Source organism: Dromaius novaehollandiae, chromosome 6 (assembly GCF_036370855.1).
Source record: "Dromaius novaehollandiae isolate bDroNov1 chromosome 6, bDroNov1.hap1, whole genome shotgun sequence".
Classification (NCBI taxonomy): domain Eukaryota; kingdom Metazoa; phylum Chordata; class Aves; order Casuariiformes; family Dromaiidae; genus Dromaius; species Dromaius novaehollandiae.
Genome location: NC_088103.1, coordinates 25,853,029 through 25,921,886, shown reverse-complemented (window position 1 = coordinate 25,921,886; position 68,858 = coordinate 25,853,029). Strand labels below are relative to the sequence as shown.

At 54.4% G+C, this 68,858-nt stretch overlaps 1 protein-coding gene across 1 annotated transcript; it reads left to right on the top strand.

Moving 5' to 3' along the window:
• Positions 1-43,918: 43,918 nt before the first annotated feature.
• On the top strand, positions 43,919-67,175 carry SCD (stearoyl-CoA desaturase). Its single transcript, XM_064513967.1, has 6 exons — positions 43,919-44,243; positions 48,178-48,463; positions 56,475-56,605; positions 59,929-60,134; positions 61,543-61,775; positions 63,054-67,175. The coding sequence occupies exons 1-6, from the start codon at positions 44,217-44,219 to the stop codon at positions 63,251-63,253; spliced, it is 1,083 nt and encodes a 360-aa protein (XP_064370037.1). The 5' UTR covers positions 43,919-44,216; the 3' UTR covers positions 63,254-67,175.
• Positions 67,176-68,858: the final 1,683 nt, after the last annotated feature.

The window sequence follows — 68,858 nt, the reverse complement described above, 5'->3', positions numbered from 1 at the left end:
GCTGAAATTCGGGTTAGGCCTAGGGTTAGGGTTAGGGTTAGGGTTAGCTTAGGTAGATAGCGCAGAGCCCCATGTGGAGTGGGGCTGCACAGGGCATGCCAAAGGAAATGTGGGGCTGCCCCAAGCCTGCTGCCAGGCCAACTTCTTGGTTCAGTCCAGCAATGGGGCTGGGGGGCTCTGCTTCGGGGCCCAGCTGAACTTCGGGATAGGGTTAGGGTTAGGTTTCGGGTTAGGGTTAGCTTAGGTAGAAAGCGCAGAACCCCATGTGGAGTGGGGCTGCACAGGGCATGCCAAAGGAAATGTGGGGCTGCCCCAAGCCTGCTGCCACACCAACTTCTTGGTTCCGGCCAGCAATGGGGCTGGGGGGCTCTGCTTCGGGGCCCTGCTGACCTTCGGGTTAGGCCTAGGGTTAGGGTTAGGGTTAGGATTAGCTTAGGGAGAAAGCGCAGAGCCCCATGTGGAGTGGGGCTGCACAGGGCATGCCAAAGGAAATGTGGGGCTGCCCCAAGCCTGCTGCCAGGCCAACTTATTGGTTCCGGCCAGCAATGGGGCTGGGGGGCTCTGGATCGGGGCCCAGCTGACCTGCTGGTTAGGGTTAGGGTTAGGGTTAGGATTAGCTTAGGTAGAAAGCGCAGAGCCCCATGTGGAGTGGGGCTGCACAGGGCATGCCAAAGGAAATGTGGGGCTGCCCCAAGCCTGCTGCCAGGCCAACTTCTTGGTTCCGGCCACCAATGGGGCTGGGGGGCTCTGCTTCGGGGCCCAGCTGAAATTCGGGTTAGGCCTAGGGTTAGGGTTAGGGCTAGGGTTAGCTTAGGTAGAAAGCGCAGAGCCCCATGTGGAGTGGGGCTGCACAGGGCATGCCAAAGGAAATGTGGGGCTGCCCCAAGCCTGCTGCCACGCCAACTATTTGCTGCGGGCCAGCAATGGGGATGGGGTCTCTGCTTCGGGGCTCTGCTGACCTGATGGTTAGGGCTAGGGTTAGGGTTAGGCTTAGGGTTAGGGTTAGCTTAGGTAGAAAGCGCAGAGCCCCATGTGGAGTGGGGCTGCACAGGGCATGCCAAAGGAAATGTGGGGCTGCCCCAAGCCTGCTGCCAGGCCAACTTTTTGGTTCGGGCCAGCAATGGGGCTGGGGGGCTCTGCTTCGGGGCCCTGCTGACCTGCTGGTTAGGGCTAGGGTTAGGGTTATGGTTAGGGTTAGGGTTAGGATTAGCTTAGGTAGAAAGCGCAGAGCCCCATGTGGAGTGGGGCTGCACAGGGCATGCCAAAGGAAATGTGGGGCTGCCCCAAGCCTGCTGCCAGGCCAACTTTTTGGTTCGGGCCAGCAATGGGGCTGGGGGGTTCTGCTTCGGGGCCCTGCTGACCTGCTGGTTAGGGTTAGGGTTAGGGTTAGGGTTAGGGTTAGGGTTAGCTTAGGTAGAAAGTGCAGAGCCCCATGTGGAGTGGGGCTGCACAGGGCATGCCTAAGGAAATGTGGGGCTGCCCCAAGCCTGCTGTCAAGGCCACTTTTTGGTTCCGGCCAGCAATGGGGCTGGGGGGTTCTGCTTCGGGGCCCAGCTGACCTTCAGCTTAGGGCTAGGGTTAGGGCTAGGGTTAGGGTTAGGGTTAGCTTAGGTAGAAAGCGCAGAGCCCCATGTGGAGTGGGGCTGCACAGGGCATGCCAAAGGAAATGTGGGGCTGCCCCAAGCCTGCTGTCAAGGCCACTTTTTGGTTCGGGCCAGCAATGGGGCTGGGGGGCTCTGCTTCGGGGCCCAGCTGACCTGCTGGTTAGGGCTAGGGTTAGGGTTAGGCTTAGGGTTAGTTTTAGCTTAGGTAGAAAGCGCAGAGCCCCATGTGGAGTGGGGCTGCACAGGGCATGCCAAAGGAAATGTGGGGCTGCCCCAAGCCTGCTGCCAGGCCAACTTCTTGGTTCCGGCCAGCAATGGGGCTGGGGGGCTCTGCTTCGGGGCCCAGCTGACCTGCTGGTTAGGGCTAGGGTTAGGGTTAGGCTTAGGGTTAGGATTAGCTTAGGTAGAAAGCGCAGAGCCCCATGTGGAGTGGGGCTGCACAGGGCATGCCAAAGGAAATGTGGGGCTGCCCCAAGCCTGCTGCCAAGGCCACTTTTTGGTTCCGGCCAGCAATGGGGCTGGGGGGTTCTGGATCGGGCCCTGCTGACCTGCTGCTTAGGGCTAGGGTTAGGGTTAGGGTTAGGGTTAGGGTTAGCTTAGGTAGAAAGCGCAGAGCCCCATGTGCAGTGGGGCTGCACAGGGCATGCCTAAGGAAATGTGGGGCTGCCCCAAGCCTGCTGTCAAGGCCACATTTTGGTTCCAGCCAGCAATGGGGCTGGGGGGCTCTGCTTCGGGGCCCAGCTGACCTTCGGGATAGGGCTAGGGTTAGGGTTAGGGTTAGGGTTAGCTTAGGTAGAAAGCGCAGAGCCCCATGTGGAGTGGGGCTGCACAGGGCATGCCAAAGGAAATGTGGGGCTGCCCCAAGCCTGCTGCCAGGCCAACTTCTTGGTTCCGGCCAGCAATGGGGCTCGGGGGCTCTGCTTCGGGGCCCAGCTGACCTGCCGGTTAGGGCTAGGGTTAGGGTTAGGCTTCGGGTTAGGGTTAGCTTAGGTAGAAAGCGCAGAGCGCCATGTGGAGTGGGGCTGCACAGGGCATGCCAAAGGAAATGTGGGGCTGCCCCAAGCCTGCTGCCACGCCAACTTTTTGCTTCGGGCCAGCAATGGGGCTGGGGGGTTCTGGATCGGGCCCTGCTGACCTGCTGTTTAGGGCTAGGGTTAGGGTTAGGGTTAGGGTTAGGGTTAGCTTAGGTAGAAAGCGCAGAGCCCCATGTGGAGTGGGGCTGCACAGGGCATGCCAAAGGAAATGTGGGGCTGCCCCAAGCCTGCTGCCACGCCAACTTTTTGGTTCCAGCCAGCAATGGGGCTGGGGGGTTCTGCTTCGGGGCCCAGCTGACCTGCTGGTAAGGGCTAGGGTTAGGGTTAGGGTTAGGTTTAGCTTAGGTAGAAAGCGCAGAGCCCCATGTGGAGTGGGGCTGCACAGGGCATGCCAAAGGAAATGTGGGGCTGCCCCAAGCCTGCTGCCAGGCCAACTTATTGGTTCCCGCCAGCAATGGGGCTGGGGGGCTCTGCTTCGGGGCCCAGCTGAACACCGGGTTAGGGCTAGGGTTAGGGTTAGGGTTAGGGTTAGCTTAGGTAGAAAGCGCAGAGCCCCATGTGCAGTGGGGCTGCACAGGGCATGCCAAAGGAAATGTGGGGCTGCCCCAAGCCTGCTGCCAGGCCAACTTATTGGTTCCCGCCAGCAATGGGGCTGGGGGGCTCTGCTTCGGGGCCCAGCTGAACACCGGGTTAGGGCTAGGGTTAGGGTTAGGGTTAGGGTTAGCTTAGGTAGAAAGCGCAGAGCCCCATGTGGACTGGGGCTGCACAGGGCATGCCAAAGGAAATGTGGGGCTGCCCCAAGCCTGCTGCCAGGCCAACTTATTGGTTCCCGCCAGCAATGGGGCTGGGGGGCTCTGCTTCGGGGCCCAGCTGACCTTCGGGATAGGGCTAGGGTTAGGGTTAGGGTTAGGGTTAGCTTAGGTAGAAAGCGCAGAGCCCCATGTGGAGTGGGGCTGCACAGGGCATGCCAAAGGAAATGTGGGGCTGCCCCAAGCCTGCTGCCAGGCCAACTTCTTGGTTCCGGCCAGCAATGGGGCTCGGGGGCTCTGCTTCGGGGCCCAGCTGACCTGCCGGTTAGGGCTAGGGTTAGGGTTAGGCTTCGGGTTAGGGTTAGCTTAGGTAGAAAGCGCAGAGCGCCATGTGGAGTGGGGCTGCACAGGGCATGCCAAAGGAAATGTGGGGCTGCCCCAAGCCTGCTGCCACGCCAACTTTTTGCTTCGGGCCAGCAATGGGGCTGGGGGGTTCTGGATCGGGCCCTGCTGACCTGCTGTTTAGGGCTAGGGTTAGGGTTAGGGTTAGGGTTAGGGTTAGCTTAGGTAGAAAGCGCAGAGCCCCATGTGGAGTGGGGCTGCACAGGGCATGCCAAAGGAAATGTGGGGCTGCCCCAAGCCTGCTGCCACGCCAACTTTTTGGTTCCAGCCAGCAATGGGGCTGGGGGGTTCTGCTTCGGGGCCCAGCTGACCTGCTGGTAAGGGCTAGGGTTAGGGTTAGGGTTAGGTTTAGCTTAGGTAGAAAGCGCAGAGCCCCATGTGGAGTGGGGCTGCACAGGGCATGCCAAAGGAAATGTGGGGCTGCCCCAAGCCTGCTGCCAGGCCAACTTATTGGTTCCCGCCAGCAATGGGGCTGGGGGGCTCTGCTTCGGGGCCCAGCTGAACACCGGGTTAGGGCTAGGGTTAGGGTTAGGGTTAGGGTTAGCTTAGGTAGAAAGCGCAGAGCCCCATGTGGAGTGGGGCTGCACAGGGCATGCCAAAGGAAATGTGGGGCTGCCCCAAGCCTGCTGTCAAGGCCACATTTTGGTTCCAGCCAGCAATGGGGCTGGGGGGCTCTGCTTCGGGGCCCAGCTGACCTGCCGGTTAGGGCTAGGGTTAGGGTTAGGGTTAGGGTTAGGGTTAGCTTAGGTAGAAAGCGCAGAGCCCCATGTGGAGTGGGGCTGCACAGGGCATGCCAAAGGAAATGTGGGGCTGCCCCAAGCCTGCTGCCAGGCCAACTTCTTGGTTCCGGCCAGCAATGGGGCTGGGGGGCTCTGCTTCGCTGCCCTCCTGACCTGCTGGTTAGGGCTAGGGTTAGGGTTAGGGTTAGGCCTAGGGTTAGCTTAGGTAGAGAGCGCAGAGCCCCATGTGGAGTGGGGCTGCACAGGGCATGCCAAAGGAAATGTGGGGCTGCCCCAAGCCTGCCGCCAAGCCAACTTTTTGCTTCGGGCCAGCAATGGGGCTGGGGGTTCTGGTTCGCGGCGCAGCTTAACACCGGGTTAGGGCTAGGGTTAGGGGTAGGGTTAGGTTCAGCTTAGGTAGATAGCGCAGAGCCCCATGTGGAGTGGGGCTGCACAGGGCATGCCAAAGGAAATGTGGGGCTGCCCCAAGCCTGCTGCCAGGCCAACTTATTGCTTCAGGCCAGCAATGGGGCTGGGGGGCTCTGCTTCGAGGCCCTGCTGAGCTGCTGCTTAGGGCTAGGGTTAGGGTTAGGTTTAGGGTAAGGGTTAGCTTAGGTAGAAAGCGCAGAGCCCCATGTGGAGTGGGGCTGCACAGGGCATGCCAAAGGAAATGTGGGGCTGCCCCAAGCCTGCTGCCAGGCCAACTTCTTGGTTCGGGCCAGCAATGGGGCTGGGGGGCTCTGCTTCGGGGCCCAGCTGAACACCGGGTTAGGGCTAGGGTTAGGGTTAGGGTTAGGGTTAGGATTAGCTTAGGTAGAAAGCGCAGAGCCCCATGTGGAGTGGGGCTGCACAGGGCATGCCAAAGGAAATGTGGGGCTGCCCCAAGCCTGCTGCCAGGCCAACTTATTGGTTCCCGCCAGCAATGGGGCTGGGGGGCTCTGCTTCGGGGCCCAGCTGAACACCGGGTTAGGGCTAGGGTTAGGGTTAGGGTTAGGGTTAGCTTAGGTAGAAAGCGCAGAGCCCCATGTGGACTGGGGCTGCACAGGGCATGCCAAAGGAAATGTGGGGCTGCCCCAAGCCTGCTGTCAAGGCCACATTTTGGTTCCAGCCAGCAATGGGGCTGGGGGGCTCTGCTTCGGGGCCCAGCTGACCTGCCGGTTAGGGCTAGGGTTAGGGTTAGGCTTAGGGTTAGGGTTAGCTTAGGTAGAAAGCGCAGAGCCCCATGTGGAGTGGGGCTGCACAGGGCATGCCAAAGGAAATGTGGGGCTGCCCCAAGCCTGCCGCCAAGCCAACTTTTTGCTTCGGGCCAGCAATGGGGCTGGGGGGTTCTGCTTCGCGGCCCAGCTGAACACCGGGTTAGGGCTAGGGTTAGGGTTAGGGTTAGGGTTAGCTTAGGTAGAAAGCGCAGAGCCCCATGTGGAGTGGGGCTGCACAGGGCATGCCAAAGGAAATGTGGGGCTGCCCCAAGCCTGCTGTCAAGGCCACTTTTTGGTTCCAGCCAGCAATGGGGCTGGGGGGCTCTGCTTCGGGGCCCAGCTGACCTTCGGGATAGGGCTAGGGTTAGGGTTAGGGTTAGGGTTAGTTTTAGCTTAGGTAGATAGCGCAGAGCCCCATGTGGAGTGGGGCTGCACAGGGCATGCCAAAGGAAATGTGGGGCTGCCCCAAGCCTGCTGCCAGGCCAACTTCTTGGTTCCGGCCAGCAATTGGGCTGGGGGGCTCTGCTTCGGGGCCCAGCTGACCTGCTGGTTAGGGCTAGGGTTAGGCTTAGGCTTAGGGTTAGGATTAGCTTAGGTAGAAAGCGCAGAGCCCCATGTGGAGTGGGGCTGCACAGGGCATGCCAAAGGAAATGTGGGGCTGCCCCAAGCCTGCTGCCAGGCCAACTTTTTGCTTCGGGCCAGCAATGGGGCTGGGGGGTTCTGGATCGGGGCCCTGCTGACCTGCTGTTTAGGGCTAGGGTTAGGGTTAGGGTTAGGGTTAGGGTTAGCTTAGGTAGAAAGCGCAGAGCCCCATGTGGAGTGGGGCTGCACAGGGCATGCCAAAGGAAATGTGGGGCTGCCCCAAGCCTGCTGCCACGCCAACTTTTTGGTTCCGGCCAGCAATGGGGCTGGGGTCTCTGCTTCGGGGCCCTGCTGACCTGCTGGTTAGGGCTAGGGTTAGGGTTAGGGTTAGGGTTAGGGTTAACTTAGGTAGAAAGCGCAGAGCCCCATGTGGAGTGGGGCTGCACAGGGCATGCCAAAGGAAATGTGGGGCTGCCCCTAGCCTGCTGCCAGGCCAACTTATTGCTTCAGGCCAGCAATGGGGCTGGGGGGCTCTGCTTCGAGGCCCTGCTGAGCTGCTGGTTAGGGCTAGGGTTAGGGTTAGGGTTAGGGTTAGGGTTAGCTTAGGTAGAAAGCGCAGAGCCCCATGTGGACTGGGGCTGCACAGGGCATGCCAAAGGAAATGTGGGGCTGCCCCAAGCCTGCTGCCAGGCCAACTTCTTGGTTCCGGCCAGCAATGGGGCTGGGGGGCTCTGCTTCGGGGCCCTGCTGACCTTCGGGTTAGGGCTAGGGTTAGGGTTATGGTTAGGGTTAGGGTTAGCTTAGGTAGAAAGCGCAGAGCCCCATGTGGAGTGGGGCTGCACAGGGCATGCCAAAGGAAATGTGGGGCTGCCCCAAGCCTGCTGCCACGCCAACTTATTGCTTCAGGCCAGCAATGGGGCTGGGGGGCTCTGCTTCGAGGCCCTGCTGAGCTGCTGGTTAGGGCTAGGGTTAGGGTTAGGCTTAGGGTTAGGGTTAGCTTAGGTAGAAAGCGCAGAGCCCCATGTGGAGTGGGGCTGCACAGGGCATGCCAAAGGAAATGTGGGGCTGCCCCAAGCCTGCTGCCAGGCCAACTTCTTGGTTCGGGCCAGCAATGGGGCTGGGGGGCTCTGCTTCGGGGCCCTGCTGACCTTCGGGTTAGGGCTAGGGTTAGGGTTAGGGTTAGGGTTAGGGTTAGCTTAGGTAGAAAGCGCAGAGCCCCATGTGGAGTGGGGCTGCACAGGGCATGCCAAAGGAAATGTGGGGCTGCCCCAAGCCTGCTGCCAGGCCAACTTCTTGGTTCCAGCCAGCAATGGGGCTGGGGGGCTCTGCTTCGGGGCCCAGCTGACCTGCTGGTTAGGGCTAGGGTTAGGGTTAGGGTTAGGGTTAGGCTTAGCTTAGGTAGAAAGCGCAGAGCCCCATGTGGAGTGGGGCTGCACAGGGCATGCCAAAGGAAATGTGGGGCTGCCCCAAGCCTCCTGCCAGGGCCAACATTTTGGTTCAGGCCAGCAATGGGGCTGGGGGGCTCTGCTTCGGGGCCCTGCTGACCTTCGGGTTAGGGCTAGGGTTAGGGTTAGGCTTAGGGTTAGGGTTAGCTTAGGTAGAAAGCGCAGAGCCCCATGTGGAGTGGGGCTGCACAGGGCATGCCAAAGGAAATGTGGGGCTGCCCCAAGCCTGCTGCCACGCCAACTTTTTGCTTCGGGCCAGCAATGGGGCTGGGGGGTTCTGGATCGGGGCCCTGCTGACCTTCGGGTTAGGGCTAGGGCTAGGGTTAGGGTTAGGCTTAGGATTAGGTTTAGCTTAGGTAGAAAGCGCAGAGCCCCATGTGGAGTGGGGCTGCACAGGGCATGCCAAAGGAAATGTGGGGCTGCCCCAAGCCTGCTGCCAGGCCAACTATTTGCTGCGGGCCAGCAATGGGGCTGGGGTCTCTGCTTCGGGGCCCAGCTGACCTGCTGGTTAGGGCTAGGGTTAGGGTTAGGCTTCGGGTTAGGGTTAGCTTAGGTAGAAAGCGCAGAGCCCCATGTGGAGTGGGGCTGCACAGGGCATGCCAAAGGAAATGTGGGGCTGCCCCAAGCCTGCTGCCAGGCCAACTATATGCTGCGGGCCAGCAATGGGGCTGGGGTCTCTGCTTCGGGGCCCTGCTGACCTGCTGGTTAGGGCTAGGGTTAGGGTTAGGGTTAGCTTAGGTAGAAAGCGCAGAGCCCCATGTGGAGAGGGGCTGCACAGGGCATGCCAAAGGAAATGTGGGGCTGCCCCAAGCCTGCTGCCAGGCCAACTTCTTGGTTCCGGCCAGCAATGGGGCTGGGGGGCTCTGCTTCGCTGCCCTCCTGACCTGCTGGTTAGGGCTAGGGTTAGGGTTAGGCTTAGGGTTAGGGTTAGCTTAGGTAGAGAGCGCAGAGCCCCATGTGGAGTGGGGCTGCACAGGGCATGCCAAAGGACATGTGGGGCTGCCCCAAGCCTGCTGCCACGCCAACTTGTTGGTTCCGGCCAGCAATGGGGCTGGGGGGCTCTGCTTCGAGGCCCTGCTGAGCTGCTGGTTAGGGCTAGGGTTAGGGTTAGGGTTAGGCTTAGCTTAGGTAGAAAGCGCAGAGCCCCATGTGGAGTGGGGCTGCACAGGGCATGCCAAAGGAAATGTGGGGCTGCCCCAAGCCTGCTGCCAGGCAAACTTTTTGGTTCCAGCCAGCAATGGGGCTGGGGGGTTCTGGTTCGCGGCCCTGCTGAACTTGGGGTTAGGGTTAGGGTTAGGGTTAGGGTTAGCTTAGGTAGAAAGCGCAGAGCCCCATGTGGAGTGGGGCTGCACAGGGCATGCCAAAGGAAATGTGGGGCTGCCCCAAGCCTGCTGCCAGGCCAACTTCTTGGTTCCGGCCAGCAATGGGGCTGGGGGGCTCTGCTTCGGGGCCCAGCTGACCTGCTGGTTAGGCCTAGGGTTAGGGTTAGGGTTAGGGTTAGGATTAGCTTAGGTAGAAAGCGCAGAGCCCCATGTGGAGTGGGGCTGCACAGGGCATGCCAAAGGAAATGTGGGGCTGCCCCAAGCCTGCTGCCACGCCAACTTTTTGCTTCGGGCCAGCAATGGGGCTGGGGGGTTCTGGATCGGGGCCCTGCTGACCTGCTGGTTAGGGCTAGGGTTAGGGTTAGGGTTAGGGTTAGGGTTAGCTTAGGTAGAAAGCGCAGAGCCCCATGTGGAGTGGGGCTGCACAGGGCATGCCAAAGGAAATGTGGGGCTGCCCCAAGCCTGCTGCCAGGCCAACTATTTGCTGCGGGCCAGCAATGGGGCTGGGGTCTCTGCTTCGGGGCCCTGCTGACCTGCTGGTTAGGGCTAGGGTTAGGGTTAGGGTTAGCTTAGGTAGAAAGCGCAGAGCCCCATGTGGAGTGGGGCTGCACAGGGCATGCCAAAGGAAATGTGGGGCTGCCCCAAGCCTGCTGCCAGGCCAACTTCTTGGTTCCGGCCAGCAATGGGGCTGGGGGGTTCTGCTTCGCTGCCCTCCTGACCTGCTGGTTAGGGCTAGGGTTAGGGTTAGGCTTAGGGTTAGGGTTAGCTTAGGTAGAGAGCGCAGAGCCCCATGTGGAGTCGGGCTGCACAGGGCATGCCTAAGGAAATGTGGGGCTGCCCCAAGCCTGCCGCCAAGCCAACTTTTTGCTTCGGGCCAGCAATGGGGCTGGGGGTTCTGGTTCGCGTCCCAGCTGAACACCGGGTTAGGGCTAGGGTTAGGGTTAGGGTTAGGGTTAGCTTAGGTAGATAGCGCAGAGCCCCATGTGGAGTGGGGCTGCACAGGGCATGCCAAAGGAAATGTGGGGCTGCCCCAAGCCTGCTGCCAGGCCAACTTCTTGGTTCCGGCCAGCAATGGGGCTGGGGGGCTCTGGATCAGGGCCCAGCTGACCTGCTGGTTAGGGCTAGGGTTAGGGTTAGGGTTAGGGTTAGGGTTAACTTAGGTAGAAAGCGCAGAGCCCCATGTGGACTGGGGCTGCACAGGGCATGCCAAAGGAAATGTGGGGCTGCCCCTAGCCTGCTGCCAGGCCAACTTATTGCTTCAGGCCAGCAATGGGGCTGGGGGGCTCTGCTTCGAGGCCCTGCTGAGCTGCTGGTTAGGGCTAGGGTTAGGGTTAGGGTTAGGGTTAGGGTTAGCTTAGGTAGAAAGCGCAGAGCCCCATGTGGAGTGGGGCTGCACAGGGCATGCCAAAGGAAATGTGGGGCTGCCCCAAGCCTGCTGCCAGGCCAACTTCTTGGTTCCGGCCAGCAATGGGGCTGGGGGGCTCTGCTTCGGGGCCCTGCTGACCTGCTGAATAGGGCTAGGGTTAGGGTTAGGGTTAGGGTTAGCTTAGGTAGAAAGCGCAGAGCCCCATGTGGAGTGGGGCTGCACAGGGCATGCCAAAGGAAATGTGGGGCTGCCCCAAGCCTGCTGCCAGGCCAACTTCTTGGTTCCGGCCAGCAATGGGGCTGGGGGGCTCTGCTTCGGGGCCCTGCTGACCTGCTGGTTAGGGCTAGGGTTAGGGTTAGGCTTAGGGTTAGGGTTAGCTTAGGTAGAAAGCGCAGAGCCCCATGTGGAGTGGGGCTGCACAGGGCATGCCAAAGGAAATGTGGGGCTGCCCCAAGCCTGCTGCCACGCCAACTTATTGCTTCAGGCCAGCAATGGGGCTGGGGGGCTCTGCTTCGAGGCCCTGCTGAGCTGCTGGTTAGGGCTAGGGTTAGGGTTAGGGTTAGGGTTAGGGTTAGCTTAGGTAGAAAGCGCAGAGCCCCATGTGGAGTGGGGCTGCACAGGGCATGCCAAAGGAAATGTGGGGCTGCCCCAAGCCTGCTGCCAGGCCAACTTCTTGGTTCGGGCCAGCAATGGGGCTGGGGGGCTCTGCTTCGGGGCCCTGCTGACCTTCGGGTTAGGGCTAGGGTTAGGGTTAGGGTTAGGGTTAGGGTTAGCTTAGGTAGAAAGCGCAGAGCCCCATGTGGAGTGGGGCTGCACAGGGCATGCCAAAGGAAATGTGGGGCTGCCCCAAGCCTGCTGCCAGGCCAACTTCTTGGTTCCAGCCAGCAATGGGGCTGGGGGGCTCTGCTTCGGGGCCCAGCTGACCTTCGGGTTAGGGCTAGGGTTAGGGTTAGGGTTAGGGTTAGGCTTAGCTTAGGTAGAAAGCGCAGAGCCCCATGTGGAGTGGGGCTGCACAGGGCATGCCAAAGGAAATGTGGGGCTGCCCCAAGCCTCCTGCCAGGGCCAACATTTTGGTTCAGGCCAGCAATGGGGCTGGGGGGCTCTGCTTCGGGGCCCTGCTGACCTTCGGGTTAGGGCTAGGGTTAGGGTTAGGGTTAGGGTTAGGGTTAGCTTAGGTAGAAAGCGCAGAGCCCCATGTGGAGTGGGGCTGCACAGGGCATGCCAAAGGAAATGTGGGGCTGCCCCAAGCCTGCTGCCACGCCAACTTTTTGCTTCGGGCCAGCAATGGGGCTGGGGGGTTCTGGATCGGGGCCCTGCTGACCTTCGGGTTAGGGCTAGGGCTAGGGTTAGGGTTAGGCTTAGGATTAGGTTTAGCTTAGGTAGAAAGCGCAGAGCCCCATGTGGAGTGGGGCTGCACAGGGCATGCCAAAGGAAATGTGGGGCTGCCCCAAGCCTGCTGCCAGGCCAACTATTTGCTGCGGGCCAGCAATGGGGCTGGGGTCTCTGCTTCGGGGCCCAGCTGACCTGCTGGTTAGGGCTAGGGTTAGGGTTAGGCTTCGGGTTAGGGTTAGCTTAGGTAGAAAGCGCAGAGCCCCATGTGGAGTGGGGCTGCACAGGGCATGCCAAAGGAAATGTGGGGCTGCCCCAAGCCTGCTGCCAGGCCAACTTCTAGGTTCCGGCCAGCAATGGGGCTGGGGGCTTTCTGGATCGGGGCCCTGCTGACCTGCTGGATAGGGTTAGGGTTAGGGTTAGGGTTAGGGTTAGCTTAGGTAGAAAGCGCAGAGCCCCATGTGGAGTGGGGCTGCACAGGGCATGCCAAAGGAAATGTGGGGCTGCCCCAAGCCTGCTGCCAGGCCAACTATATGCTGCGGGCCAGCAATGGGGCTGGGGTCTCTGCTTCGGGGCCCTGCTGACCTGCTGGTTAGGGCTAGGGTTAGGGTTAGGGTTAGCTTAGGTAGAAAGCGCAGAGCCCCATGTGGAGAGGGGCTGCACAGGGCATGCCAAAGGAAATGTGGGGCTGCCCCAAGCCTGCTGCCAGGCCAACTTCTTGGTTCCGGCCAGCAATGGGGCTGGGGGGCTCTGCTTCGCTGCCCTCCTGACCTGCTGGTTAGGGCTAGGGTTAGGGTTAGGCTTAGGGTTAGGGTTAGCTTAGGTAGAGAGCGCAGAGCCCCATGTGGAGTGGGGCTGCACAGGGCATGCCAAAGGACATGTGGGGCTGCCCCAAGCCTGCTGCCACGCCAACTTGTTGGTTCCGGCCAGCAATGGGGCTGGGGGGCTCTGCTTCGAGGCCCTGCTGAGCTGCTGGTTAGGGCTAGGGTTAGGGTTAGGGTTAGGGTTAGCTTAGGTAGAAAGCGCAGAGCCCCATGTGGAGTGGGGCTGCACAGGGCATGCCAAAGGAAATGTGGGGCTGCCCCAAGCCTGCTGCCACGCCAACTTTTTGGTTCCAGCCAGCAATGGGGCTGGGGGGTTCTGGTTCGCGGCCCTGCTGAACTTGGGGTTAGGGTTAGGGTTAGGGTTAGGGTTAGCTTAGGTAGAAAGCGCAGAGCCCCATGTGGAGTGGGGCTGCACAGGGCATGCCAAAGGAAATGTGGGGCTGCCCCAAGCCTGCTGCCAGGCCAACTTCTTGGTTCCGGCCAGCAATGGGGCTGGGGGGCTCTGCTTCGGGGCCCAGCTGACCTGCTGGTTAGGGCTAGGGTTAGGGTTAGGCTTAGGGTTAGGATTAGCTTAGGTAGAAAGCGCAGAGCCCCATGTGGAGTGGGGCTGCACAGGGCATGCCAAAGGAAATGTGGGGCTGCCCCAAGCCTGCTGCCACGCCAACTTTTTGCTTCGGGCCAGCAATGGGGCTGGGGGGTTCTGGATCGGGGCCCTGCTGACCTGCTGGTTAGGGCTAGGGTTAGGGTTAGGGTTAGGGTTAGGGTTAGCTTAGGTAGAAAGCGCAGAGCCCCATGTGGAGTGGGGCTGCACAGGGCATGCCAAAGGAAATGTGGGGCTGCCCCAAGCCTGCTGCCACGCCAACTTTTTGCTTCGGGCCAGCAATGGGGCTGGGGGGTTCTGGATCGGGGCCCTGCTGACCTGCTGGTTAGGGCTAGGGTTAGGGTTAGGGTTAGGGTTAGGGTTAGCTTAGGTAGAAAGCGCAGAGCCCCATGTGGAGTGGGGCTGCACAGGGCATGCCAAAGGAAATGTGGGGCTGCCCCAAGCCTGCTGCCACGCCAACTTCTAGGTTCCGGCCAGCAATGGGGCTGGGGGCTTTCTGGATCGGGGCCCTGCTGACCTGCTGGATAGGGTTAGGGTTAGGGTTAGGGTTAGGGTTAGCTTAGGTAGAAAGCGCAGAGCCCCATGTGGAGTGGGGCTGCACAGGGCATGCCAAAGGAAATGTGGGGCTGCCCCAAGCCTGCTGCCAGGCCAACTTCTTGGTTCCGGCCAGCAATGGGGCTGGGGGGTTCTGCTTCGCTGCCCTCCTGACCTGCTGGTTAGGGCTAGGGTTAGGGTTAGGCTTAGGGTTAGGGTTAGCTTAGGTAGAGAGCGCAGAGCCCCATGTGGAGTGGGGCTGCACAGGGCATGCCTAAGGAAATGTGGGGCTGCCCCAAGCCTGCCGCCAAGCCAACTTTTTGCTTCGGGCCAGCAATGGGGCTGGGGGTTCTGGTTCGCGTCCCAGCTGAACACCGGGTTAGGGCTAGGGTTAGGGTTAGGGTTAGGGTTAACTTAGGTAGAAAGCGCAGAGCCCCATGTGGAGTGGGGCTGCACAGGGCATGCCAAAGGAAATGTGGGGCTGCCCCAAGCCTGCTGCCAGGCCAACTTCTTGGTTCCGGCCAGCAATGGGGCTGGGGGGCTCTGGATCAGGGCCCAGCTGACCTGCTGGTTAGGGCTAGGGTTAGGGTTAGGGTTAGGGTTAGGGTTAACTTAGGTAGAAAGCGCAGAGCCCCATGTGGACTGGGGCTGCACAGGGCATGCCAAAGGAAATGTGGGGCTGCCCCTAGCCTGCTGCCAGGCCAACTTATTGCTTCAGGCCAGCAATGGGGCTGGGGGGCTCTGCTTCGAGGCCCTGCTGAGCTGCTGGTTAGGGCTAGGGTTAGGGTTAGGGTTAGGGTTAGGGTTAGCTTAGGTAGAAAGCGCAGAGCCCCATGTGGAGTGGGGCTGCACAGGGCATGCCAAAGGAAATGTGGGGCTGCCCCAAGCCTGCTGCCAGGCCAACTTCTTGGTTCCGGCCAGCAATGGGGCTGGGGGGCTCTGCTTCGGGGCCCTGCTGACCTGCTGAATAGGGCTAGGGTTAGGGTTAGGCTTAGGGTTAGCTTAGGTAGAAAGCGCAGAGCCCCATGTGGAGTGGGGCTGCACAGGGCATGCCAAAGGAAATGTGGGGCTGCCCCAAGCCTGCTGCCAGGCCAACTTCTTGGTTCCAGCCAGCAATGGGGCTGGGGGGCTCTGGTTCGCGGCCCAGCTGACCTTCGGGTTAGGGCTAGGGTTAGGGTTAGGGTTAGGGTTAGGGTTAGCTTAGGTAGAAAGTGCAGAGCCCCATGTGGAGTGGGGCTGCACAGGGCATGCCAAAGGAAATGTGGGGCTGCCCCAAGCCTGCTGCCAGGCCAACTTTTTGGTTCCGGCCAGCAATGGGGCTGGGGGGTTCTGCTTCGGGGCCCAGCTGACCTTCGGGTTAGGGCTAGGGTTAGGGTTAGGCTTAGGGTTAGGGTTAGCTTAGGTAGAAAGCGCAGAGCCCCATGTGGAGTGGGGCTGCACAGGGCATGCCAAAGGAAATGTGGGGCTGCCCCAAGCCTCCTGCCAGTCCAACTTTTTGGTTCGGGCCAGCAATGGGGCTGGGGGGCTCTGCTTCGGGGCCCTGCTGACCTTCGGGTTAGGGCTAGGGTTAGGGTTAGGCTTAGGGTTAGGGTTAGCTTAGGTAGAAAGCGCAGAGCCCCATGTGGAGTGGGGCTGCACAGGGCATGCCAAAGGAAATGTGGGGCTGCCCCAAGCCTGCTGCCACGCCAACTTTTTGCTTCGGGCCAGCAATGGGGCTGGGGGGTTCTGCTTCGGGGCCCTGCTGACCTTCGGGTTAGGGCTAGGGCTAGGGTTAGGGTTAGGCTTAGGATTAGGTTTAGCTTAGGTAGAAAGCGCAGAGCCCCATGTGGAGTGGGGCTGCACAGGGCATGCCAAAGGAAATGTGGGGCTGCCCCAAGCCTGCTGCCAGGCCAACTTCTTGGTTCCGGCCACCAATGGGGCTGGGGGGCTCTGCTTCGGGGCCCAGCTGACCTGCTGGTTAGGGCTAGGGTTAGGGTTAGGCTTCGGGTTAGGGTTAGCTTAGGTAGAAAGCGCAGAGCCCCATGTGGACTGGGGCTGCACAGGGCATGCCAAAGGAAATGTGGGGCTGCCCCAAGCCTGCTGCCAGGCCAACTTCTTGGTTCCGGCCAGCAATGGGGCTGGGGGGCTCTGCTTCGGGGCCCTGCTGACCTGCTGGTTAGGCCTAGGGTTAGGGTTAGGGTTAGGGTTAGGATTAGCTTAGGTAGAAAGCGCAGAGCCCCATGTGGAGTGGGGCTGCACAGGGCATGCCAAAGGAAATGTGGGGCTGCCCCAAGCCTGCTGCCATGCCAACTTTTTGGTTCGGGCCAGCAATGGGGCTGGGGGGTTCTGGATCGGGGCCCTGCTGACCTGCTGGTTAGGGTTAGGGTTAGGGTTAGGGTTAGGGTTAGCTTAGGTAGAAAGCGCAGAGCCCCATGTGGACTGGGGCTGCACAGGGCATGCCAAAGGAAATGTGGGGCTGCCCCAAGCCTGCTGCCAGGCCAACTGTTTGCTGCGGGCCAGCAATGGGGCTGGGGTCTCTGCTTCGGGGCCCTGCTGACCTGCTGGTTAGGGCTAGGGTTAGGGTTAGGGTTAGCTTAGGTAGAAAGCGCAGAGCCCCATGTGGAGTGGGGCTGCACAGGGCATGCCAAAGGAAATGTGGGGCTGCCCCAAGCCTGCTGCCACGCCAACTTTTTGCTTCGGGCCAGCAATGGGGCTGGGGGGTTCTGCTTCGGGGCCCTGCTGACCTTCGGGTTAGGGCTAGGGCTAGGGTTAGGGTTAGGCTTAGGATTAGGTTTAGCTTAGGTAGAAAGCGCAGAGCCCCATGTGGAGTGGGGCTGCACAGGGCATGCCAAAGGAAATGTGGGGCTGCCCCAAGCCTGCTGCCAGGCCAACTTCTTGGTTCCGGCCACCAATGGGGCTGGGGGGCTCTGCTTCGGGGCCCAGCTGACCTGCTGGTTAGGGCTAGGGTTAGGGTTAGGCTTCGGGTTAGGGTTAGCTTAGGTAGAAAGCGCAGAGCCCCATGTGGACTGGGGCTGCACAGGGCATGCCAAAGGAAATGTGGGGCTGCCCCAAGCCTGCTGCCAGGCCAACTTCTTGGTTCCGGCCAGCAATGGGGCTGGGGGGTTCTGCTTCGGGGCCCTGCTGACCTGCTGGTTAGGCCTAGGGTTAGGGTTAGGGTTAGGGTTAGGATTAGCTTAGGTAGAAAGCGCAGAGCCCCATGTGGAGTGGGGCTGCACAGGGCATGCCAAAGGAAATGTGGGGCTGCCCCAAGCCTGCTGCCATGCCAACTTTTTGGTTCGGGCCAGCAATGGGGCTGGGGGGTTCTGGATCGGGGCCCTGCTGACCTGCTGGTTAGGGTTAGGGTTAGGGTTAGGGTTAGGGTTAGCTTAGGTAGAAAGCGCAGAGCCCCATGTGGACTGGGGCTGCACAGGGCATGCCAAAGGAAATGTGGGGCTGCCCCAAGCCTGCTGCCAGGCCAACTGTTTGCTGCGGGCCAGCAATGGGGCTGGGGTCTCTGCTTCGGGGCCCTGCTGACCTGCTGGTTAGGGCTAGGGTTAGGGTTAGGGTTAGCTTAGGTAGAAAGCGCAGAGCCCCATGTGGAGAGGGGCTGCACAGGGCATGCCAAAGGAAATGTGGGGCTGCCCCAAGCCTGCTGCCAGGCCAACTTCTTGGTTCCGGCCAGCAATGGGGCTGGGGGGCTCTGGATCAGGGCCCAGCTGACCTGCTGGTTAGGGCTAGGGTTAGGGTTAGGGTTAGGGTTAGCTTAGGTAGAAAGCGCAGAGCCCCATGTGGACTGGGGCTGCACAGGGCATGCCAAAGGAAATGTGGGGCTGCCCCTAGCCTGCTGCCAGGCCAACTTATTGCTTCAGGCCAGCAATCGGGCTGGGGGGCTCTGCTTCGAGGCCCTGCTGAGCTGCTGGTTAGGGTTAGGGTTAGGGTTAGGGTTAGGTTTAGCATACGAAGAAAGCGCAGAGCCCCATGTGGAGTGGGGCTGCACAGGGCATGCCAAAGGAAATGTGGGGCTGCCCCAAGCCTGCTGCCAGGCCAACTTTTTGGTTCCGGCCAGCAATGGGGCTGGGGGGTTCTGCTTCGGGGCCCTGCTGACCTGCTGGTTAGGGCTAGGGTTAGGGTTAGGGTTAGGGTTAGGGTTAGCTTAGGTAGAAAGCGCAGAGCCCCATGTGGAGTGGGGCTGCACAGGGCATGCCAAAGGAAATGTGGGGCTGCCCCAAGCCTGCTGCCAGGCCAACTTCTTGGTTCCGGCCAGCAATGGGGCTGGGGGGCTCTGCTTCGGGGCCCAGCTGAACACTGGGTTAGGGCTAGGGTTAGGGTTAGGGTTAGGGTTAGCTTAGGTAGAAAGCGCAGAGCCCCATGTGGAGTGGGGCTGCACAGGGCATGCCAAAGGAAATGTGGGGCTGCCCCAAGCCTGCTGCCAGGCAAACTTTTTGCTTCCAGCCAGCAATGGGGCTGGGGGGTTCTGGTTCGCGGCCCTGCTGAACTTCGGGTTAGGGTTAGGGTTAGGGTTAGGGTTAGCTTAGGTAGAAAGCGCAGAGCCCCATGTGGAGTGGGGCTGCACAGGGCATGCCAAAGGAAATGTGGGGCTGCCCCAAGCCTGCTGCCACGCCAACTTCTTGGTTCCAGCCAGCAATGGGGCTGGGGGGTTCTGCTTCGGGGCCCAGCTGACCTTCGGGTTAGGGCTAGGGTTAGGGTTAGGGTTAGGGTTAGGGTTAGCTTAGGTAGAAAGCGCAGAGCCCCATGTGGAGTGGGGCTGCACAGGGCATGCCAAAGGAAATGTGGGGCTGCCCCAAGCCTGCTGCCAGGGCCAACATTTTGGTTCGGGCCAGCAATGGGGCTGGGGGGCTCTGCTTCGGGGCCCTGCTGACCTTCGGGTTAGGGCTAGGGTTAGGGTTAGGCTTAGGGTTAGGGTTAGCTTAGGTAGAAAGCGCAGAGCCCCATGTGGAGTGGGGCTGCACAGGGCATGCCAAAGGAAATGTGGGGCTGCCCCAAGCCTGCTGCCACGCCAACTTTTTGCTTCGGGCCAGCAATGGGGCTGGGGGGTTCTGGATCGGGGCCCTGCTGACCTTCGGGTTAGGGCTAGGGCTAGGGTTAGGCTTAGGCTTAGGATTAGGTTTAGTTTAGGTAGAAAGCGCAGAGCCCCATGTGGAGTGGGGCTGCACAGGGCATGCCAAAGGAAATGTGGGGCTGCCCCAAGCCTGCTGCCAGGCCAACTTATTGGTTCCCGCCAGCAATGGGGCTGGGGCGGTCTGGATCGGGGCCCTACTGACCTGCTGGTTAGGGCTAGGGTTAGGGTTAGGCTTAGGGTTAGGGTTAGCTTAGGTAGAAAGCGCAGAGCCCCATGTGGAGTGGGGCTGCACAGGGCATGCCAAAGGAAATGTGGGGCTGCCCCAAGCCTGCTGCCAGGCCAACTTCTTGGTTCCGGCCAGCAATGGGGCTGGGGGGTTCTGCTTCGGGGCCCTGCTGACCTGCTGGTTAGGGCTAGGGTTAGGGTTATGGTTAGGGTTAGGGTTAGCTTAGGTAGAAAGCGCAGAGCCCCATGTGGAGTGGGGCTGCACAGGGCATGCCTAAGGAAATGTGGGGCTGCCCCAAGCCTGCTGCCAGGCCAACTATTTGGTTCCGGCCACCAATGGGGCTGGGGGGTTCTGCTTCGGGGCCCAGCTGACCTGCTGGTTAGGGTTAGGGTTAGGGTTAGGGTTAGGGTTAGGGTTAACTTAGGTAGATAGCGCAGAGCCCCATGTGGAGTGGGGCTGCACAGGGCATGCCTAAGGAAATGTGGGGCTGCCCCAAGCCTGCTGCCAGGCCAACTTCTTGGTTCCGGCCAGCAATGGGGCTGGGGGGTTCTGCTTCGGGGCCCTGCTGACCTGCTGGTTAGGGCTAGGGTTAGGGTTAGGGTTAGGGTTAGGGTTAGCTTAGGTAGAAAGCGCAGAGCCCCATGTGGAGTGGGGCTGCACAGGGCATGCCAAAGGAAATGTGGGGCTGCCCCAAGCCTGCTGCCAGGCCAACTTCTTGGTTCCGGCCACCAATGGGGCTGGGGGGCTCTGGATCGGGGCCCTGCTGACCTGCTGGATAGGGTTAGGGCTAGGGTTAGGGTTAGGCTTAGGGTTAGGGTTAGCTTAGGTAGAAAGCGCAGAGCCCCATTTGGAGTGGGGCTGCACAGGGCATGCCAAAGGAAATGTGGGGCTGCCCCAAGCCTGCTGCCACGCCAACTTTTTGCTTCGGGCCAGCAATGGGGCTGGGGGGTTCTGGATCGGGGCCCTGCTGACCTTCGGGTTAGGGCTAGGGCTAGGGTTAGGGTTAGGCTTAGGATTAGGTTTAGCTTAGGTAGAAAGCGCAGAGCCCCATGTGGAGTGGGGCTGCACAGGGCATGCCAAAGGAAATGTGGGGCTGCCCCAAGCCTGCTGCCAGGCCAACTTCTTGGTTCCGGCCAGCAATGGGGCTGGGGCTGTCTGGATCCGGGCCCTGATGACCTGCTGGTTAGGGCTAGGGTTAGGCTTAGGCTTAGGGTTAGGGTTAGCTTAGGTAGAAAGCGCAGAGCCCCATGTGGAGTGGGGCTGCACAGGGCATGCCAAAGGAAATGTGGGGCTGCCCCAAGCCTGCTGCCAGGCCAACTTCTTGGTTCCGGCCACCAATGGGGCTGGGGGGTTCTGCATCGGGGCCCTGCTGACCTGCTGGTTAGGGCTAGGGTTAGGGTTAGGCTTAGGGTTAGGGTTAGGGTTAGCTTAGGTAGAAAGCGCAGAGCCCCATGTGGACTGGGGCTGCACAGGGCATGCCAAAGGAAATGTGGGGCTGCCCCAAGCCTGCTGCCAGGCCAACTTCTTGGTTCCGGCCACCAATGGGGCTGGGGGGTTCTGCATCGGGGCCCTGCTGACCTGCTGGTTAGGGCTAGGGTTAGGGTTAGGCTTAGGGTTAGGGTTACGGTTAGCTTAGGGAGAAAGCGCAGAGCCCCATGTGGAGTGGGGCTGCACAGGACATGCCAAAGGAAATGTGGGGCTGCCCCAAGCCTGCCGCCAGGCCAACTTCTTGGTTCGGGCCAGCAATGGGGCTGGAGGGCTCTGCTTCGGCGCCCAGCTGACCTTCGGGTTAGGCCTAGAGTTAGGGTTAGGGTTATGGTTAGCTTAGGTAGAAAGCGCAGAGCCCCATGTGCAGTGGGGCTGCACAGGACATGCCAAAGGAAATGTGGGGCTGCCCCAAGCCTGCTGCCAGGCCAACAGTTTGGTTCCGGCCAGCAATGGGGCTGGGGGGCTCTGCTTCGGGTCCAGCTGACCTGCTGGTTAGGGTTAGGGTTAGGGTTAGGGTTAGGGTTAGCTTAGGTAGAAAGCGCAGAGCCCCATGTGGAGTGGGGCTGCACAGGGCATGCCAAAGGAAATGTGGGGCTGCCCCAAGCCTGCTGCCAGGCCAACTTCTTGGTTCCGGCCAGCAATGGGGCTGGGGGGCTCTGCTTCGCTGCCCTCCTGACCTGCTGGTTAGGGCTAGGGTTAGGGTTAGGCTTAGGGTTAGGGTTAGCTTAGGTAGAGAGCGCAGAGCCCCAAGTGGAGTGGGGCTGCACAGGGCATGCCAAAGGACATGTGGGGCTGCCCCAAGCCTGCTGCCACGCCAACTTGTTGGTTCCGGCCAGCAATGGGGCTGGGGGGCTCTGCTTCGAGGCCCTGCTGAGCTGCTGGTTAGGGCTAGGGTTAGGGTTAGGGTTAGGGTTAGCTTAGGTAGAAAGCGCAGAGCCCCATGTGGAGTGGGGCTGCACAGGGCATGCCAAAGGAAATGTGGGGCTGCCCCAAGCCTGCTGCCAGGCCAACTTTTTGCTTCGGGCCAGCAATGGGGCTGGGGGGCTCTGCTTCGGGGCCCTGCTGACCTGCTGGTTAGGGCTAGGCTTAGGGTTAGGGTTAGGGTTAGGGTTAGGCTTAGGTAGAAAGTGCAGAGCCCCATGTGGAGTGGGGCTGCACAGGGCATGCCAAAGGAAATGTGGGGCTGCCCCAAGCCTGCTGCCAGGCCCACTCCTTGGTGCGGGCCAGCAATGGGGCTGGGGGGTTCTGCTTCGGGGCCCTGCTGACCTGCTGGTTAGGGCTAGGGTTAGGGTTAGGGTGAGGGTTGGGTTTAGCTTAGGTAGAAAGCGCAGAGCCCCATGTGGAGTGGGGCTGCACAGGGCATGCCAAAGGAAATGTGGGGCTGCCCCAAGCCTGCTGCCAGTGACACTTTTTGGTTCGGGCCAGCAATGGGGCTGGGGGGTTCTGGATCGGGGCCCAGCTGACCTGCTGGTTAGGGCTAGGGTTAGGGTTAGGGTTAGGGTTAGGGTTAGGGTTAGGGTTAGCTTAGGTAGAAAGCGCAGAGCCCCATGTGGAGTGGGGCTGCACAGGGCATGCCAAAGGAAATGTGGGGCTGCCCCAAGCCTGCTGCCAGGCCAACTTTCTGGTTCCGGCCAGCAATGGGGCTGGGGGTTTCTGCTTCGGGGCCCAGCTGAACTTCGGGTTAGGCCTAGGGTTAGGGTTAGGGTTAGGGTTAGCTTAGGTAGAAAGCGCAGAGCCCCATGTGGAGTGGGGCTGCACAGGGCATGCCTAAGGAAATGTGGGGCTGCCCCAAGCCTGCTGCCAGGCCAACTTGTTGGTTCCGGCCAGCAATGGGGCTGCGGGGTTCTGGATCGGGGCCCAGCTGACCTTCGGGTTGGGGCTAGGGTTAGGGTTAGGGTTAGGGTTAGGGTTAGCTTAGGTAGAAAGCGCAGAGCCCCATGTGGAGTGGGGCTGCACAGGGCATGCCAAAGGAAATGTGGGGCTGCCCCAAGCCTGCTGCCAGGCCAACTTCTTGGTTCGGGCCAGCAATGGGGCTGGAGGGCTCTGCTTCGGGGCCCAGCTGACCTTCGGGTTAGGCCTAGAGTTAGGGTTAGGGTTATGGTTAGCTTAGGTAGAAAGCGCAGAGCCCCATGTGCAGTGGGGCTGCACAGGACATGCCAAAGGAAATGTGGGGCTGCCCCAAGCCTGCTGCCAGGCCAACTTCTTGGTTCCGGCCAGCAATGGGGCTGGGGCGTTCTGGATCGGGGCCCTGCTGACCTGCTGCTTAGGGCTAGGGTTAGGGTTAGGGTTAGGGTTAGGGTTAGCTTAGGTAGAAAGCGCAGAGCCCCATGTGGAGTGGGGCTGCACAGGGCATGCCTAAGGAAATGTGGGGCTGCCCCAAGCCTGCTGCCAGGGCCACTTTTTGGTTCCAGCCAGCAATGGGGCTGGGGGGCTCTGCTTCGGGTCCCTGCTGACCTGCTGGTTAGGGCTAGGGTTAGGGTTAGGCTTAGGGTTAGGGTTAGGGTTAGGGTTAGGGTTAGGGTTAGGTTTAGGCAAGCTAGAAAGCGCAGAGCCCCATGTGGAATGGGGCTGCACAGGGCATGCCAAAGGAAATGTGGGGCTTCACCAATTTTGTAATGAGGAATCCTTAGCAGTTGTGTATCCTCTGCTGCAGGGAGAGATGAAGAGATTGCCCCTTGCTCTAGAGCACTAACAAGTTAAATCCAAAGGGAGTAAAATAAAAGCAGACACCGAGGTTTGCAGAGAAACTGCACACGCGTTGAGAAGAAAGCAAGGGAGAAAGAGACCGCAACTATTACATTCAGGTCAGCATGTTGCCTAGGCAAAGGGCCAGGGAAAGCTTCGACTGGGCAGCCCCTTCTTTCCCACCTTACCGGCACCTGGTGCCTGCCACTGCAGGGTGAGCAGGAAACTTGAGGCTTGGATGCAGAATTTCTGGTGTTGTGAACCTGGGCAAGAAAGGGCAAGACAAAACATGACGTGGAACAAGGGGCATGCAGTAAGAAGAGCAAAAAAGGGATGATATTGCTCGCAAGCATGACTTTGCAGGGGAGTAAGGGAAGCCAGGGCAGCCAAGAGCAACGGCCCCAGCCACCGACCCCCCACCCCCTGGCAAAGCTCACCAGAAGCTGCTGCTGCTGACTCGACTCGCCCATCTTGGGGAGAGCAGCTGTCCCGGCACCTGCACCGCAGAGCTTGGGCTGCAGCATGCCCAAGGGCGGTGCTGAAGCTTGGGTCAGAGGCCGCCACTCTGGGCACGCGCAGCTGGGCCGTGACAGACACCGCGCTGAGGTATCCTCGTGTCTCCCTCACACACCTCGCCGCCCTCCCCTCACCGCGGCAGCTCCGTGTTTCCCGCCCAAACCGCCTCCCCGCTCCGCCGCCCCCGCGCAGAGGCGGCCCCGCCCCAGCCCTTCGCCGCCCCCGCTGCGCTGCTCTAACGGTTCCCTCGGCGGCGGCGGCGCTTTCCGTGCTCGCAGGGGCTTCCGCGTTTCTCTGCCCAGCCCCGGCGCTGTCCCTCGGGCTCCGCTGCCCTTCTGCGCCACAGAGTGGCCTCGCCGCTCACCAGGCCCCGCTACCCCTGCGGCCGTGCCCGCGGGCAGCCCGGCGCTCCCGGCCCTCGCAGCTGCCGCAGCATCTCCTGCCCCTGCGGCACCGCGACGGCGACCGGGGGCTGCGAGGAAACCAGGGCGGCACCTCAGCCAGGCGACGGCTCGGCGCTGCCGGGGCACCACGGACACCTGGCCGCTCCGCACCACCCCCGCTCCGTGCCGCGGGCTGGGCTCGGCCCCGCGAGGCGCCTCAGCACTTCCCGCCAAAGGGCCCAGCGCTGCCGCGGGCTGCCGGCCCCGCGCCTCCCGCCGCCCAGAGCCGCCCCGCAGCGCGCAGCTCGCCCCGGGCCTGGCTGCGTCACCGCTGTGCTCGCCCGCCCCGGGCGCCGCCCGCGCTCCCCTGCTGCGCTGCTGCCTCGGCGTCGCCCGCTCCCGCAGCACCCGCGCTGCAGCCTCGCGCCCCGCTCCTCCAGTGCAATGCGACTGGCTCTGGGGGAGCAACCAGTCATCACTTCCCTCCCAGAAGTGACCCATGCTTAGTGAGTTGAGGACTGGCTTCCCTCAAGATGCTGAGAGAGCAGGTGCCCAGTTGCAAGTTGGGGTGTTTGGTTACATGCCCTTCCTTTGGCCTGGATTTGTCACAGACAGCAGGGCTAGGCACCCACACTGCCTGTGTCCCGTGGCACTTCACAAGCAAACGCCTGCCGGTACACCTGCAAAGCTAAAGCATGCGCCAGAGATGAAAGCTGGCTTCCCTGTCTCTGCTACCTGCCAGACGCAGCTGCATCCCTGCACAATACCCCAGTGAATGCAGCAGTTCGCAAGCTTCTGCCGCATGTGCGGGATGAGGGAAGGGATGCTGATCACGCTTCCTTGAGCTGCTCCTAGAAAGATGTTGGCTGGTGTTTACACCCCTGTTTGGAAGGCCTGTTCCTCCAAACCCTTGGTTCTAGTTGCTTGCTGTTCAGACGGCCTGCTTGTTGCTTTTCCTCCATATCTCCGTGCAGGCGCGTGAAGAGAAGAACCACCTAAGAAGTGATGTGTTCTGCGCAGCTAGGGCAAAGCATGATACCAGAAAGACCTTCCCAGTAATCAGGAATCCCTAGCAGTTGCATCGCCTCTACTGCACGGGGAGAGAAAGAGATCGCCCCTTGCCCTAGCGCGCTTACGGGTTAAATGAACAGGAAATAAAATAAAAGCAGACACAGAGGTGAAGGAACTGACCAAATCTTTTACGGCAGGCAAAGGGAACAAAGCAAGGAAGGCCTCCAGACTCCGTCTCAGCGGCCTTTTGGCAGACATGGGCTGCTTTTCTACAGCTGGACCTCAAGAGGGAGATGTCCGCACACAGCATTTTAAAGTTCGTCAATTTAGCCCTCCCACACAGGCCTTCCTTAAGAGGACTCAGCACGCTGCTAGGGTAAGAGAGCATGAGGAACATGTGTAGAGGTAGAAGGAGCTTGTAGGGAGAGGCGAAAAAGCGTTCTCGACAATACCGGCCTAACCTGATGAAAATGGCGCTACAGTTTTGGCTAATATATGTAAAAAGATAACCAGAAAACAGGAAAAATAACAGGAAAGGATAACAGGAGGCATCAGAAGTCAGAGATGAGATGGGACTTCCATCAGCTGTGTTAACAGAAGCAAACCTGACTGAAAACAAGATCGCTGTACCCATTTGCCTGACAAAGTAATGTAATTTATGTAATGAAAGGAGAGTAAAAGAGGGGCTCTGCTCTGATGTTGTTCTCTTACTGAACTTGCGTTCCTGCCAGTGTTCCCGCCTGCAGAGGCACCAGCACTTTTTTAGTACTCAGTCTTTGAGGTGTAGGTAGGACCTGTGCTCTCTTCAGTTTATTCACAGTGAGTACATTGAAATAGTGTGTGGTTTCTTTAGCTATTATTTGTCCTGCATTGCTTTTCATCCAGTCACTGATTAGATGTTTAAGAGTTTAGTAAAGCTCTTTTAAACTCACTCTCCTGAGTTTAAAAGAGACCATCTAGTTTGGCTAGGCAGCTTCTAGAAATCTGATCGCGTGCGGCTGTTGTATACAAACTAGCCCCTGCCTAGACAGAGGGATGTCTGATGCATTTGCAGGGCTGCCCTGTTTCGGAGAGCCCACGGGGAGCATCGCTGCCTTCTTTTGGCGTTCTGGGTGCCTCACATGACGCTGAGGTTGTTCAAATCCCTTAGCGCTCTGGGTCCAGCCTACCTAGGATTTTGCCCCCTGCCTGGGGCGCAATCCAGCAGCTGTGTGATGCCTCCAGGGCTGCAGCCTCGCACTTCCGTTGTGCTGGAGCTGGGCAACCATGCAGGAGTCAGCGGATCTGATACGTCTCTCAGTTTCTGCCTGCTTCCCTCCCATCCCCTAAGCAGCCAAAATTTAGGATCGTCCATGGACATCACTTCTGAACAGCGGGGCACATCACCTGAGCAGGGCTGCGTTAACCGGAAAAAGGGATGAGCATGTTGAGGTTGATGGGAACGACAAGGGCAGGCCACGAGCAGAGCTGGCGCGCGACACCTGGGCACTGCGACCTTGTCCTTTCCCATCCCCGCTCGCCTGCCGCGACTGCTGCGGGGCCTAGGAGAGAACCGGGGACCGGGAGCCCACTGGCTGCCACGGGGCCTTGCCGCGGTTGCGGGCCGAGACCTGGGGCCTTCCCGCGGGGAGCCGCCACGGGGGGGCAGCACCGCCCCGTCCCTGCCGCCGCCGCCGGGGCCCGCAGCCCCCCGCAGCCCCCCGCAGCCAAATTAAGGAGCGGTGCTAAGGCACGGCCCCAGCTTGTGAATTTGGGGTGACTGGTCTCCGTTCGCTCTTCGCCCCCGCCGGGTCACGCTGTTCTGCTGCTGCGACCGGCCGCGCGTGTGCTCCTTCCGCGGGAGGTGGCACGGCACCGCACGGCACGGCGTGCGAGACCTCCGGGGCACACGCGGCATCGCCCGTGCTGCAGCTGGTGTGTATAATGGCAGATGGCTGTCGCTGCCCAGGAGGCCCTCGAGTGGCATGTCTGGGCTTGGGCTGCTGCCTGTGGAGCCAGCACCTTCTCCCCAAGGGTGGCCTCAGTCCCAGGCAGGCTGTAGGCGAGGGAGGAGATGGCACTTCTGCGCGACAGCAGACCAGTCTCTCCCACTGACTTCCCTGGGAGCCTGCCCATGTCATGCCAGAGGACAGCGGGAGGCAGGCACAGGCTGGAGCACTGTCCCTGCAGGCGGAGCGTGCTTTGTGAACCTAAGCTAGGCCTGATCTAACCTAAATCTCTTTAGCTGCAACACACCCCCATTCCTTGTCTAGTGCAAAAAGTGATCTATTTTCTCCTTCCAGTCTTGTCCTTTCCTCCATTTTGCCCTTCACCACCACGAGCCAGCCCTTACAAGATTAGCACACACCTTGCATTCCTTTAGCTTAAATTTCTCCTTCTCACTTCCTTTTGGAGTGTCCCAAATTTCGCCCACTCTCTTAGGGCCTGATGCCCAATGCAGGACACATTTCTTTAGCTGGTGCCTTGCCGGTGGCAGGATGACTTCACATGCTGACCTCCGATGCTCCTGCTCCCGCAGCCAAAGCTTTGTTAGCTTATTTAGCAACCCTCTGGCACTGCTGACTCGTGTTCAGCTGCAGCTCCACAAGGCCTCCCGGATCGGGCAGCACAGGACAGCTGCCTGCGCACTCGCTGACTTGTTCCCTCTGCGCAGCCGAGTGCTCCTGCCTGCATGGCCCCCTCCTCAGCTGGCTTCTCTTTGCCTGGGTCTGGGTGCCCCAGCAGCCAAGAGCACTGGGAATTCCAGTCTCACCAGAACTCACCTCCCATCCCAGCCTGGTGTTGTCTTCTGCAAACTCATTCAGTTACTGCCTACTCCACCACCCTGGTTAATAAGGACAATATTGGCAGAGCCAGCACAGCCCTAAGACCCACCATGCCCCTGCCAGGACAGAGTTACCAAGACATCTGCTAGCATGGTGAAGGTCAGGAGAAGTGAGGGGAAAGGTGACAGGTCTTCTACAAGAGCTGTGCAGAGCACCTGGCAACCATCTCTGCCTGAGCACTAGTACAGCTGTTTGGGATAAAGGGATTATAGTTTGTTCCACCTAGCAAAGCTTGCACTGACAGGTTACTGCTCCCTGCCTATCATCCGCGCTCTGTGGCACGAGGGACAGTCATGTGCCAGCTAGGGCCGCACCACAGTCCTCACCAGCAGCCACCAGCTGACAGTTGCTGGCTCTTCCCAGTTAAATCACTGCATGCTGCAAGGGGAAAGGCCCCAGGAACTCCCCCACCTTGCAGGACCTTCTGGTGAGGCAGGCTGCAATGCTAAGAGGCATGGCCACACCATGGGACAATGGGGCCTGTTGGCAGAGGCTCTTCCACCCTTTCGCAGGCACATCCTGGGAAAGCAGGGAGCCCTCAGATCATGCAGATAATTTAGGAAAAGTCCCAGGGGTAGGACAGGGGGGATAAAGCTGGATGAGCTTTCCAAAGTGATGTCCTCAGCATCTGTTAAATACCTTATAGCTCATATCTGGCTGGGGAAGCGATCACTGCCTGTTCCTGTCATGCCCAGAGCAAGCTCTAGAGATAAGACACACTGAGAGCATGGACCGCCAGAGCAGGAGCCAGAGCAACTCTAAGGCCTGCTGCTTGCCCTCCCTCTCCTTCTCCCTCTCCCCCAGAAGGCAACCGCTCCCATTTTGGTACTGTTTTTCCCCAGTTCCTGGCTGAGAAGCACATTATCACCCACATGTTGAAGAGCAGAAACAGAGTGTGCCCATGAATGAGAGAAATGGCTGTGAGAGACCCAGCAGCATCAGGGGAATCTCTACCTGAGGGCTTGGGACCTTTGGAGATCCAGCCATGACCCCAGGGAGGAAGTTCAGAACGAGAAGTCCTGGCACCTCTGGCAACCAAGACGGGAACCCTCTGGGCACCAAAGAGCTGCCCTAGTCCTACCTCAGCATGTCCTGAGCTCACTGCACTGATTTTGTGGGGGCTGGTGCTAGCCAAAGCCTGTCTAGAGAGCAGAGGGGCAGGTCTCTTGGGACTTGCAAATAATTCACTACCTTTCTACTTCTATCTACCCAATTTCTCTAGCCAAATCATTGCTTAGGTGAAGATCTGTCTGCAGAGCAATTGCATCAGCTAAATCTGCACAGTCTTTCGTTGCGCAGTACAGTTTTTTTTCCTATTCATTCCTGGCCATGCCATTCCAAATAAGCCATGGGAGTCCCATTTGACAGGTAGGGAAAGAAGGTAAGAGGGGATCAAGTGACCTTTTCAAATGCCAGAGGCTGGCATCAGTGCTTAGATTAGATGGTGCATGTCCTTGATACTCAGAGATGAGCAAATCGCATGGTTGAACCAGCTCCTCAAGGATAAGCTTCACCAACTGAGAAAGAGTTGCTGATGAAGCAGTCTGGGCCCTACCAGTCACTGGGAACATTGTGTGTTTGCACACCAGCTGACTGTTATCTCTGTTTCAGTACTTTCCAGACTCAACCTACCCCAGCGTTCAGGCACGTTAGCTGGAGTCCTGGGGGGTCCCTGTGGGGTGGCCTCTGCATATTTACGAAGTTGTGTGGGCTTCCACAGGACATTGCAGTCCCCTGCTCGTGATCTGAGAGGTGCCCTGGTGACAGGCAACCTCCAGAGCTGCACAGCCTGCGGCATGTCCTGCGTGCAGCTGAGACTTTGCTGGGCAAAGTAAGCTTTCCTGCGGTCTACCTGCATGTTATCTTTTTGTGTTCAGGGGGGCTCTTCAAATTTTAGGGTTGCTACTCTTTACTTGAAATTCCTTTTACAGAGTTGTTATTCCCAAGACATGATACAGAGCCAGCAAACTATTTAAAGAAGAAAAAGCAGGATGGCACAATGGACAAATAAAGCAAAACCTCAGAGCTGAGATGTCCCCAGTGCCAAGCAAAACCAGACAGTTACTTCATGTGTCTTTCATATGCCAATATTTCTACATCTACAGTTTGCTGTGCTCACAGTAGCATGATGCTGTGAGCATGTGCTCCACTGTTGCCCCCAGAACCTTATCTGCAGAACTGCTGCCTTGCCAAATTACTCTCCCAAAGTAGATTTAGGCAGTTGACTCTTCCTCTCTCAAGCTAGAACTTTGTACTTACCTATTTATTTCAGTGCATGTATCCCTTTTGCCAAGATCTTATTGGAAATCTAAGCAGGGTGACCTCCAACACATTTTCCACTCTTCATAGTTTAGTGCAGTCTGAAAAAGCAGGAAACTCAATCTGTCTTCCACCACACACATTGGCAGGGAAACTCTGAGCGGTCCTGTCTCAGGTGTTGATCCTTGCACCATTCCCGAAACCCTCACATTGTAAGTGGGTGCTCTTGGCATGGTTTCCCAAAACCTCTGTAACCATCTTCACCTAGATAAACTGGGAGAGAAAGAACAGCTGTGATAATATTGTATAACAAAAGCCACAGTGAAGATTGCAGCTCTGCTGCTTTGCTCTTACCCATGAATCCTGATAAGTTTTCTGGTAGATTGGATGTGGTGTGCAGTCTCCATATTGACTGCTGAAGTTTCCTTTTCTGAAAGACTTATGGATAAGGTGCTGACACTCAGCAAGGGTATATAGCTGCCGACTCTCAAAAAAGCTATGATTTCTACAACTTCATAGGTAGAATGCTTATAGAAGTAAGAAAATATGAGAGTTCTTCATGGCTGGAGGTTTTATGGCCAAACAGGTATTTAGCCTTTATTTAGCCTCCTGCTAACACAGAACATCTGAGAATACCTTAGAGGAAAAACAGTATCCACAAAGTAAGAGGCTTGGCAAAATGCCCTGCTGTTATCAACCAGAGAAGGTTGAAGGCATTTCTGTTCCCAAGTGGTACTTCTTGAAGTTTATACCTGGATTCTCTATAAATATGACCCCCTCAAACATAAATCTGATGGAGGAAAAATGTGTCCCTTCCACAACATGTAGAATGCATGTTGTGTGAATGTGTGAATACATGTGGTGACATGAATCATCTGCTCCAGTGCCATGAGGTCCAGACTTTGTGAGGGTGGTTTGTAGACAGACTTCTGAATGAGACTTTTAGGCTGGTACTGCCACAAGACTTAAGAGATGGAAAGAGGAAACCTCAAAAAGGTGATCAGAAATAGCTGCGAGTAGATAGTAGGCTGCAGAGTCTCTTAAGTGTTAACCTGTCCAGGATTTCTTTTACACTTGCAACTGATCACCCTCCATCAACAATCAAGGCACAAACACCAAATTAACACGAGGCATCTTGCAGCAAAATTATCATGAACCCACAGGTCTGCCGCCCTTTTCTTTAAGTGAAGAAGTGGTTGTGAAAAGGGAAGAGTGTGTTTCCAACTCCACTCTTCAAAGCAGACAGGGTAGACAGGTTCTTTAAAGACCTGAAAGGCAGCAAAACCAGGCAGGCAGGTGAGGGCTTCATTCCCAGCTAGCAGACCTAAAAATGTTTCTGGTCAGAAACATAACAGCTTGTAGCACTTCTCTCCTTCAGGACTCCAAACATCCTTTCCTTGGCCAGTCACGCACGCTGCCTCAGCCCATCACACATCATGGTGGGAAGTCACTCCGCTCAGGTGGAAATCAAGAGGGATTTTCAGTTGTGAATGCACTTGAACAAAGGGTGCAAGTACCATCCCCATTTTACAGACAGAAAGAATGAGACGCCAGGAGAAGCTGCTTGCCCTTCCTGGCCAGGACTCCCCTCCAAGGGGGGCCCTAGGCCTGCTCTGTGAGGCTCAGCTGTGGTTTTCTTGCTTATGCCATTAAGCTTTTTGTTTGAGATAGCTGAAAGCTGTGGAGAAGGCCAATTGCACTCTGGTCAGGGGTCTAAGCCTGCTGATTAGTTGGAAGCAGATGAAAAATTTGTACCTTGAATCAGCAGTCCTCGTCTGTTTGGCTGTGAGGACTGATGCCTCCTATCTGGCCTGCTTTATCGAAGGGTGGCTATAGACAGGGATAAGTATGTACAGCGTGAGGCATTTCTTCAAACTCAGGAATCATTGTGAGGCTCCACCATTGCCTTATTAGTACGGGGTTAACCCAAGGTTGCTGGCTAAGGGCTTGGCACTTGCTGGCAAATTTTGTAGCTCCCTGCAACCAAGTAATGTTGCAATGGTCTAATGGCCATTTTGGCTTCCACCTTCTGGGTATGGAAAGGAGGAACATTAATCTCATGATCTAAACACCTTCTGGGGTAAATCAAGACTATTCCTTTGTCCTGGCTCCTCCAGCCAAGATGTTATATGTGTGTAAATAACCCAAGGCAGGCAGCTCTAGGTAATGTAAATTAGTACCAGCAAACGGCAGCACTCAAAAGAGTTTGTGTTCAGCCAGTAACTTTCTCTGGCAGCTGCTCACATGGTACACCTCTTCAGTGGGATGAGAAGAGAGGCAAAGGAAGAACATCAGGGCTGACCACTGGAGAAACACACAGACAGCTCTCTGCTGTAGTCCCATGGCCCAAGAGGAAAGAGAAAGCATTCACTTTAAAGTGGGCCTGAGGTACGGATGTAGGCAAGGCTGGGAGATGGCAGAGAGAGAGAGCTGCACCCCATCTTTGGGTGTTCCCTTGCATGCCACTGGTAAGCACAGAGCTGGGAAAGATGGGATGAGATTCCAGCAGGTTCTCCCTTCATCTTTACTGCTTCTTGTTCCTACAGCATTTATGTGCTCCCAGTGCAGCCCTACCAGTGCCTTCCTCTCAGGGAACACCTGCTTCTCCTGTCAGAGGTCTATCAGAAACCCCTCCAGAAGGAGAATAAATAACCGTGACTCAGCCAGCAGGTTGGAAGGGAGATGCCTCCCTGCTCTCTAGACCCAAGGCTATTTTTAACTTTGGGAAATGATTTTTGTTCTTGTGAGTGTCAGATAGTCACCAAATGCCCAGACTGCTATTGCCAGTGAAGACACAGAGAAGAAAGCAATGATGCAGAAGACACACAAAAAGAGGATACACAGCTGCATGGGCCACCACACTGTGCCCAACAGGAGCAGCAGCAGACTGGCCTTACAGAAATAGGGCCAGGACTGGCTGTGAATGTGGGATCCAGACGGACTGGACCTGTAAAACTATGCCAGGAAGCTCATTTCAACAGTGAACCGTCGCAGGGATCATGGTGCTCCCTTCCCCTGTGCTGTCTTTTCTGGCGTGGAAATTCTCCACAGTAGGCAGAGGTGGGATTCGCCAGGCCCTTGTGCTCAGGGTCTTCTGCAGACTTGCCCAGGAAACCTGCTGCTCTTGCTTGGCTTTTCTGCAGCTTGAATAAGAGTTGCATTATTGGCAAGAGGGGAAGAGTGACACGGCAGCTGGTCTGCTCGCTGAATGACATCAGCTGGAAACACAAAAATCAACTCCAGAGGGCAACCTGTTATGGGGTGACTTACTGGTCTATCAGGACTCCTGAAGGCAGAAGGCTTCAGTGAGCTCATAGGCCACATCTGCATCAAGGAATGGGAAAGATGAGCTCCCTTGCTCCTGGGTCAGGGTGCATACCGTGGCTGTGTAACCTCATCACAAGACCTGACTGTCACCGCTGTGCCCCTCACAGGAAAAAAATGGGAACATGGCCCAGGTGGGAACTGCTGTGTTCCCTGACATGTCTGATCCAGATGCTCAGGAAACCAGGAGTCCAGGGTGTGCCCTAGCAGGGAAGTCTAGATACTGCTGGAAAGACCAAGACCCCAGTGTACTGCAAATGTCTATGATTTGCCCTGCAAATATTATCACTGCAGTCCCTCACTATTCCCTCTCCTGCACTATTGGTCTCTGACCATGTCAGGATTTTCATCAAGTCACTTCCATGGCCTGGACACTGACAGTTCCTCCCTGTTATCCTGTCACAAACTCTCTCTGGCACTAGTGCTCAGAGGTAAAGGAGAAAAGCCATCCACCTCTCATTAGATTCATAAATCTGGAAGGTAATATAAGCTCTTTGGGAATAGCTGTTAAGCCAGTATATCAGCCTTGCATGCAAATGTGCTGTCCTTGCAAACACATACACCCTCCTTTTCTTTTTCAGGAGCTTAAGAAGAATCTCCTCATTGACATAAACCTGCCAGGGAAGCTTTTCACTTATCAGCTAGCCCTGTCAGATATTTTCATCAGCTCTACACTGTGGCCTGTTCTTGCAAATCTCCAGGGAATAGGCACTCTCTGAAGAAAGAAAAGGCCCTAAAGAGCAATTCTAAGAGCTGTCTCGAGTTTAGAGCATGCCCTTAACTGGTTCCCAGAGATTTTTAGCAGAACAGACTGGGCGGAGGATCTGCCAGCCCTTACTTCCAATCCTATACAGCATTGCATTAGTTACCTCTCCTAAGACTGTCCAGACCTCGCTCCAGGTCTTTCAAAGACCATCTAACCAACTCACCCGCTTTACAGGATACAGAAAACACAGAATGACTTTGAAGAGGTAGGTAGCCATACATAGATCAGGCTGAAATTTGCCTCTGAAAGAGGGTATCATCTGCAGTCTGCTATTCTGCGGTTCTTCTGAAAGGGCCCAGGTACCTCACATAGTTCTTCTGTTTGGCAGCAAATGATTTGTTGGTCTCCTCCCTGCTCATTTGTATTTATTATCCATTTGCAAAGCTAATCCCATCCCTCAGGTGCAACTCCATGAGAAAAGCGGAGTTGCACCTAAGCAGGTGGGGTTGAGCCACAGACTTACCCCTTTCTGTTCCTCCTTGCTTGCTGGTGTCTTTCTATAGGTTGGAGCAGGGGAAAGGGGATCAAGATACCTGGGTTCTGCCACTGGTTCTCTTTGTGAAGCTCTGCTCAAATCAGCAATGTGCATCCTTCATGCTGAAACAGCTGAGTACCAGTTCTGAGAGATGCTTGGCACCTGATTTCTGACTCCTGATGGCTTCACCATTACTATTTTCGCCTGAGCCTTACCTGAATCCTAAGTCAGGCCTATGACCATCATAGCCATTTTCATCCTAACTTAAACCTCAGCCAGCGTGTGTCATAGCATCATTCTCCAGCATACCATCTCCTTCCAGAGTCCTATGAGACCTCCCAGAGAGGAAAACTCTGAGTGCATCCCAGAAGGACTAATTGTCACTTCTGAAAATCTGTCTGGACCCAAAATGTAAAGCTCCATCTGCAAAGCGGGTACTGACTTCACTTTGCCTACCAGTGAAGATGAAGGCCTAACTGTCTTACCCTATCCCTGGGGCTTTTGGTTGATTAGAAGGTGTCTGTGGAGTGCAGATGTTGCTGGCTAAGGGATGCTGCCCACATATTACCTGTACTATCTATTCTTCTGTCATTGATACCCTAGGCCAGATCTGTTTCTCAGTCAGTCCAATTTGCCCTTAAAGAGCTGCCTTTGCTATGTGATGCTAAGATTTGCCTGTGTGCAAGAGCCAAGCACCTAATCCCGTGCGGGTTGTAGACACTTGGCCTTGAGAAAGGGCTTACTGCTTTTTTCCTTTACCTGGGAGTATTTGAGGTGACCTCATGAAAGTTATGAAGTACTGTGCTACAGGGAATTTCTGGAGATTTCATTGATGCAATTCTTCTGCAGCCAGCAAATCTCCAGCTGACACATCAGTTGGTGAGAAAAACTAAGTTAAACAGCAGTTGTGCAGGAAAAGTCTTTGTAAGACCCCCCCGCCCAGTGGCATAAACTGTGTTTCCCCAAGATCTAACTCTGCATACTGTCAGCCTCACAACCTGTGGGATTGACACCACTGGCATGGAAAGTTTGCCATGTGTCTTTATTTTCTCAGACTGCTTTTCCTGTCTCTTCTGACTCTGTTCCACTAAAAAACTCTGGGAACCAGTTAAGGGCACTCTCTAAACTCAAGACAGCTCTTAAAATTCCTTTATAGGACCTTCTCTTTCTTCACTTCCCAGCCGTATCGAATACCTACTGAAACTGCAGGACTGTGTTTCCCAGGAGTTGAACATAATCTGTGCTAACTCACAGAGCTATTCAGTCCCAGACACTAGGAATTTCCTAGTGGCAACACTCTGAGACTGGATGTTTTGTCCCTTGCACATCTCTGAGAAAGTGCAGCTCCCATGGGAATTGGACTTAGCCAGCTCCAGCCTCCTGTAGTGGGTGCATTGAGCACTGGACATGCTGGAATAGGACTGGGGCAGCTCTTTGGTGCCCAGAGGGTCCCCGTCTCGGTTTGCAGAGATGCCAGGAATCCTTGCTCTGTACTTCCTCCCTGGACGCATGGCTGGGCCTCTGAAGGTCCCAAGCCCTCAGGTATAGGGACTATGGTCTTCTCTGGGTGCTGCTGGATCAATCACAGACATTTCTCTTGCTGCTTCCTCTGAGAGAGTCTGCCTCTCCTGCCCCCAGCACATGAACCCTCCGGCACAGTTCACTGTAGTCTTGATTAACCAGGGTGATGGAGTAGGCAGTAACTGAATGAGTTTGCAGAAGACAACACCAGGCTGGGATGGGAGGTGAGTTCTGGTGAGACTGGAATTCCCAGTGCTCTTGGCTGCTGGGGCACCCAGACCCAGGCAAAGAGAAGCCAGCTGAGGAGGGGGCCATGCAGGCAGGAGCACTCGGCTGCGCAAAGGGAACAAGTCAGCGAGTGCGCAGGCAGCTGTCCTGTGCTGCCCGATCCGGGAGGCCTTGTGGAGCTGCAGCTGAACACGAGTCAGCAGTGCCAGAGGGTTGCTAAATAAGCTAACAAAGCTTTGGCTGCAGGAGCAGGAGCATCGGAGGTCAGCATCCTGTCCCTAGGAGAAATGTGTCCTGTATTGGGAATCAGGCCCTAAGAGAGTGGGTGAAACTGGGAGGCACGAGAAATGGCAAAAGATCCAGCTACCGTGATACATGAGAAAGAATTGAAAGAACCAAATGTTCTTCATGTAGGGTAGACTGAAAAGAGAGATGAAAAAAACTTCCAAATATTTGAAATGTTGTCACAGTAAAGAAAAAAATAACCCTATTTTTCCATGTCAGTTGCTGAAGTTGCAGCAAAGACAGTTTAGACTCCAAATTTATTAGCGTCAGAGAACGGACCAGGTTTCTTTCATAATAGTAGAGTGCCTATTCCCTGGAGATTTGCAAGAACAGGTTAGTTTACAATCTTCTGAATGGATAAGGTAGAGAAGAACCTGCTGGGGGTTTAGCAATGGATGAATTGCACTGCTACCACCCATTCTAGCCTTTGAATTTGTCCAGCTCTTTCTCTTCCAGGGACAGAATGTACCTCCCAGTAGGAAGGCATAACTGCAATGGCAGTTGTGCAACATGGTAAACTGGAAAGTCACTTTCACAGTCCCCCTGTCATGTGCTGACTGGTGGGTGTGTGTAAACTGGCTCATGCAATTTGAATGCAGATCAGATGTCCTCAGGACTGACACAGAAGAGACAGCACTGGCGATGTCTTCACCCCATGAGCAAGCTAAAGATACTTCTGAAAAGACAGCTAAATATAATCCTTGCCTTTAAGAAAAGGATACTATTCAGAAAGAAATGAAACCCTTAAAGGGTTGATGGGATGGAGGTAAAGTGTTTAGAGGCCCCAACAGCAACAATTTACTTGGAGATGTTCAACAGCCTCCAAGTAGCACGACATCCATGGGGATGGGTTTGAGCCCAGCTGTGCCACCATCCTTCCCTGGTGCTGGAATTTGCCCCTTTCCTGACTGCGCGGCAATCTGCACCCGGGGCTGTATTCCACACATTTATCTCCCAGCACCACAGCATCACCCCTCTCCCCAGATGATGGAGACTCACGCTGGACACAGCTGGCAGGTGTACCCGTGTTAGCAAGATGTAAACCTGGGTGGCATCGCAGAGCAGGAGACCGTAGGGCACTGCCTGTGCCACCTAAGCTGGGTCAGAAGACCTCTCTACCCAGCAGGTAGCATTTCCCCCAGACCCTGCTTGGCCCTTTCAGAGCACTGGTGGTGGGGGATGCTTGAGAGGGTGGTCCCAGCCTAAAGAAAGGGGGCAGGAGGTGTGGGTTGCAGGTGTGGGAAAGCAGGGACACACAGCCCAAAGGAAAAGGAGGACAGCAGAGATGACCAGGCAGACTGCACCTTACAGAAGGGAGGCTTCAAAGTCACAGGGAGGGTGTCACTGCCCAGCGAACACAGGCCAGGGAGGGCGCTTGGCATGCCGGTTCTTTGGCACCTGGCCTGCCATGTCTGATGTGGGTAGAAAGACACCAGAGAGCACCAGTGCTGAAGAGAGGGAGGCAATACAAAGACTGCTGTGTTCCTCTGCCCCCCCATCCCTTTCTCCCCCTCCCCTCCCAATTTATTTACCCGAGCTAAAAAGACAGCCTCACAGTCGCGAGGGGCTGGCTGAAGTGCCCAAGGGGTGGGCTGTGAGGTCATCTTTAATGAGGGCAAAAATCCAGTGTCAACAATGCTGCCCATTGTGTCGCTGTGTTTAGACAATACCGGCTGGGTTCTTGCTACTGGCAGCCCGAGGACTGGGAGCAGAGAGTGTTTGGGGAACAGGAGGGGAGGAGGATGGGCAGGGGGCCTGGCACCGAGTCAGGCAGCAACGGATGGGACAAAGTGCGGAGATAAGCACCCTATCGCAGTCATCAGCCTAATTCTACGTGCTGATAAGATTACAGCACCAATCACAGGGACTTTAGCCATTTTGGTCACAGCCCGGAGGCATGGCCCATCACCTGAGTTAGGTCTGCTTTCCCTTCTGACCCTGGCAATGAGACCCCAGTGATTTCTGCTGCCCTATCCCCTCCCTCTGACCCCGCATCCCCCACTGAGCTGCACGCAGTGTTGACATCAGCGTTCTAGTGCGGGCAGGAATATGATGGCAAAGTGATCACTAGCTTCTGCTTTCACATCAGCCCTCCCCTGGGCCTGTATGATCCTGCAGGAAAGCAACCAGGGTTTGGCCAGTGCTGCTCTTGTGGGAGCTCCCTAACAGCAGATGCATCCTACAGAGCCCATGTGCCCACCATTTCACGTGGTGAACTTAGCCATGCTAAGTGACAGGATGGAGCAGGGGATCTTCAGGAATCTGTGGGATCTACTGAATTTATGAATTAACAGATGATGTTTATGGCTGGGGAAATGTGACAGAAAGCAAGCAAGCAAGCAAGCAAGCAAGATGATGCCAGGTCTTGTAAATGTAAATCTTGCTTTTAGTAAACACCATGATATTGGACTTTTCAAGTCCCAGTTTCTGGAGTCTGGTGGTTACACAAAGCTCTTAGCTTTCTGTGTCAAAAAGGAAAGTCATAGCTTTCCTGGCTGAGAAAGAATGCATCAAAATATAACACAAGACCATCAGATGCAGAAAGACAGCACAGGGGAAGAAAACAATATTAAACAAGGATGGTATCCTGACGATCTGGGGATCTGATTCCATGACATTTGAATTCCTATGACTGACAATCCTGAAGGACCTGCTGCTGCCATCACCCCATTTCTCAAGCAGAGATTAGCTGTGAACTCCTGTTTTCTGAGCCAGGTATTGCCTCAACTCATTCTGGGCCATCACCTGCAAGACATAACTGCACAGAAGTCAACTCTATAGAAAACGGGAGAACCATTAACCTCTGAAATTGCTGTCAGACAGCGATGAACTACACTGGTGTTCATCTACCCTGCATGTATGGATAGATACCTTTTGGAGGGCAGATTTTTTCTGAGAGGAGGGAGGAGGAAGAAAACAGAGTTGGTGAAATGACAAAAAAAAAACCACCACTGCAATTCTTTTTGGATGAAAGGCCCATGGAGTGATTCTCCTATCCTTAGAAAAGGCTCTGATGCTTGAATTGCTTCATACTTCTTCAGGAAAAAATGCAAGAGATGCAGAGAATAACCCTAGGAGAATTTCTGCAAGCCTTTATTCTTGGTAGAGGGACAAGGGGCAGAGTTCAGCTCTATCCCCAGTTTTCAGCTTGTTCCACCTCTCTTTGATTCTCCTCTTCATTTTTGCAACATCCAGCAGTGAAATAGAAAAAGAGGGAGACAGGGAAAGCAGTAAAAGAAGCTAAACAAACAACTTGAAACAAATCTTGCAAACTCTTACATCAAGTGTTTTTATGTGTGGGGGGGTTTTCCAAATTTTTTGAGGAGAGGCATTAAAATTTCCAAGGTGTCGACACTAGAGGAAATCGCCTTGCAAAACTTTCTGCTGAACAGAAAAGCACTTTTTTTTTTTTGAGGGGAGAGTCAGAAGGAAAATGTTTCAATAAGAAATCTTTAGCTTAGCCTTGTTGCCTTTTTTTCATGCATCCTGGCACTGGCACCACGGTAGCAAATTCAGACTGGTTAGCACACCCTGGGAGAGCGATGCAGCCATTCTTTCTCATTTGGACTCTGTTCTCCGATAGTGACTTACAGTAAATCCCACTGTTGGTTTGTGCCTCAGCTTCCCCAACCTTGATAAACCACTTTGAGACCCTCTGACAAAAAGTGCTCTGCACGAGCTTTTCATTATCATAATGTTTTGGCTGTGCCATGAATCTTTGGGGAGACACTACTTGGAAATTTGAAAGCAGTCTTAAACTATCATCATGCATTGCTAAAGAAACAAGATGCTGCAGTTCCTGGTCTGTGCTGCCTGTGGCATGGCTGCTGCTGCCCAGTGCTGCCCAGTGGCACGGCTCCTGGCATTGCATCAGCTCATTTATGAAGGACTGACATGAGGCAGCAGTCATAAGATGCAGAAGGTTTGAATCAGTTTCCTGAGGACGATGACTAAAGCTGAATCCTTGCTAAGAAGTGTTGGTCAACTTCACTAGGGATGAACTTCCACTGCAGGTTCAGCTGAGCAGCTCTCCATCAAAGTGGGCAAAAGCCTGTCTGAAGAAAGAAAAACCAGCTCAGAAATAGCCCAGTTTAATCAGTATTGCTGTGTCTATACTAGAAATTCCTGGCATCCCACCAGTGATCACCCCTTTTGTCTCAAGCCTTGAGCAACAGAGCTAACATGCCTGAAATCTGCAGCAGAGGCAGCAGCCATCAGTAGATGGGAGCTCATGGCTTGGCTGATTCCTCTTGCCCTGGGACCCGGCTACCCCTGCTCTGCAGCAGCTCATACGTCACTCTGGAGGGACTTGGGGGCTGCTGCAGCAGAGCAGATCACAATGCTGAGGCTTTTGTGGCCTACCTAAAGCGGGCCTTGCAGTCTGGACACTCTGCGTTGACCATGCTCAGCGTTGCAGAGGTCTCTCAGCACTGGGCTGGGAAGACGTCGGCTACCGCCAGCTGGCCAAGCAACGCCACCCCCACCCTCCCCTTTGCAGACCCTTCCTTGCACCCCCGGCAGGCCTAGGGCTCTGCTGGGGAAAGGGGTGCGCAGGGTGCAGGACTGCTCCTCCGGCCAGCAGACGCTCTCCACGAGAGGGAGCCTTGCCGACGTGGCTCCCTTGCAGCCGCTGCACCACGACGTGGCTGAGTCTGCAGCCTCCACCTCTCAAAGGGCAGAAACTTCTTTTTGACAGGCAAGGTCGCATCTGCGCAACGCAAGCACCGGGAAAGTAACTTACCCCATGCATCTTGCCAAGATGTCAATGCCTGAAACTCACGGCCACGTTCAAGAGAATTAACCTATTTCAAAAGTAATCCAAATTATAGCTGGAGGAGTGGATTATGCTGCCAAGGGCCTTCCTTATTTTTTTATCAGCAGCATGCTACATGTGAGCCTGGAAACCAGCCAGGCGAGCCAAGCCTTGAAAGTGGTCAACATCTGTCTTTCCCTCTATGTAACAAAAAATGCGATGGTCATGTCCCAGGACAATTTGGCAGAAGAATGTTCAGAAAAGTCACCCCTGTCACGTGGGAACAGCGAGAAATAGTGTTATTTTTAGAGGGTGGCAAAGTCTAGCTGCCCTGTAAGTTCCTTTTTAGCTATGGTCTGTGTCTGGAGAAAAAAATCAGTGAGAAAGTAAAGAGCTCCAGTGGGTCTGAGTACCTGCAAAACTGCGAAGTTGGAATCATTCCCAAAGCACTGCAACTGCAAACTCGCCCAAAGGCTCATTTTCACCAAACAGTAACATTTCCAAATCTCCCCCTAGTTCCTGGCATTGGGATTATTTCCTCCAGGTGGCATGAGCTGCTGATTTTTATTTTTTTCTGTCAACAAATTCTTTCTTCTTCTTTTTTCTTTATTTTCTTTCTGTTTTTCTCATGGTAATAGCAGAAGTCTGATTTCCCTAGTGTAGTTTTTAGTACAGTTTATGGTTGCTGCTATGCTCACACAGAAATCAGATAGAATTTTTAACTAAAACATCATTTCTCCCTGAAGTTCAGTAGCCATCAGCATTGTTAAGCAAACACTTAACAGAGAGTCTTAAAAGATACAGTTAAAATTCCCTCTGATTCATCTCAGCTTTCACTGTCTAGGAAGCCGTGCAGATGTGTGCTCTTTGGTTTAATACTGTGTCTCAGAGAACAGGTAAGACTCAAGCTTCTAATGTAAAAACTAAAACACGGACACCTCTCATATCTCTTCACGCATGACAGTAAAATGAAAAAGGAGAGCCATATTTTTCCTTTGCTGGGCACCTTTAAATACAGAGTACAGCTGGGCTGCTGTTACTTTCCATTGTCCCTTTTCCCTCCCAGTGATTTCAACACAGCTCACTCTTGACAGCTATCACTGGATCAACCCCAGTGTGTCTGAGCGGGATCAGCCCAGTGGCAGATGCTGCAAGGACTTGGTTGTCCCTCTGCACCTCTCGTGTGGCCAGTGCTATCACTGCCTGCCGAGGGACAGCTGCCAGGACGGAAAATACGTCGGGGGTGGCAGGGTTTGGGCACAATTCAAAATGGCTTTTGACGTCTCCGTTCCTCTCCCAGAACGATACGTGTGCTGGGGTGAAAGGTGATTGAACATGGGACACCCAGCACCAGCGGCTTTCTGCAGCTGGCAAATTCCTCGGAAGGTGGGGAAGGAGCGGGAACGCCTGCTTGCCGGGGTACTGGCACCAGGGCGCGATGGCATGGCACCCCAGGCCTTGCTGGTGCACAGCTCGGGGTACGGCACGGAGGTGGCACAGTGGGGTTGCGAGGGCTGCCTGCCCGCTCTGCCACGGGCAGCTGTTTCTGTAAGGCCCTCTTTCTCTCCAGGTCTTATGGCGAAGGTCTCCCTGGGAAGCGCTTGGGTTTCCTTGTTGCTGGCATTGCTGGGGCTGGCTGGAAAGTTCCTATATGAAACACCTGACAGCAAAGAGAGCTGCTTTTCTCCTTTGCTATTCCTCCCATCTGCCCCGACCCCTCTGCCTCCTAAAAAGCGACTCTTTTGTGTGGAAAATGGCCAGAATTAATTTTAAGACGTGGAAAGGTTGTAGCCAGCGTTTTGTTGCCAGATTGCACACGGGGATGGACCTCCACACGGACACCCGTGCCTATCCGCACAGGCAGGACCGTCCCCTTCCCTGCGGAGAGGTACGGCTCGCCAGCGCGGGCAACGCTGCCCGCGCACAGAGCAGACGCTGTACGCTGAAGCCCCGTCCTTCCCCCGACGCTGGCGGGGCAGGGCCAGGGGCAGGGGCAGGGGCAGGGGCAGGGGCAGGGGCAGGGGCAGGGCCAGGGGCAGCGGGGCTCCCGGCACTCCCGGCACTCCCGCCCCGGGGCTCCGCGGCCGCGCTGTCCCCGCGGGCCTCGGCCAGCGCCGGTGCGGCGGCGGGCGCGGAGCGGAGCGGCGCGCGCAGGCAGCGGGCGCGCAGGGTGCGCGCCGCGGGGAGCGAACAGCAGATTGCGGGCAGCCAATGGCGAGGGCAGGCCGAGGTGGCACCAAATTTCCCGCAGCCAATCGGCTCGCGAGGGGGAAAAAAAAAAAAGGCAAGAAAAAAAGCGAGGAAAAAAAAAAGAAAAGCAGCCAGGCATCATGAAAGAGCCTGGCCCTCGCCATCCTCCTCTTCCTCAGCATCCTCCCTCCCTCCCGCCCCCCGCCCCGCCCCGCCCCGCCCCGCCCCGCCTCCCCTCCCCTCCCGGGCACGCCGAGAGCCGGGCCCCCGCCGCGACTCGCCGCCCGCCGCGCTGACCCCGCGCATCGCAGCCGCGGGCAGGGGGTCACCGGGAGGCCGGGGCGCCGCGGCAGCAGCCCCGCTTAAATACCTCCGCGCCGCCCGCCCCAGCCGCACACCGCGCCGGGCCCGGGGGCCGACAGGACACCGCGCCGCCGCCGCCGCCGGGGAGCAGCGCGCCCGCGCAGCGCCGCGAAGCAGCAGGGAGAGAGCCGGGGACGCGCCGCGGCCGCCCCATGCCTGCGCACGTGCTGCAGGAGGAGGTGAGCGCGGGGCCGCCTGGCTGGGCGCGGGGCCGCCTGGCTGGGCGCGGGGCTGCCGGGGGGCTGCCTGGCTGCCGGGGGGCGCCGGGACGCCGAGGCCGCGCCGCCGCTCTTTGTGCTGCCCTCGCTCCTTCCTCTTCCCTCCTGCCGCCTTCAGCAGTTTCACTTAAGGACGGGTTGCGCCGCTGCTCTCTTAGGAGAAAATGTCTATCTATTCCTCTGTCTGTGCTTGTGCACGCACTCACACACGCGTGTGCGTGTGCGTGCGTGTGCTTTCTGTGCCACTTTTCAATCGCTAGGCAAAGTCATTTGCTGCTAACTTAAGACATCACTCAAACCTCACGGGGAGACAGTGAATGAAACAGGAATATCCGCCGCTAGGATTAGCTCCCTGGAGAAGGCTTGCGGAGGGAGGGGGAGTGCCCTGGAATAGGCTGAGACTAAAATACAGGTTTACTTTAAAAACGTCGATCTAAGCGTTCTGGTAAGAGTCGTTCAGGAAGGTCTCTTGTGCCAAGAAGTACTGTGGTTTTTGGTAACGCTCAGACCGTGATTTTTTTTTTTTTTTTTTTTGGTAAGAAAAGGGTTTCGCTTACGGCATTTGTAACCCAAATGTTGCAGCAGGGAGCCTCTCTAGGACAGACGCAAGGTGAAAGCGGCTAGCTGCCCAGATGAAATGAATGATTGTGTCTGCATTGCCTTAGCCGAGCAAACAGGCAATGGGGGGAACAGCCCATTTCTGGCATAAGAAGGTTTGAATAATGACCTGGCACCAGGAAGATATGTAGAGCTGTTGGGTCTTTACAGATTTTTTTTTTTTTTTTTTTTTTTTTCTCTTCTCCTTTTTTTTGTGTCTCCTGGGATTCACCCTTTGGATGAGGGGAAGCAGGGGCTGATTCTGATGGTCTTTCTCTTGCATGCTCCTCCTGCCCCCCTCCTACCTGTGCCGAGCGGGAGGTGAACCACAACCGTGCTCCCTTGCCTGTCCCCGGCACGCGGGGTCTCCCCCGTCCCGTTGTGCAGGTGCTGTGACCTTCCAAGGATGCTGTGATGTAAAGAATTTTACTGCCTATTCTCCCCCGAAATGGATGCCAAGGACGGTGTGCTCAGACCGCGTTTCTTGGTCTAGGCGTGTAGTTTGGGGCATATCCTTAAGGCTGGAAAGAATCCTGTCCTTGGGTCCCACTGGGCATACTCCAGTATACTGGGCCCGAGATTCGGTGTCCTGGGGCCCCTTGGCTGAACCAGGGCTGGAGCCTTTGAGCGCCCGTTGGCTGTATACGCTGGCTGGTTGCCAGGATAACCTACTGAGTGTTCAACGCTGGTAGGGTACGTGTGGGGAGCGGAGGTGGGGGAACACATCTGTTCTGCAGATGAGAGCTGCAAAGTCATTCCGAAATGAGGGAAAGCTCATGAAAATGATTTAGCTTACTCTCTCCCCCTCCCAGCTCTAGAGCCCAAATCAATTCCCATCCCGCACTTCTTGATAGAAGCAGTAGGAGCCACTAGAGCCATAAGGGGATAAAAATCCTATTTCTTTCCTCCTCGTTTCCCTGATCCCCAGCTAAATAGCTGCCCTTCTTCTCCCTGTCCTCCCCCCACCATGTCTGTAATGGTGGAGCTGTGTTTTACAGCCATTTTATAGCCCTTTTGATTTAAGGTTAGGCTACATGTGAGAAATGACCAGTTTATATCAGTGCAATTCCAGCAGCATAGGTATGCCGGTGACATTCCTTATGTGACTGCTCTGACTCTGCAAGAAGAGGCCTTTTTTCTCTCTGCTGTTTTCTTTGCGCTCTCTCCTCCTTTACTCCTGTGTAACTTTGACAGTGACATAAGCTATCATAGAGGAAGAAAATGCAACTCCAACCCCACATTCTTACCCTGGAATCAGCATGTCCATATGGGGAGCGTTACCCGTCTAATTATACCACCAGATCTCTGCTGGGAATTTTTCCTGCATAGACAAGTCTTAGGTCTCCTTGGTAGATTGTCTTCCAGCCAAGGAAGAAAATTACGCCTTCCTGTCAAAATGTCAGATGAGAATATCTGACACTTTGGAATGGGCAGGACTTTTACTTGCCTAATCTCTAGATTAGAAGCCATTTCTCATGGTTCTTTTTTTAGGATTGCTTCTCAACTTTCCAGCAGCCCAGAGTATCACACCCTCAAAACTGACATTGATTAGAAAAGCAGGGAAAAGCAGCCTATAGCCAGGATGCAGAGAAGGCTGGTCCCAAGCTCAACAGCTGTCTGGATTCACTGAAAGCAGCAGGATACTGAGCATCCAGGTTTTTTCCTTTCTAACCAGGGAGTGTTTGATTCTAGAAAGAAAAACTTAGAGGGCTGCCTATGTAGAGATCATTTTACTTACCAAATGTGGGGAATCTTTTGGCTTTGCCAGCTCCTCCCTGTAGGAAGGTATGTCTGCAAACCTCTAGTTTCTACCCTTGAGAAAGGGAGGAGTTGGGGTGGCCACGTAAGCTGCCTCGCCTGATCTTAATGCCTCCCTCAGGAAACTAGGCTAGGGCAGAGCAGTGGCCTTCGAGAAATCCCAGGTGTCTGGAGGTAAATCAGCTTTTAATTCAGGGTAGATTTCTACTCGGAAGTGAACTGTCCCAGCTGCAGACTCCAGGCTTTGCCAAGGTGTCTCCAGTGATCCTGGCTCTCCCCTTCCTACCGGGCGCGACCTCTCTTGCCCTTTAGCGTGCAAAGGCAACGGCTCCAGCAGCGCGGGCAGCAGAGGGCTGGGCCCATTCGAGCAGGTTCCCAAGAGGGTGGAAAGTGAGGGGATGGGGGGTGGCATGCCCTCCCATCACTCGCATCCCACAGGCTTGGCACTTCTGGGATCGAGCCCGACTGGGTGCTTGGGTTTGGACCTGGCAAACGGCTACGAGCGCCAGCAAACAGGCGGCTGTCGTCGCGGAGGTGGAAACGGGTGATTCAGGGTTCAATGACCTGTCTCGTTAGGGTCACTCTTGCCTGCTCCTTTCGTCATGCGTGCCTGATCGGGCGGGCTGTCACTGGGCCAGGGCAAACAAGCATGTGGAGAGGGAATGCTGTATCTTGGTTACCGGAGAGGAGCCGGGAGCCAGAGTGACCGAACTTGCTTCTTAAATCTTCCTGTTCGTGTGCTGGGTAGCCTCTGCCAGGAGGATTCTCTTCCCTGTGCCTCAGCTTGCCTCTGGGTGAAAAGCAGGAGAGGGATAAAAGGCTCAGCGCCAGCCATGAAACAGGAACTGTAGGTCTAACTGGAAGCATAACTACTCAGCAGCTTCCCTCTGCTGATCTCAAAGCGTGTTGGTCTGACCACATCCCCAGCTGGATGGTGAGGCGCGGGGAGATAGAGAGGCACCACAGAGGGATGCCTCTGTGGATCTCTCTGTGATGTTCCCTTAGTGATCCCTAGTGCGGTGATACAAATATGCAGGAACAGGAGCAGCCCAATGATTTAAAATAAAATTGTATTTCAGATCATATTTCTCTCCCAGTTCTTTGTTCATTCACAAGATTTCCTTTATTGTTGTCTGCTTATGCACAAGCCCACCTAAAAATGCCCACAAATAAAACTGAAGGAAAATTAAAATCCTTGCAGCCTGCAAATGAACTCGTCAAAGCCACTGGTAGAAAAATTGACTTTCAAGACTTTTGCTTTACTTCCTGCACCCTGTGCACCATTCACCTCCTCCCCACAAAGGAACAGACCCACTCACTTTCACAGGCCATCACTCCGTGGGGCCAGAGCAGGCTGGTTTTAGTACCAAGGGGTAAGCTGCAAGAAAGGAGTCTACCAGGGAGCCGAAGGCTTCAAGGCTTGGTGCTGCCAGCCCAGCTCTTGCATGTTACAATTCCCTGCATTTGTAACCACTAACTTCTTGTTTTGTTTTGTTTTCCCTTTTCTTTCCTTGAAAATGTCCATTGCCACCTCTCCAAGGAGTTCTCCTCTGCTCCCACCACTACCACTGTCAGCACCCTCACCTCTCGGGTGACCAGGAATGGGGATGCCGTCATGGAGAAGAACTCACTCAATCATGAGGACTTGGCAGGAGACCGGGGCATGATGGATGATATCTTTGATGAGACCTACCGTGAGAAGGAGGGCCCCAAACCACCCCTGCGATATGTCTGGAGGAATATCATCCTCATGAGCCTGCTGCATTTGGGGGGCATATTCGCGTTGGTGCTGATACCTTATGCAAAGATCCTGACCTTGGCATGGGGTAAGTACGTACTTCTACTTGTTTCTTGGCATCTGCAAGCCTAGTTGTTGGGTTTTTCTTTCCTCCAGGCCCTGGGACTCAAGGAGGAGAAAGAAGGAAATGGAGGTCTTCTGTTGGAAGAAACTGCTCAGCCAGCTTCACAGCAAGCTGTGGGAGGGCTTGCTAGTGCCTGCTGTAAGGTCACGAAGGGGAAAGATTCGTCAGGGGACTACCTGGCTACTTAAAGAGCAGATCTGATGCACAGGCATTAGATGAGATGTGGGGGGATCTTTCCTCCTGTTTTACCCATCCTTGCTAGCTCACAGGGGTCCCCTGCCTAGCAGACTGTTACCGTGGGAGGTAGGAGAGCTGGGGACAGTTTTACTAGCCCAATTTTCTGGAACATTTGGTTCTCCTAGGAAGAGTTCTGATACTGAGTGAGCAGAATTTTTAAAACTTGCAATAAGTGTGGCCTGCAATGCTTCCTGCTAGGGAAGAAGCCCACACTTAAAAATGCAGCCACTTCTGGGATGAAGCACAAAAAAAAGTTTGATGGAGCACAGTGATGATCCCAAAAAGTCAGAGAAAAGATGCTAGTAAGAGCATTATCAGGGGTGGCTAGGGAGGCAAAATACAGGACATTATTTGGAGTGAGGCTACTGCCTGAAAATAACAACCATTACTGTTCTTTCCAAGGGAGGATGTATACCCTGCAGGGACTCCATGTGTTTGTGAGGGGAGAGAGGCAAAATACAATTGTGCTGAAGGTAAAAGGCAAGAATTAAATCCAAAGCTCAGTCTTTTATCATTCTTCCAAAAGCACAGATTAGCCCCCATCATCCTGAATTGTCTGACAACTTTCAAAAAGTAAATAAATAAAAGCAGCAGCAGCAGCAAAAAAAAAAAAAAAAAAAAAAAAAAGGCAGCTTAAGTGGCTCTCCAGGCAGCGAATTCCAATGGAAAGCACAACCAAGCAGAAGGTAGCTAGGCGAAGCTCCTCTTTCTTAGAGACCTTGCCCTGGGTGGGAACCAACCTTCTCCTTTGACTGTTTGAAAGGCAGCTGGGACCAGGGCCCAAGCTGCTGGGGGGCCGCACTTTCCAGGAGGTTTTGTATGGCCCCTTGGGGGATTTGAGCAGCTAGACTCTTCCCAATGGGGAGGTCCAGAGACTGCATCCAGCCCTGCCTGTTTGTGAGATAGGCCATGCTGAAACAAAAAGCGCCAGTCACATTTGAAACCTGCTGGCACCGCGGCAATGCTCTTGATTTCAGCGTGCTCCTTCAAAATGCTCAGCTGGGAGCTGGAAGCAGCCGTAAAGCCCATCCCCTGGGGAACGTCTGGCAGAAATAGCCTGGCCAAGCAGGCTGCAGACAGGCCCTGGAGAGGTCCACCTGGAGTCTTGTGCTCTTCCTTCCTGCCCCGGCCAGATGGGCTCCTGGGTCTATCGCACTCTCCAAGCCTGTCCTCCCAACAGCATTGAGCTGGGAGTATCACAGCTGGAGCAGGAAGGGGGTGCCTCCTTGCACAGCTGGACTGAGTCTTCCCCTCTCTGGCCATGCAAGTCTCTCACAGGCAAAAGCCTGGGGGATAAGCATCACTCAAGGTTACAGGACTGAGCCAAAAGCTGGCTACAGCATCTGAAGAAACAGGCGCTGACATGTTCTCTGTGCAGCTAGCGCAGCTTGTCAGGGGGCCGTTATGAAAGAAACTTTGCTGGGCCTTTCCCTTGTGAAAAACTGACAGGCTCCAAGGATGCACTGTGCTTATTTTCCCTGGGTCTGGCAGGGCTGAGCAGAACATGCAGCCTCAGCATGTCCTTGGAGGAGTGTTTCAGGGCTTCCAATCCTGCTCTTTGTGGTGGGAAGTCTTGCCCCTGGGCTCTGTGCTGCAAGGTGGGCGCTGCTGTCTCACATACTGTGCTGACGCCTTGGGTCATCCAACCCCAAGCCAAATATACTCAGGGCTTTGGGGCAAGGAGGGACAACGTGAATTGGGCTCCCCAGTTTCAGTTCAGGCTGCTGAAATGTGCTATGATTTCCACATCAGGCCAACCCTTCTCCCTTGAGCTCCCCTGAAATACTTAAGCTGGTTTGAGCATCTTGATTCAGCAAGGTTAATGCTATTTTGCATTCTACTAAACCCCATCTTACCACCAAAATGGCCTCTGAGGCAGTGTCTTTGCAATCACATGCTTGTTCAGGATGCCCATGAGGCATCCCATGGCAGTTTTGTAGGAATCTGTCCTGTTTTCTTGACCCCAATCCCTCCTGCTACCCTCGCTCAATGAACTCTGATGTGAGGAGCCAGGTGCTGGTCCTGCCACTGTGAGGCACTGTGTGATTCCTCGGTGGCTTCTGGAGTTACGAATGCCCTGGGAACTGGGAACAGGAGAAGGGCATGGAGTTTGGTGGAGCTGCACTGTTTTGGACTGGCTAAAGATCCATCCTCCATTAACAGAACTGTAATAGCTCCAGAGAGCTCCCTGCCTTGGATCACAGCACTTGTTGTAGGAAAGGATCACCTTGTTTTGCACTCAGCAGTCCAAACAGCCCCCATTAGTCCTTTCTCCTTGAGTGTGGACTGGAGCTGGGATACTCTGATACTCCACAGGTCTGGTTTTTCAGCAAGGCTCCCTGCTCTTTCTTGTATTTTCCCTTTCTCTGGGATATAGAGGGCCTCTGTGACTGTGTCATCTAGTGACTTGCTGTTATCTTCCCAGCACCCCCTCTTAGCAAGGAGAGGACTACAGTTCCCATTTTACACACAAGGACAGGGCAGTACAGAGATTTGTACTGTTCCCAATGGTACACCATGGGTTCTTGGCAGAGCAGCTCTCCCAGTGCTAGGCTGGGAGCTGCCCTTCATTTTCAGATCATCTCTTCCTTAGGTTATGTACATATAATATAGAATCAGCATGGCCCCGTGTGTTCTCTATAGTGATGCTATGGTCAGCTGTGTTGCCTGGTGATCCATCTACTGATCCATCTACTGATCCATCTACTGTATTTTTATAAGCAGCAATCCCTGCTTTTACCCTCCTCATCCAGAGTGCTGTCTTCTTGATGTTCCTGTCTCTCTGAAACCAGTTATATTGGTCACTGTGTCCTCTTTTGTTTTCATTTCTCTGTGTGCTAATTCCTCTTTGTCTCTCAAGTTCTCCAGCCCTGCCTTCATCATTGTTTGCTGTTCTCGTTGCTGTGTGCATTGTATCCCCTGATCTCTTTCTGGTACAGAGCTTCCCAGAACGAGCTGGGGTTGTTGATCAGGTGAGATCTCACCGTAGCGAGAATGCTCCAAGCCCTTCTACACTATCGCTCTCTAGCCAGCTCCTCTGTTATTTACTGTCTTCCTTATTGCACTTGACAAAATTTTGCCCTTACTGATCATGGGAAGATTTCATGTCATTTGCCAAAAGGCACAGAGTCCAAAAGGGGAGGATGCAAAGGTGATTGACAGTTTCTTCTCTCACTGCTCTGATCCTCCCCGGAAACATGATTTGCAGGTTGTCTTCCAGGCCCTCAGGTGTAGCAGACTGCTTTATTTGTATTAACCATTGTTGGCCTGGCCAACAGTGACTATAAAGCAGTGATGGTTCCTCTTGGCTTAGTGGTCTGACGCTACCCCAACTCCCTGCAGTGCCAGCAGTGGGACAAATGGGTTGATACTCGGTTTTTGTTGCTGCTGCATCATCTTTGGACCAAAGAGATCTTGCTGGAAAGTTTAGGTAACTCTGACGGTCTAAAAATTGCAGTCAATAATGGAAAAAACAATTGTACTACTATGGATGTGTCCAGCCAATATTTACAGAAGTCATTTGTTGCTTTCCCATCAAGGCTACTACTGGCAACACCTCTCCACTTAATATCATCTGCAAGTTTAATTAGCAGGCTGCAAACTTCTCTGAGTGCTGAGAGGAAGTTCTGATTTTGCCAGACAGGGGAGTTAGGATTTAGCAGCTCCAATTGCTCCTTCTAAACACTGTTGCCCTGCTTATGCAGTCTGTATTCATTTCCTTACTATTGCCATCTTTCTCCTCAAAATAGTAATTGTCTTGCTATCCTTAGGACCCACCCAGCTAGTAGGGATTGGGAGGCAGGGAGGGAACAGACTAGAGCTGTAGTTTTCCCTCCTGCTGAGCAGAAGTCTCTTGGACCCCTGCTGGAGCTGGGACACCTTTCCATACAACCACCCTCGGTGTTCACTACAGGTGACAAACCCTTCAGCACATTCCTGGCTTCCCATCATAACTGGAGGTCTGAATCCATGTCTCAAAGACGTAAAGGGCAGTGAATCACATAGGCATGACTGACTCTGAATTGTTTTGGGCTTCATTTCTGGAGCACTGAGTGTGTATTACTGCCAGTAGTCACAATTTTTTGTATTCCAGTTGAGTGGGTCACTGGCGACATCACCTGTGAGTTGACAATCTTTTGTCTAGAGCTCCTTGGATACTTCACAGCCAAGATCATGCCATGGTGTGGAATGTGGCTTTGAAACCTCAGCTGGTGTCACTGGCGGAGTGCCTAAGTCCTCCAGTTTGAGGCAGATTCACAAAGGAGCTATGATAATCAGCACTACTTTATCTCACCTTCTCCATCCTCTTTCCAATTTCAATCCTAGTGTATGATCTTGAAGGAGCTTTTCTTATTTCTTCCCTGTGCAATGCTCATTCTCTGCCTAAGCTATGATCATCATTGTGCCTTTTTGTGGCGATGAGTCCTCTGAATCGTTAAGGTGCTTGATTTTTCTGTTTTCTACCAGGCTTTTCAATCTCACTGTCGATACCCTGTTCCTGCTGTCCTGCTGTCATTATCACTGTCACAGCAACTCTGAGGTATGGCTGATGGAGCCAGTAGCCCCAAGGGTTTAGGTTTCTGCAGGGCTGGATATCATGTATGCTCAGATTGAGACTCAGCTCCTTTCCCACACAATGTGTCTCCTCCTTAGATAAAAAACAGCTGCAGCATACAAGCAAGAGGCAAGGCAGCATGAGATTACAGTTAGAGAGTTGTGGCCACAGCGGCTTTGGATGATGGCTGTTGGATGGTGACTGTTTTATGCCAGGGCACCCAAAAACAATGGTTACTCTTCCAAATTTTTAACAAACGTTTTCACTCAAGGCTACCCAAAGCAAGGACTAGGTTTTCAGGTTTCTGGGTCTGCTGGTGTCCCCGCCATGTCTCTTTTGTGATTCCTTGTGCTTGCTGCTATGTCTTCAAAAAAATAACCCAGCCAAGGAGAGAAGCCTGGACTCACTGCACTCACCTAACTTGGCATTTACTTTCCAGTGCCATTAAAGATTATGAACGATTACATAGTTTAATTAGCTGTCCTGTGTGCACTATTAGCTCACACCTACTGGCCTTGCTCTTTTTCCAGCAAGTTGCCCCCTACATCCTTGATTCAAAGTCCATTGCGATCTGCCATTTTTTTCTATGCACTCCCTGTCTGGTGTTTCTTATAATGTCCATACAGGTTGGGGTTTAAACCCAGATCCCTGGATCTTCCTCCCAGCTGTGTTATAAGTTGCTGTCATCCTTAGAAATTTATCTCACCAACAGAAGTACGCACAGTTGGTAAAAAGCTGCTCAGAGCTTTTATGACCTATGATTTTCTGGGTATAGCATCTTATGTCCAGGGGAAAATGGTGGTGTGTCATGCTCCTGCCACTAATAGGAAGTGTCTGAAATGTCCAAGAGTGGGTTAGTTTGTTATTGCAGTGTCTGAGGCCAGAGAGGTTCTGCAAATCAGAGTCAAATGTTAGGTGCTTTCTCAAGGGTTTTTTCTTCTCTATGAATTTGTGTAGATAGAGACTGATTTAAAATAAGTCTTAAAAATCTAAAACCAACAGCAAACTTGTCATGAGCTAGCTTATAATCTTCAAGTTAGCATCACTGGGCTTGGGAAAACCTTCAAGGTGTCCTGCATAAATATTTCCCTGTCAGTAAGCCAAAGGTAGACATGAACCAAACACCCTGCTCCAACATCCCTCCCCTCTCCCCTTCCAGGTTTGGCCAGCTTTGTGAGCTTTGCTGCAAAAGCCAGATATTGCTACATTTACTTTTATTTTCATCCCTTCTCATGCCCCATAAAACAGTTATGGCTGGTGATCTCTTGGCTCCTCTGAGAGACTGCAGAGGCCTTGGGAGACATGAGGAAGAGATGTGCTGGGCAGAGGCTTGCCTTGGATTCAGCAGCAGATGGGAAAGCCAAGAGAGAAGAAGAAGACAGGAAGTCACGGTCAGATCAGCAGACAGGGAAGGTGGCTGTTATACAGGGGAATAGGAGTGAGGAGGGTTCATGCAAGTTTAAGGGGCCAGAAGAGGGTGTTCAGTTCACTGAGACTGACTTTTAGCTGATAGAAGATTAAGCTTGGAATGCAGAAAAACAAAAAGGAGGTGATACAGTGAAGGAAGAGGGAACAGCAGATGATAGGAAATAAAGCCTGAATTATTTTTAATGAAAGAACAGGGTGACAGTGCCCTGCACATGTCTCCAATCTCTGATTCCAGACAAGTTTCTGGCAGAATATCTGTTTTCTGGGTTCAAGATAAGCTTGATTAGAGCCATTTGGTGTGATTAAATGGTATTGTCAAGCATACTGGAGATTCCTATCCATAGGCCTATGGATATGTATATGAATAAGGTGCTGTTTGCATGATTGATTTAGTAGGCTGAAACCTGCAAATTTATACCAAAGAAAGAGTTATCCCATGCGGAAACTGGGAATATTTCCCTTACCCCAGGGGACTGAAGGGTGATCAATTGTCTTGTGTGCCTTTTCCTCTCGATGTCTGAGCTTGCAGAGAAGAGCAACTGTTGAACACCCTCCGTCTTTCTGCCAAGCTTCCTGCCCTTCCTTTCTGGCAAAAGAGTTACTTTTCAGATCCAATTCTCTTCTGATCGCCAGCTTCCTAATGTAATGCTGCTGTGACCACACTGGAGATTTCTCTCCATTTTAGCTCTAGGGCCAGATGCTGGAACCTGGGTGAAACACCAAAGGCACTAGAATGGCATGCAGGAACACACAGAGCAGGGGACACATAAACATGTGATCCCGGGGGAGAGGGATGTGTTTTTCACTCACTGCCAGAGGGGCGAGGAATTCCTCCTGGCCTGTGTAGAAAGGGAGCACATGAAGCAGCCTTGAGGCTCATCCGGGCCGAGCAGCAAGTGCCTCTGCCCTGGGCATGACTTGCAATGAATTATTGGCCTTGGAGTTTCCTTCTGCAAATGCCGCAGAAGTTGAACAGAGAGGGGGATCACAAAGAGGCTGGGAATGGGAGGCTCTGGGCAGTTTTGAGTCTGTGATGTGACTGAAGGCCAGGGTTCAGTGGGATGGTAAATTAGACCTTTCTCTGGTCAGCTTCTGCTCAGAAAAAAAAACAGACAAGAAGCCTAACCCTGGGATTGAACTGTCGCCCTTAATAACTGTAAGACCATCTACTGCCTCTAGGTGAAAAGAATGCAAAAGAGATTTAGTGAGGTGTAGTGAGATAGGAAAGCAAGACCCTCGATCAATGGGGTTAGGAGGAATGGCGGGGAACTGTGCCTTGGTGAGGCTGTTAATGTGGAGACCTGTTAGAGCTGTTAACATAGAGCAATGTAGAAGCAGTGGCTCTATACAATTTTAAGCATCCTCCGCCATGTCAGATAACAGTATGCTGAAGGATTGATCCCTGAGACGAATCTTGTAAAGGAGAGTATCCTCCTTCGGTCACAGATGAGGAGTTGAAATGATTTGCCTGGGAAGCCTGTGGTAACTTTGGAGTCCTGAGACCCTGAGGTGACATCCGGACGGGGCCTTCTGCCTCCCAGGCCAAGCCTGCCTGATGGTCACAGAGAGGGTAAATGCCTTGCAGTGGAGTAAGGGCACTCATGTTGGTTTTACTGCCCCAGTCTAGGCTTTCCACAGGTTCCTGGTTTGCCTGTACAGCTTTGGCGGAAGGCCTGCCTTTGTGTTGAACTTGCCTAAAACTTTGCCACAGCCTGCCTTGCTCTAAGTGCCCCAACACTTTCTTTTCCTCTTCAGCTGTTCTGTGTTTCATGGTGGCTGCTCTGAGCATAACGGCTGGAGCTCACCGCCTCTGGAGCCATCGGTCCTACAAAGCCACGCTGCCCCTGCGGATCGTCTTGACCATTGCAAACTCCATGGCCTTCCAGGTAAGCACCTTCCTCATGTGTTGCCAGTCCTCAGAAGGGAGCACTCCCCAAGCTGAAGACAGATTCATCTCGCCTACTACCTCTTGTTGAGCAACAACCGACCCTTTCCACCTGACACTCTGGTGCTGGAGTCTGTCTCGTTGTCTTCGCTTTGTCACTTCAGAGCATGACTCCGGGACAAAGCTTCCTAACAAGGTGGGGGGAGGACTGCTGGCCAAGACCAGGGGTAGGAAAGCTCTCCAAAGCAGGAATGTACCCTTCCCTCAAGGTGCAATCTGTCCATGCTTGTTCTTGGGTCCTGTGAAGGACATGTGGAAGTGCCAAGTGCTCTCCTGTTGTTCAAGTTGCCTCACCCTCCCCTTGCTGCACTGGTGATAACGGGGACACATCTGCACAGTCTAGGGAGCCAAGCTGTAGAAATTGCTGCCGTGGAAGGACTAAGAACTCGTTGAGATTATGCATTTAGGGCATCCTTCTGTGGTTAGTAAGAATGATGATGCCTAATAACCATGTTGTTAGGTCCTGCCACTAGCTTCCAGAGAGTCATCCCAGGGCAATGCTGTTTCAAGGAGAGAAGGGTTGGGCGCATTCATAGTGGCCCATATAAGCTGATAAGCACCTCATGATATTGCCTAACCACTCATGAGAGCACTTCACAGTTCATGAAGCAAACAAACCAGGAAGTCCTTAGAGACTGTAGAAAGTAGCAGAGATGGCCCTTTAGAAGAAACTACAATTGAAAACTCAGATTGGATTGGTACAGAAAAATCATGGTGATCTCTCATGTTTGCTGCTGTGAGAGTGCTCTAACAGCACTCTGTTCTCCAACTGTACTCCAAACAGCTTTGTACAGGCTTGCTAATGTGCTAGGAAGTGCTCAGGAGTGTGGCAGGGTGGAGCACTTTCTGCTAGAAGAAGGTGCACAGAAAGGAGTCAGTGCTGTGCCCTTAAGTGATTTTTCAGCTGAGTTGAGAGTGAAAAGTAAAGCCCAAGAGGACCAGGTATTTCAGAGACATCATCTGTCTCTCCCCACTGTGTAGCCCTAGAGGACGTCATTTCATTGTCGCGAAATCAGAAGAGTGTGGGGATGTTTTTCCAGCCTTGGAAAACTTTCTGAAACATCAGTCACTTTCCTATTCCCTGTTAGTACCAAACCAGAGTGTTTCATAAGGAATAGGAAGGACCACGCTGCTGATTCCAGCTACTGGTCAAGTGCTCAGCAAGGGAACAGGATGGATTGCTGTGTTTTGGCCAGTCATACACAAAGACTGTCTTTTGCAGGGTTATAGGGCAGAGGGGGAAAGAATTTGCTGAGCTATTGCTCTAGGGGATAGGGATAGACAAAGATATGAGATAGACAGATATTTCAGCTTCAATAGCAACTAATCCAAAGTTTTACTGAAAATTCAGTACCATGCCCCATGGAATTTTTTTTTAAATAGTTATTTTCAATGAGATCAAAAGAAGGTTTATTTTGAATTTACCTCATTCCCATTAGTAGCAGCCACTCCAAAATCAGGCTGGTAACTTTTTAAGCCAGAGAATACCATAAATTATCTTATCTGAGGTGTTCCAGAGAATGCCTACTGGCTGCTGAAGCAGCAACCAGTGACTTGTGATTTCAGAGAATACAGCAGTTCTGCCCTGTGTCAGTTCCTCTGCCTACAAGACCATGCAGCTGCAGCACAGCAGGAGCTCCTCTGGTTGTAACCTGTAGTTGGAAACTCCTGACAAAGGAAGAGTTCTCCTTGGCTTTGCAGGCTGGTCTCATAAAGCCATGATTTTCAGACAAGGTTGCAGTTAGAGTCGGCCCCAAATTAAGATGTGTAGAAATTCTGTGTGCTTAAGTTTGGGTCAAGATCCCAACTTTCCAGCTTTGAGACCTCTGATTTGTGAGTGTTTATGCACAGGTTGTGAGGGATGAGGTGCTACCATTCTCCAGCTGGTATCCAGCCAGTACGTGGTCTCTTTCCAAATTTGTGTCTCCTACTTCCAGTGAAAGGATTCCAGGAGACAAAGAAGGCATCCTCAGATGTCTGTCAAATTTCAGGCTGGGATTTCTCAAGTTACTTTGTGCTGTATGGGATCTGGGATGTGAAAAAGACTTAGGATCACAGGCGAAACATTTCCAGCATGGGTACTGACTGTGCTTCTCTGCTTAATGGATGGAGAAGACTGCTTGGCCACGTTCTTCTGGGGGATGCTGTGACCAAGCTGTGGCTAACATCAGTAGGGGCTGGTGATACTTGGATGTGCAACAATTCCCAGTATTTGGATATAAGCGAGAGATGACTCCTGGCCCATATCTATCACTGTCTCATTGCATGGCCCATGCAATCATTTCCTCTCAGTTGAAGGATGCGTGTCTGGTGGCTATGGCACTTGAGACCGAGTCGGGAGGAGTTGTGTCTCTGCCACAGGCTCCCTGTGTGGACATGGCCAAGTCACATAATCCTTAAAGGCATAAATAGGAAATAGGAAAGTGCTTGGATCTCTGTTTCCTGTTTTCTAGGACAGTGTAATATGGCTTTTAGCACCTTGAAATCTTGGTATAAAGGAATGAGTACAGGCAATTAATATAGAAGCAATTCTTAAAACTGGCCGAAACAATCATACAGATGATGAAAACTTTGACATTTCCAAACTGTATTGATTTTGCAGCTTGAACTGAACTCTTTAGGGGGTGGAAGGGTGGGTTATTTTTTGATAATTGTCATTGAAATGATGTGTTTATTCTATTTCTAAAGAGGGACCTTCACTTTTTTAGGACTATTTGTTTTCTAAGAAAAAAAGTTAATAGAAATCTCACCCTCTGTTAAACAGTTCCATCTGATTTGGCAATACCAGGGAAAGTAAGGCAGGTTGACCCATGGAAAATGTCAATGCAGAGAAAAGGGGCAGATTGGTCAATCTCAGCTGGCATAAAGACAGGGGACAAGTGACCAACCAGAGCTGAGTGTGTGAGGGAGGAGACACAATCTGGCCAATTAGGGCTGGCTGTTGCGGGGGTAGGGGAACAGACTGACCAGTCAGAGCCTGTCATGCTGTAGAGGATGTTTAGACCACAGCTTAAAATTAATTTTAAAACGAGAGAAAAGAATGCCCACAAAAAAGCAGCTTTTGAAGAAAAACAAAATGGTTGAGCAAAGAAGGTCCAGCCTCTGTTTAAAAAGCCAAAACAACCCAAATCTTGAAGAGAGTTAAAATGACTGATATGAGTTAAGGTCATGGGATTTAGGTGCTTCAACTGTTTTAGGCTCTTTTGTTAATTCAAAGAGAGCCTTTCGCCCTAGCTCTGACTCTCTGCTCCTGTTGCCTTGCAGAACGACATCTACGAGTGGGTCCGAGACCACCGTGTCCACCACAAGTTCTCTGAGACAGATGCAGACCCTCACAACGCCATGCGGGGCTTTTTCTTCTCCCACATCGGCTGGCTGCTGGTGCGCAAGCACCCAGATGTCATAGAGAAGGGCCAGAAACTCGACCTGAGCGACATCAAGGCTGACAAAGTGGTGATGTTCCAACGGAGGTGAGCGGTGGGGGGTGCCCCAGGGCAGAGCTGGTTTGGGATGGAGCGGAGACCCTGCAAATGGGCTGGGGAGCCCAGGCACTTCTGAGGGAGGAGAGTTTGGCATAAAGGGGACTGAGGGCATCTCATGAGAAATGTTGCACCTGCAGCCCGTCTGAGGCTTTGCCATGGGATGAACCCACCTCTTCTGTAGAAGGCGTTTAAGAACTGGTACTACCACCTAAAATCCATGCGCCTTTTCCACCCAACTGCCCTGTACCATCTTGTCTGCAGTGGGCTGAGCTTCCTGCTGCCAAACCCCCTCATATCTGCCTGTACATGTCCAGCCTCCCACTTTGGCTGGTTATGAGCCAGGCTGCAGGGTGCCTCCAGGCCATTCCTCAGAGATGTTACGGAACCAGCCTTCTAGACTGTTCCTCTGCCCGTCTCGCATCAGTCTCCTGGATGGTGGTGAAACAGAAGCTGAAAGTATGGGCAGAAGAGAGGCAGTCACTGAGAAGGACAGTCTTGATTTATTGATGCCTCTCCTGTGGGGTGTCTCTAAGTTGTCAGCGCTGCCAGCCAGGAGAAACCACTGTGCTCAGGGACTGAACTGGGATTTTCGTTGCATGAACCTGAGCCATGATGGCTTGTCACTTACCCTGTGCCTACTACAATGGGCTGATGTTTGAATAAAGCCTTAAGATGCTCTTACATGCCGCTCATCCACAGCCCTGTTACCAGGGCTGTGAGGATGGGAGACTGAACTTGTGTAGTAACTGTTCTCATTCTGGAGGTCCCTAGCTCAGTCCCAGATGAACCAGGCAAAGTTTATGGCTCTCCTCTGTTCTGTACCCTGGATTTTTCTGGCAGCTCATCAGAGTGGTTTGGCTTTCTCCACTCCCATCTTTCCAGTATGAGAGGCCCCACATGTCCCATTGCATGATGGGGAAAAGTGTCCCTTGCTTTCACTTGGGAGGGTGTATGGTACACAGGGCCAAGTCTGCAAGAAGGAGTTGCAACCCTGGTCCAGAGCTGTGGAGAGGACCTTCTACAGGACTCCACAGTGTGGGGATGCCTTTATGGGACCCAACAGAGCTGAGAAGCAAATGGCAGATCAGGCCAACAGCAATAGCTGGTGTCTGGACTCATGGTGAAAGGGATGCTGCATTGTGCATATGTGAGATCAGGGCAGGAAAAGCTGGAGTTCAGTCTGTCTTCGGCTCAGTGATAAGAGTTGGGAGTCTCCAAGAAGCACTTCTGGGCATCCAGGGCAAAAGATGCAGGGGGGAGGGATGAAGTATTTCTATACTGGTTTTTTTTCTGTATCACTCAGGTGAGCATGAATCCTCCAAAGGGAGGATTGAACCAGCTCCTCCTGCCTTGCCTCTGACACTGAACTGTTTCCGTCTGGTCTCTTCCTTTCCAGGTACTACAAGCCCTCGGTGGTGCTGATGTGCTTCGTGTTGCCTACTGTAGTGCCCTGGTACTTCTGGGAGGAATCCCTCATCATCAGCTTCTTCATTTCAGCCATCCTGCGCTACGTCCTAGGGCTCAATGCCACCTGGTTAGTGAACAGCGCTGCTCACATGTTTGGCAACCGGCCATATGATCAGTACATCAACCCACGAGAGAACCCCCTGGTCAGCCTGGGGGCCCTAGGTAAGTTCAGTGTCTGTGTCTTTCCCTGCCTGCAGATTGCAGAGTGAGGATTGACCCTGTCCACCCTTGAGGCTGCAGCTGCTTCTAGGGTGGAGCAGAGAAAGCAGCTCCATAGGGCTGGCCTGCCTGATGGGGAGGAAAGAGCAGAGGGGCACTATGTCTTCTAAGGAGGCTGGTGGCTGGAGGGGGTAGGTATATAGAGAAATAAGAGAGGCCAGCTTCTTAGTGTGGCTTAGACATCATTGATCTGTGAAGGGCAAATCACACTCAGCCAATCTATACTACCCAAAAGCCTGGCCCAGGAAGACATAAGAGTTAACACCTCAAGTTTTCCTACAAAATGGATTGGCCCTACGAATCCAGGTGTCCCCAATTCCCCTTGCACCTCTCACATCCAGCCCAGCAGCCTTTGCATTCTGGGGATATTTTCCAGGTTGGCTTTTGAGTACATAAGGGCAGTGGGGTTATCAACTTGCACCAGCCTCTCTCCAGGCTGGAAATGACTCTGCTACGCTTAGCACCTCCTTATCTCAACAGTGATATTTTATTTACCCTGCTGCAAGGTCTCTCTGCCCCATTTATCAGGCCAAATATCTTGCGCTGCAATCCCTGCTTATCTGTGTTAGATTTATCATCTTGAAAACCTGTGGGTGCACATTTGAATATGTTTGCAGAAGCAGCTGGTGATTTTGGGGTGCTGGGGTCTGAGACAAGCCAGATCTCTTGTGTTCCCACAGAAACACTGAGGAGATATCCCCTCCCAGGATGGATTCCCAGGTTAGCCTGGCCATCCCAAGGTTAGCATTTGCCCTGGCCTGTTCTCCCAAGGCCAGATCCTCAGCTGGTTTCCATCACAGCAGTGCTCTATACATCACTGGGACTGCACTGATCTCCACCACCGAAGGATCTGCTCCTGGCTTTTTAGTAGGGGGGATCTGAGCTGCAGAGATTCAGTGGGTAGGAGCAAGAGTCCAGACAATGTCATTGAAGGGGTGAGCACTGAAGCCAGACTTGACACTCTCCAGAGTAGGGTAGGTCACTTAGTGGAAGTCCAGCTGCATTACTCCCATCTGGAGAAGCCCTTCGGATATTTGCATTAGGATTGTCTGTGTTATAGGAGTATGGAGTGGCGTCTCCTGGCTTGTCACAGACTCACTGCAGGTCTAGCTGGTAGCTCAACTCATACTGATAGCCTGTTTCAGGAACATGGTTCTTTGGGCCCAGTGAAAGAGGGCCTAACCAAGAGCTCTGCAACATCTCCCTGGTTTTGTTTTGCAGGAGAAGGCTTCCACAACTACCACCACACCTTCCCCTACGACTATTCCACCAGTGAGTTTGGCTGGCGCTTCAACTTGACAACAGCCTTCATTGACTTCATGTGCTTCCTGGGGCTGGCCAGCGATCGCAAGAAGGTCTCCAAGGAAGTCATCCTGGCTCGGAAAATGCGGACTGGAGATGGAAGTCACAAGAGTGGCTGAGTTCCTGCTCCCCTCCACACACACATCCACACCTCTCCTTCCTCCTTTTTTCTCCCTTTCCTGACCCCTCCGAACACGCTGGACAGAGATTTAATGTTCTGTTTACTAACTACTGAATAATGCTACCGGTTTGCTTAAGATAATGATAATGAGTTTTAATCCCCGCCCACACTGTATTTTATGTGATGTATTTAAAACCTAGAACTCTGCCTTTATAGCTCAAGGCCACCCCTTTCCCTCCTCTGTTTTTCCTTCTTGTTATTCTTTTCTCTTTCTCTCTAGCCCCTCTATTCCTTCTTTCTCTTTACTTTTGTCCCTGTCTCTCCTTGGCAGAGGAGCTGGTAGAAAGTAGCGTAGGGTATCCCCACTGCAGCCGGCTAAATAATACGGAGTTAAGGGAAGTCTGTACCTGCCAGCTGAAGAGTTGAGCCAAAGTCAGTGATTCTCTTCCTCTCACCGACCTCCAGAAACTCCCCCCTCTCCTTCCTCTGTCCCTCCTTCTTTCTCAAGGGCTGCTGACACTTGGCATCACTAAACTGCTTTCTCTGGGAAAAGCAGCCCTGTCCCCGCTTCTTGCCCTCAGAGAGAGAGAGAGCATGAAGTTGTCTCTCCCCCTTGCACCTCACAGCAGTGGCCTCTCTGGCTCACGCAGGTGAGGCCAGGCCAGGGGAAGCTGGGGAGATGAGAGCCCTGAAAGCCTCTGGAGGGCTCCAGGCAGGTCTGTCAGTTGGCCACGGGGTACGGTGGCAGCTGACAGCACTGGAGGCAGGAAGCCTCCGTGGCCTTATTACCTCCTCGGTCTGGTGTCACACCTTCCCTCCCATCGCCAGCCTGCTGCGCCTTGGGGCTACGGCTGCCTGCGGAGACCGGATGCAGCACCGGGCGCCGGACTCCACGTGCCGCTTTGGAAAGCTGCGGAGAGAAGGGCCGCACCAGGAGATGGAGGGCTGTGCCACCCAATGCCGCGGGACTGGACTGGCCTGGGGTGGTTTTGTTCAGAAGCCGTCAAGATTTTGCCAGCAAACGAGACTTTGCCAAAATGGAGAGAAGGAGAAGGATGTAAACCAAAGCTCCACCATTGTGTTAAGCTGCTTGATGTGCTGGAAGAAGAGGGTTCCCACTGGGCAGCAAGCGGATGTCCTTGGGTCCAGGTGTGTCCTATGGACTCCCTGGTACCGAACACGGAGCATGGAGGGGCAGCTGGTGCCGCCTCCGAGTGTCCAGGGTAGTGAGGGACAGCCTAGAAACACAGCAAGCAGGTGAGGAGGGTATCTCAGAGGGCTGAAGGAGCTGGTCTCTCTTTCCACACGGGCTCCACTCTGTTGATTAACAAGTGCCTGCCAAAAACCGACACGGAGCCAGGTGGCACTGAGAGTTTGAGGGAATCGAGGCCTCCTGGGCAAAATGCCGGTCCCAGCGTGTGCCACCTCGTAGTGAGATGAGGCCAGACCAAGAGAGGAGTTGGGAATGAGTTGTTTTCCTGCCTGTGGTCTACCGAGGTGGTTGGCAATCAGCTTTCTCTGCTCCTCTGAAAGGCTCCGGAGAGAGCGTGGGAGTGGGGAGAGGGAGGGAGAGAGCAGCTCCTTGTCAGGCCCTTAACTTGCCTCCGTGGGTTGGTGCCCGAGGCCATCCTCAGCAGTCCTGGAGCGGGGGCAGTGCGTGCTGGCCCCCACGCAGCTCGCAGCACAGCGGAGAGCCACCCGGCAAGGGGCGGCCGCTGCCTCGCTTCCTAGCCTGGTGAGCACACCGCTCCCCCGTGACAGCACGTGGCGAGGGCGGCTGAGTTTGCTTAAAGGTCAGTTACATCCCCCAGGGCCCCGGGACATTGCGAGCACGCAGTTGAAGGGTGTGTTGGATAAAAAAAATCATTGTGGGCGTTCTTTCCTGCAAGCTGCAGAGACCATAGCTTTAGTACAGGCCATGGGTTAGGTTTTGGGTGTAGCGGTCTCCAGCCCTTCACCAGGCTGAACACGCTTCCCCCCCCCCCCCATTATTTTTATTTTTATTATTATTATTATTAGTTGTAGCAATAGTATAATTTTTTGTTGCTTAAATGCATCAAATGGAGCTGGAGGAAAGCACAAGAGGTGGCCAAGGGTGGCTGGAAAGATTTGATGTTGGAGTGGGGCTTGTAGCGTCTCCCTTATCCAGGCAGGTCAAGGAAGGCAGAGGCAGAGCAGATGCCAACTTCCTCACCTCGGCTGTGCCACGTCGCATCCAGGCAAGCTTTGCAGGAGCGAGTCTCCGCAGCTCTGCTTTCTCCTGCTGCTGGGAAATGCCCCAGGATCCAGGACAGCTCTGTGATACTCTCCTTGAGAAGGAGAACATGCTTGTTGCTCAGAAAAGAAGTCCTTCTCTTTGCCTTTGCCCTCCCTGCCACTTCCATGGCCTTGTTACTGTTCATCAATGGGACCCTGCTCGTTGGTGAGGCAGTCAGGATCGATGTGGTCGCTGGCTGAGAGATACAACAGGGAGGAAGGGAGCCCTTCAGCTCCTGGTGTCCTAAGCATAGGCGGCGGCAGCTGGAGGCAGCACCCTCACCGCCTTAAGGCTCATGGCTGTCCTGGGGCAGTGTGGTGCAAAGAGGGATGCAGCTAGAATTGTATTCCTCCATTTAAAAAACATCACACACACAAAAAGGAACGCTACTAGTCTGAAATGTGGGCTGACTTTACCTTAGTCTAAACCCCTCTGAAATCATGGAAGTCTCCAGAGAGGATGAATTTGCTCCATCCAGGAATTTGAAAGGCAGGTGGGGAGGGGAGAAAGTGAAGCGAACGATTTCCCTGCTCCTGGTGCCCTTAATGTGTTGTGTGACATACCCTATGGCAGAGAAGCGTGCCATGACATGCTGCAATATTTCACATCCTCTCAGCAGAGAAGCAGGGTTTGACATCAAGGGTTCCCTTCAAATTTCAAGTGCTTATTTGGGTCAAGAGATCTGGAACTAGGGTGGAAGCTGAGGAGCAGTAACCAAACAGTCCTGGTGTTTGTCCAGTCACTTTAAAGGTAGATTGGAAAATATCTCTGGGTGCCTTAAATTTTTCTTTAATATACATAGGAGTATTGACAGCTATTTGCCATATTTTTTTCGGTTTTGCTGAATTATGAACATTTGAGGGGTTTCTTAATTATTTAATTGCCTACATTGAACTGTGGGTGCAGGTGATTTTGAATGTACTTGAGTTAGAATTTTTGTTAGATTAAGAAACAGATACAACACTTTAAGTAGAACTTTGTTTGCTCTATATATATATATATATATCTACCTATAAATATATATATATATTTTTGGTGGCATGTTTGTATCCTGGACGCGTCTTCTGTATGTTTAGCTTAAATGAGTCTGTGAGAGGTAGAAGAAGAAAATGCAGCAGTGGGCCCCAGTGGCTAAAGCAGTGATTCTCCTGGGCTCTGCTCCCAGCTTAGCTGCTTGCTCACTGCATAACGTTAGGCAAAGTCACTTAAAAACGCTCTGTGCCTCAGTCTCCCTGTCTGTAAAACGGGGTTACACCCTGCCACTCGGGGTGTGGCGAGGCCCAGCGCGGACTTGCACGGAGAGCAGGAGGAGGGAGGCATACCACACGCACACCGGTGCTGACGGAAGCGTTCACTGGTTTGTTTTCCAAGACCGTTCCCAGCCCCGACGATATTGTGAAAAGCAGATGTCCAAGTGTTGGGTGTTTGGGGAATGGTTGGAAAGTTGAATCTGCACATTGTCTAAGCTCTGTCGCTGTTGAAATGTGAGTAGGATACAATTTTCACAGCTTAGGGATTTCTGCATAGTAGTATCTCTGTTTTGTGTACTGGAAAAGAAAAAAACGACCTTTTTGAAATAATTTCTACTAATACGGAAACAGATGTCTGGTTGTGCTGATCTGAAATTTTATTTGTTCATAATAAAAATGTTACTTTAAAACTCTCCGGACTGACGACACGGTGGGCCGGGCTGGGTAAAGCGTGAGACTCCCTGTTGGGATGGGGAGAGCTACGAGTTACCGTCCCCAACCGGGAGACTGGAAGGAGGGGGAAAACCTCTGCCTCTTTAAGAGCAGTGAATGAGCAGATTATAATGGCTTTCATACTCCACTGCGCTGCGGCCCGGCCCGCCCCTGCAAATGGAAAGTGAGCTGTCCTCTTTACCGTGGGGTTACTGCCGTTTAATTCCTCCCAGGGCCTCTTGCCAGAACTGTGCGGCCGACACACATACATGCGGCGTAACACGTAACACCGGCAGCCCGTCCCCGCAGCGGGCACGGCACAGCCTGCGCCACGCGAGTTCGCTGGCCTCGGCGAGGGGGGGTTTCCTCCGGCAAGAGGCAGAGCCCCGGCTCTCCCCACCCCTCCCGCAGCCGGAGGGAAGCGGGAGGAGACAGGCGAACCCCCCGGCCCTACATCGTGTGAGCTGATGCTAGCTTCCCCACCAGCCGCCCTTCAAAGGCCCGACGGCGGCTTCGGGCGAAGCGGCGAACGCGGGAGCCCGTGCTCGGGGCCGGCTCGCTGCCTGCGGGAGGAGGCCCGGCTGGCACCCTTGTTGGGGCAGCCCTTCTCCACCCCGCGCAGCGCGCAGGCACCTCGCAAGGCGCCGGCACGGCCAGCCCCGCGCACCCGTCACGCTGAACTCCTCGGCAAAGCCGGGCCACGCTTCGGCTTCCAGCTGCCCCTCGCCTTGGGCGGGCGGGCCAGCGCCAGCGCCGCGCAACCGCAGCCCGGGAGCGTGCGGGCGGCTGCAGGGAGCGGCAGAAGGGGCTGGGCGGCAGCGCGGTTTGCGCCCTTCCTGGCGATTGCACTCACCCGCCCGGAGGTGAGCGACCGGCCCAGGCAAGGCGGCGTGATGCCGCTGCCCTGAGCCGTAGAAGCGGGCGAGCAGAGGGCTGCGGCGCCCCAGCTGGTCACAGACGAACCTGCGCTGGCAGTGCCGGAGAGGTGCTGCCTGACAGCCTCGAGCTCTTTTGGTCCCAGCCGTGCCAGCACAACCCCTCCTAACACAGTGAAACGGAGAAGGCAGCTCTTCAGACCTCTTGATCATTCAGACAAGGCTAAAAATAAAATTAATGATCCGTCTGCCTGAACTTTATGAGAGCAGAACCCAGATCACTGCCTCTCCCTCTGTGTGGAAGGCTGTTATTAAATCCCCTGGCCAAAATACGTCTTTCTGTACTACCGAGCCCTGAGTGCCAGCTCAGCATTTTGAGACTGCTGCCTGAGACTGTTTCGCACCTGATTATTGCTCCCCGTTTCCCGCACAACGGGTGAGCTCGGGTCGCAGTGCTGACGGGCCTCAGCTTTGCACCTCTGCAAATCCTCCGCCTGCCAGGGAAGGGAGGGGTTAACGAGGCAGCTGGCTCTGCGCTGCGCTCGGAAAGCCAGGGAGGAACAAGTGCCTGCTTGTTCGGGACCGGCTGGGGTGCCGGGGTGCGGGGAGGGCTGGGGCAGCGGCATGGCGGCTTGCGGAGCAGCCAGGTGGAGGGTTTGCCCTAGCTGCTAGCCGTCGAGCAAACACGCGAGAGAGGCGAACGTGATCCGTGGGGGCATCCGGGCTCCAGACCGGGGTCCCCTTGGCTGCCCAGGGCTGGGACGCAGCAGCCGAGAGGGAGCGAGCAGA

Excerpts from the sequence above, each read along its gene's own strand:
- SCD (XM_064513967.1), top strand. The coding sequence starts at position 44,217 with ATGCCTGCGCACGTGCTGCAGGAGGAG. Across the intron at positions 44,244-48,177 it reads CGCACGTGCTGCAGGAGGAG|GAGTTCTCCTCTGCTCCCAC; the intron begins GTGAGCGCGGGG and ends CACCTCTCCAAG. Across the intron at positions 60,135-61,542 it reads GTGGTGATGTTCCAACGGAG|GTACTACAAGCCCTCGGTGG; the intron begins GTGAGCGGTGGG and ends CTTCCTTTCCAG.